The sequence below is a fragment of the Scardinius erythrophthalmus genome (assembly GCF_964197995.2).
Source record: "Scardinius erythrophthalmus genome assembly, chromosome: 14".
In the NCBI taxonomy this organism is placed as follows: domain Eukaryota; kingdom Metazoa; phylum Chordata; class Actinopteri; order Cypriniformes; family Leuciscidae; genus Scardinius; species Scardinius erythrophthalmus.
In genome coordinates this window covers 2,055,082-2,116,029 of record NC_138234.1, presented here as the reverse complement: position 1 = coordinate 2,116,029, position 60,948 = coordinate 2,055,082, and the positions used below count along the sequence as shown (strand labels likewise).

Here is a 60,948-nt window from a genome sequence, read left to right as displayed (position 1 = left end):
GGCAAAAGGCAAGATCAGGCCATTTTGAATAGCAGTCATGGGAATGGCAGTCTCAAATGGCCCCATAATATCGAGGCGTAATTTCTTCCAGGGACCATCAGGGCGTGGAACAGGTCGTAAAGGCGCTGGATGAGTGATGGTTGTTTTGTCGTCAGACTGATGACGGGCACAGGCAGATATGCGGGTCTGAACCTGAGAGTCTATTCGAGGCCACCAGTAAAAGTCACGCAGACGCTGTTTAGTGCGTGCAATCCCCCGGTGGCTCTCATGGCCAGGGTGATCAGTGTATGACGCAATGAGACAGGCACCACTAATCTGGAACCACTGGAGATAGCCCAGAACTGAGAGCTCATCCCTCACTTTGTAGTAGGGCATTAGATTCTCAGCGTGGAAGGAGGCCAGCCACGGCTAATCTGTTCACGAAGAGCTATCATTACAAGCACTGTCAAAGTCAGAGACTGGAAGGGAACTCAGTGTGGAAGAAATCAGATCTACAAGTTCAGGTTGCACTTTTGCAAAGTAAAGCATCAGCTTGATATTCCACTGGTTTTGTCCGTCCTTCTGTTAGACTGTCTCACACATGAATTATGTTGAATATCTGTTAGATAATACCAGTTTAGCTCAACCAATCACCAAGCAATGCTTCATTTTATTCAGTCTGTGTGTAAAAAGAGCATTAGCAATTAAAGAAAACACACTTCAGCAAAACATGATCAGCTCAAAGTGTCCCAATCATTATTGCTCCCAAATGTCACTGGTAGTCAATGTATGAAGAATATTTGGGTATAATATGTCACAGTTTACTTTATTTTGCTCTCCTCACTTACAGAAATGAACTATAGTGTCCTGATCACACTAGTGAAAGTTAGTTGTTTTGACTGTATGTCTTAATGTTAGGTCTGAATCCAGTAACAACCTTTCTCTAATACTGTTAGTTAACAAGCGTTTCAGTAGTTGATCACGTATCATGTAATCAGATTTGTTGTCAAAACATGTTGCGCAATAGTCTCATGTGGAAATTAGGCCCGCTTTCTGAATGCACTGCGTCCAACAACATTGACTTTTGAAGTAAAACGTTTCTCTGGTGCACAGACAGCAGAGGCATACGCTTCACCTGTTTCTGATAGTGTAAAATATCCACTGTCCCTCCGTTCCCAAACTATGGAGTAATGTGGCACTTCTGAGGACGTCTGGCCAAGCATCGCCCATCAAATTAATCACTAGCAAGTAGATGTTAAACATACGCAGCCACATGTCAAGAGGCATCGGTGGGATTAACAGACATTCTGAAAGTAACAGCAAAACAATGTCACGGATTGACCTAATTAATTGGGAGGCCAAGCAGGCGATTAAACCTACTAAACTTCTTTGAGTCAGTCAACCATACAAAGGATCACAGGCATAATTTCCTATGGGGACAGGGCCGGGGGACATGTCCCCCCTACTTTTCCAAATTCCGCTTTTGTCCCCCCGCTTTCAAATTCGTTTGTTATGATTTTTTTGATCGCACGCTGTCATCGCCACGGAGGAGCAGGACACAGAGAGCCTGTGCCGATGCGCGCGTCCGCGTCCAGTAACGTCGCATCCACACTAAAAATAGCTCACTGAAAGTTCTAATGAGCAGGTAGCGCTGTCTGTGAATGTCCTGACGCACCGGAATCCAGTTCTCTTTTGCGCTTGAACGAACAATAACACACACATTTATGCCAAAATGTCCGTTTTGTTGAGTATCCTCACAAGAACGGTCTTAAATGAGTTAAATAAAATCTTAAATGAAAGTAAAGAGTAGTTAGAGAATGAGACGAGTGAGATTTCTGTCAGCAGCGGCAGATCTTAAAGTGACAGCAGGCTCTAATTCTGTCTGTCAGTAAAGTTAACCAAAGAACAAAGGGAACAGAGAAAATCACTCACTGATCTTGACTAAAGAACGTTTGTAGCTTTAATAAGGATTAATCTATATTTAATTTATAATTTATGTGCAGACTATTTGATAACCAAATTCAATTTCTGTATATTTCGTACCTGTTAGACAGGAAGGGCACAGGTAAATATGACATTTATTATGGGTTTATGTGAGGATTGTTTAAAGTTCACTTAAAATAAAAGTTGTTATATTTTTGAAGCCTAATAAATGTTTAAAATTTTGGGGGAAAAAATAATTTTCATCGAGACATCAGTAGCTATATTAATATCAGTGATACTGGCCTTCATTCATAAAAAAGATGCTATTAAACAATTATTTAAAATATACTGTCTTTATGTTGTTTAGTTAACTTTAACTAAAATTTTGGCAGATTAATTTTGGCAGAATTTACCATTATAATCAACTTAATTATTTCTTGGATTTTGCATCATAGTCCCTAAATGTATGTAAATGCAGGAAATGGGATTCAAATCGAAAAAATGTTCCCCGATTTTGTGTCCCCCCCACTTCTCAAACCAAAGTTACACCCTTGCAAAGGATTCACACATTTAAAAAAAAGAAAAAGAAAAAGTAGGAACCCTTAATATGTGGATGAAGTATTAATACGCAAACAGCAAAGCTCAATCATAGAAACTGTTCACAAATGAAAAGTTCAACAAAAAACAACAAAACAAGAAAAAAAAACAAAGAAAATACTAATTTATAGGAAAAATATCCCAGAAATTCAAATATTCAATTCCCAATTCTGGGGCTCATTTAGCATGACAAAATCTATCAACAAAAAGAAATCAGTTAATTCAAAAATTTGACTCAGTTCATTCAAATTCAGTTCTTTTGGGGTGCAACTCATTTCAGTTTCAGAATTAATTGAACATGCAGTTTACATGACCAGTTCTTGACTGAGTTCATAGTAGCTGATACATCAGAGTCCATGTGCACTTAGGCCTTTAAGAATCCTTAAGTCCATTCAAACCAGCACTATAAGCAAACCAGTTCACTGAGCAGTGCAGGGTTTCCTCGTCTCCAGTTTGTGATGTTGTAAGATGTAAAAAAAACAAAAACAAAAGCTAAACCCAAATGTCTGTCTTTTATGTAGGAAGCATTCTTAATGTAGGAACTTCTTCATAATCTCACTAGCTCCTCTTATTACTAGGTTTTACTGCCCTCTAGCGATTGCACTCAGTATCACAATGATTCACAGAAAACAACAGGAGGCAATACGTGCTAATCTTACCACAACACTATAGCATACTACTAATGTGAACACTGATCATCATAATGGTGACTTCACATCGCTAACTAGAGCTCAACCTCTAACTCTAAATGAACAACTTTTACACCCAAACTTGCTTTTTATAAGTCATTATGGCAACACTGTTTTAAGCTGTTTTAAGCATCCTGTCATGAGATATTGAGAGTTTCAATGTTAGTTTGTACACCAGTGGGTGAGATCCAGATGAAGACCGGGGGTGTTTAAGTAACACTGCTGATTTTGCTGTGGCAACTGCCAAAGGAAAAACAAATCCCACATTTATCCCTTCTAGATTCATATGAATAATTATCAATATGATGGGAAGAAGTCTACTGGTTTACTGTATGATCATGCACAACAACAAAACACTCCTTCAGTCCTCTTTTAGTTAACGTTAAATTGCTTTTGGATTGAGCATCAGGAAATCTATTTTAAATGGGTTTTTATTAGAAAAATAATTAATCTCTAATGGGAACAACACACCCAACTGGTAAAATAATGTCACATTGAACAAAAGAGTCAAACTCTCAGTGAAGTATTTACTAATGTATTGGTACATTTACTTGTATTGGTAGCCTTGGTCATAAGAGTTTCAGTTAGAGCTTTAGGTTATGTTGAGGACAGGCTAAAACCATAGGTGGTTAATGGGTAACTAAAATAGGTTAAATTCAATTGAGTTCAATTGAGTTGGTCAATCACAGTTTGTCAAGTTTTGTCATATTTTACTCTTTTTTTTTTTTTTACTGCTGAAGTATTTAAAGGGTTAGATTAGAAAACAAAATTAAGAAAAAAAAAATAGAATTTTTACTGTTTTAGAAGCTGTTTACATGACATCGTTTTCCACTAAAAATAGAAAACGCATGCGTTTTGGCCGTTCATTTAAACACCTGTGGCGTTTTGGGGGCTTGAAAATGCAAACTTTTCTCACAAAAAGAAAGTGAATTTGTGAAAATGATGATATCATGTGTATTACGTGTTCAGTTTATATGGTTCATAGTGCTTCTTTACAAAGTGACATCGCCCGACCACCTACTGGCCTGGCAGCAGAATACAGTCGTTTTTAGTCGTTTTCATGGATCCGAGTGAACTGGGATTATTTTGACAACGTTGTCGTCTATACACAGAAAACTTCTCCGTTGTTAGTACATCTTTGTTGGGTAAACGTACCCTTAATAAAGTGTATCTGTGCACAATTTCTATTGTCACCAAACATTGAGTAAGTGCCCATGTAGATATCTGTCATCAAGATAGGAACATGTTAAAGTTCTGCATTTTATTTAGGTTAAAAATGACTTTCTACACGGTCAGTTTAATTACTCAATATGTAGCAAGCAATTGTATAGTTTTATACGTAGCATTTGTGATTATGCTCTGCATGAGCAGCTTGTTTTGTGAAGAAAACTTTTAATGATGAACAGTGATCAACATGCTGAGTATATTTCTTTACAAACAGAACGATCATTGATAAATGTTAAATGTTTTTTTTTATTTGGTAACGGTTCGGAATCTCACTGATGAAGGACTTACAGCATCACATGATCCGTGTGAATGAGGAATTTGTGTTAGTGTAACAGAGTTATATAGTGTGTGTGTCTCCACTTGCTAATAATGATCTGTTAAATAATCACACTGAAAGATGATTGGATAGAATAGGAGTTAACAGGGTTTCCTATTGGCTGGCTGGTTCTCTGTGCTGTGTGCGCCCTCTGTCGCAACTATCAGTTCATGTGTGTAAGGCCAGCGGTAAGTCGTGTGATTGATAGCTCTGTAATTCTGTCTGTAATTAACTGTCCATGAAATGTGTGATATATCATGAGCAACAGCATATATATTCGATACCAATAAAAGTGTTATATTGGTGAAGAGTGGGAAAAATTTGTGTTTTATTATAGAGCCAGCATGAGGAGTGTCGTATGCTGAATTATTTCAACTTAATGTTTTCTCAGGTACATGCTTTTGATTTTGTGAGAATTCATTATTTCGATCCATGGTTTATATTTTATTATTATTATTCATGGTTTAATATTTGTTCAACTTTGTCGCAACTATCAGTTCATGTGTGTAAGGCCAGCACGAGGAGTGTCGTATGCAGAAGTATATCAACTCACTCTGTTACACAATGTTTTCTCAGTGAATAAACTGATGGGAGAAGATTTCTTAAAGCACAAGCTTTATTGAGACATAACACAACGCAGAGACGACAAGAGACCAGTTATATTTGTCACCAGTAGGGATGTCCCGATACCACTTTTTCACTTCCGATACCGATACCGATACCGATGCCGCAGCTTTGGCTATTTGCCGATACCGATATCAATCCGATATTTTTATTTTATTCTTGAACTAATACTACTAATAATAAAATATATGGAAGCACTTTGCTCAATTAGCCACATAAAAACATCTCACTCAAATGGAGAACAAATACTTCTCCAGTATATAGTCCACAACAACAGTTGATAATGAAAGACTGCCAGCCTTTATTCAAAAGACCTCGAGATATGTTTGGTAACCTGAATGAATTTAAAATTAATTTGCTATATTTCAGATCAATATATTTGTTTCCTTAAAATTTTAATTAACTTTAACTTTATTCTCATCTGAATTATAAATAATTTATTTCTGTATAAAATAATACTACCATTAAAAACATGATTTGATTTTCTGTTTTATTCAATGTAGAATGTGTAACTTAAAAATAAACAGATTTGTGCTCTGTTTTAGGACAAGAAATGAAAACCAATGCAATATGATGAATGTCCAAAAGATGAGATCATTTTTGCTTTTAAACAGTGTGTGTGTGTGTGTGTGTGTGTGTGTGTGTGTGTGTGTGTGTGTGTGACAGTCAGTTTGACAAGAGTTTACAGTTTGACAAAAGCACAATGTTGTGTTTTACACAAATATAAGTAGGCTAAACACTTTTTGCAGTTTTAATGATGTCCTGTATGAAAATGACGGAGTATGTTTTTATGTTTCCACTGTTCGATCGTGCCCGTGCCTCTCTCTCTCTCTGACACACACACACACACACCAGCATTGCAATCTTGACATCGCAGCCTGTTCATTTTGCTGCGTTCACACCAAATGCGAATAGAACGTCAAATTCGTGTCTATCGTGTCTAGTTCGATGCTTGAACAGTTTGAATCCATTCGCGCGTCCAAAGCGAATAGGACGCGCCGCGCGCGTATAATGATAAAGTGAGCGTTTGAAGCGATATAGACGCGCGTTCAGAGCTAACAAATACTTCTCCATAGATTAGGTGCCCCTATCTTCTACAGATTAGGTGCCCCTATAAGAACCCGCATGCGCGTATCTAACAGTTAGTTCCGTATTACAATTAATGTGCACGCGAGTTTTATTTTATTTTTATACCGTGTATTCTCTGTGTAAATCCATGCACTGAACGTACGTTCAGTACGAATACGTACCGTTCCACCCCTAATGGGTATCGGATCATAGGTATCGGATAATTTTTTTTTCTCCCCTCCGATATCCGATCTAGCGTTTTGGGCCAGTATCGGCACGATACCGATGCCGTGGATCGGATCGGGACATCCCTAGTCACCAGTAAATATGTGAAAGGATTTGAGAATAATGTTCTGATTACAATGATCATGTTACAAGTAATTCAAGGAAAACAACACCCAAACCAAATAAAACTTAATTTAAAACAAACTCAAAGCTGTTACTGTATTTTTTACCTAATAAACGTATAGCCTGGGTGAGCATAAGAAACTTATTTCGCAAGCATTCTTTCACAAACATGGCCACCAGTGTATATTTATTGTATTTAAAGAGCTGAGGACATCTGTCATATCCTGATATCCACCAAATATGCTGAATAAAAAAAGGGGGAAAATAAGCACATGACATTAACATCTATCTTAAAACAGCATAATGCATTAAGAAAATGTCAGATTACACATACAATGAATAGCAGAATCAGGCATTTTTAGTTTCTTAGTTCAGTTATTTCTTCCTGCATTCTTTGATTTTTAGTTGATTTCTTCTCTCTCTTTTTTTTGTCTTTTAATGTCTGCTTTAATTCATGTTGTTTCATCAGGCCTCATTTCTCAATCTAACGTAGAAACGAGCGCAGAAATCATTTTACAACAGGGTTCAGGCATGATTCATGAAACATTTGTATTCGTTGATAAATGTGGCAGCTGAAAACAGTCATCATTTTAATATCACGCCCCTAAAAGTTCACAGGCTGAAACTGAAATCACCCCCTAAACCCTCATTCACTATTCCCTACATTAGTCCACTAATACTGTTCACTTGAAGGAGTGGATAAAAATGAGAGTGAATTCGGACAGCCGCTGAGCGTACATCGGTTGTACACTCGTTATTGCAATGCATTGTGGGATTGAATGAGTGCACTCAATAATGTCCACTATGGTTTTGGACACCTCTACAAATGGCTGTTCCCTCAAATAATGTGCTATTTCGGATTCAGACATGGTTCAATCGATCATTAATCGTTAAGATTAGAATGACAAATTAGAATTAGGCTAAATATTTTTTTTTCCAAGGCTTTAGATTTATATTCACAAATATAACAGCATAAACAGAACACAATGGATGCTCACACATCACACACCTGCAGCGCTTCTGTAGTTTAATGTATAATTTATAGTTACTTATTTTTCATTCTTGTTCTGTTCTGAATATCGTTAAATTTAAAGGAAAATATAAATGAACAACATTTAGATTTAGCCTACTATGCTGCACGCTAGGTCAAAAACTTGTGTACACAAGCTGAGATCAGGGGTCTCATTTATAAAACTGTGTGTAGGATCCTCACTAAAAGTCGACATGCGCCTGAAAGCCAAAAATGGCGTCCGCCAAAAAATATTCCCTTATAAAAGCGTGTGTACGCCAGAACCTGCGCATAATCCCCTTTATAATCCCAGTCAGTGGAAGATTGTGAACATGCGTCTCCACCCTGAAATAACCATATATGAGCTTACAACGCCTCTTTTACTATGCATATCCTCATCTGCATATCATTTGCATATGCATATTCATCCACGAGATGCCGTGTTTAACGGTACAAGATAATAGGAGAATCTCCATTAATGAGAATGGCACATTTCATCTAAATGTTTATATTAGATGTAAATCATAGTTTAAATAATTCTTTTACATATTTAAACTGTTATTGTGAACATCACTGTATTTATGATTAAGACTCATAATGAAGATTTAAAGTGGTTTTCCTTCATCAGTTCCACAGATCTCCGTCGGTGTCTCAAACTGCTCCATCTCCAGAGTGTTCGTACACATGGATCAAGAGTTTGCGTGAAGGTGCACAAATTTTGTTTGTTTTTATAAATCACAACTTATGCGCCGGAAGTGGCGTACGACTCTTTCAGGGCCTGTTTTGTATGACGCAATGGTTATAAATGAGGCCCTTGGGGCATGATGTATAAACGTTTTGCGTACACACAAAAAAGGCATTAAAATGTGCGTACGTAATTTTCCATGCACATATCAGAATTTATAAAAAATAAACTCGGCATAAATATGTGTGCACCGTAGGGACACTCCAGACCATGCGTACGCACTCTTTTATTGGAGTGAACAAAGTAATGAAGTAAACAGAATGATTTAAACTCTGTTTACAACATTTTTTATATTAATTTAAATAGAAATAGAAATAATGGATGCGCTGCTTTTGAACACTTTTGGCATGCTGTGTTTTAATGTTTTAACCAACGAGGATTGCTTAGTGCATGACAATTACAATTTTTAAATTGTTCTAAACATGTTCTGAGAAAATATTTTTGTGCAAATAATGATCAGTGATTTGATTTGACTTGACTTCATCCAAGCAGACGAGCTAGCAACATAGATGGTATAATGACAGACACTGAAGGACTCGCTCAGTGATCGAACGCTCCATTGGCTGGTTTGAATAGGTCCAATGACATTACAGTACTGTACAACCTCTAGTGTGCGCAGGTGTGCTATTTGTGTTGTGTACAGACAGACAGTAGCCTAATGAGCTTTCATGCTCTTCCCAATATAATGAAAAATGTCACTGTATTTGAAGACAGAATTTAAAGGGAACGTAAGATATGCACGTTTTATTTTAAAATATTTTGTCATTGATGCTGAGTCAGTCAGTTATTTGATGTTTACATTATAGGTAAAACTGCATAAATTAGATTTGCTTAAAGCAATTAAAAATACAATTTTGCCAGTGGAAAAGTTTGAGAATAACTCTTCCCTGAAAAAAAATTTCTGAAGTGTATTTGATACAATATAAATGTATTTATTCTAAAACAAGGCAAGAAAACATAATGATTTTTAGCAATGTAATGTGACGGCACATAGTCCGAGTCTCGTTTTTTTCCCTAATGTCTTGTGTTGAACATGGTGTCAGGTTATGCATAGTAATACTATGCGTTGTAAGCTCCATATATTTTTTTTTCGGAGAGGAGACGGGGTGGAGATTCAGGTACGCACAATCTTCAGCGGACTGGGTTTTATAAAGGAAATGTTGCGCAGGATCTGGTTTTATAAATCTGAAAACTGTTGTGCGTGTTGTGTATGCAAAATCTAGCTTTTGCACTTTTAGGATGAAATCTATGTAAGGTTTTATTCATGAGGACCCTGACGTAAGATTTGATCGTATAGCCGCCGCTCACGTCCATATTGATAAATGCCAAGTTTTGCGTGGAAACGGCTGTATGCCCAGTTTTTTGTCATACGTTCACTTCATAAATGAGTCCCATCATGTTTTAAAATGTACCAAGAGAAAACTAATTTTGTATGATTGCTTTAGTTCAGGTATCTGTAGCACCCCTTCACATACTTCAAAAGACAAGAGCCATCTATCATCTATCAGTCCATCTATCATCCATCAATCATCTATCATCTATCCATTAATCTATTATCTATCATCTATCTGGCTCATCAATAATGATTAAAGCTGTTTCACATGACAAGACACCATTTTCCTTTCAGCTCCTTTTGTAACCTTTTCACTTCATATAGTTGTTCAAGCTTTTCCTTGAACTGATCTTTTCTCTCTATTTTTCTGTCTTCCTCTTCATGTTTCTGTTTAATTTCATCACACTCTTTTTCTTGTCTTCTCTTGATTTCTTCTTCTAGCTCTTGTTTCAGACCTTCAATCATTTTCTCCCATCTCTTTCTCTTCTCCCTTCTTCTCTCTTCTTCCTCTTGTTTTCTTCTCTCCCACTCCTCTTTTCTCTCTCGCTCCAGCTGCTCATAATGGCTTTTCATTTCATTTCTCTCTTCTTCATATTCTCTCTCTATCTTTTTTTTCTCTTTTCTCAGTTTCTGTTTCTCCTCCTCTAAATCCTGTCTTTCTTGCTCTCTTTCAGTTTCAAATCTCTTTCTCCTTTTCTCCATTTCTTCTAGTTTTTCTCTCAGTTGTTCCTCATGTCTCTCTTTTCTCTTTCTCTCCTCTTCCTCTCGTTCTTTCATCTGTAGTTTCTTCTCTTCCTCCCATTCTCTCTGCTGTTTAATTTCCTCTTGAATCTTTGTTGAATTTTTGTCATCTTCAGCCCCTGTTATTTTTCTCTTCCATTCTTCTCTCTCTTTCTCTTCTTGTTCCTTCCTCGTTTGTTCCTCTAAATCTCTCTTATTTATTTCCTCCTCCTGTTTTCTTCTTAACTCTGCCATGATGTGTTCCTGCTCAGTTTTCATCTTTTCCTGATCTTGTTTATATTCTTCTTCTCTCTTCCTATCTTCCTTTTCTCTTTCTTTTAGCTGTTTTTCATACTGTAATATCTCTCTCTCCATCTCATCTGTTCTCTGATCATATTCAGCTCTTCGCTGTTTTTCCTCTTCTGATCGTTTCTGATCCTCCATCTCTTGTTTCTTCTGCTCTGATTTCTCAAACTTTCTTCTCAGTGTTTCCTCTTTTTCTCTGAACTTGTTCTCCAACCACACTCTCACCTCATCTGTCTTTAGTTTCTTCTCCTCCAGCCTCTTTGTCTCTTTGTCTTTGTCTTGTTTGACTTCCATCTCATATTTTGCTTCTAATTCTTCAACTTGATCCTGATTGTCTTTTTCATTCTCTTCTAGCATTTCTCCTCTCTTTTCAATGGCGATCGCTGCCTCAAACATCTCATTAGTGAAGTATCGGCCCTCATGAGAGTTCTTCACCTCTTCTATCATGTTTATCAGCTCAGTAACTTGCGTCCGGTCTTGTGTTTCTGTGTTGTTAAAAGCCAAGAATCTGTTTCCACATTCTCTGATCAGTTTCTTGAGTTCATCATTTTTACTTTTCTCCACATATTGTTCTATTGTTTGTTTCTTCAGAGTATCTCCTCTAGTGAAGAGAACAATACTGAAATCTGCTGCTTTTGGGCCAAAGATCATCTTTATCATGTCTAAAGTGTCTTTATCCTCTTCTGTAATTCTTCCCAAACTCAACACAATGATGAACACATGAGGTCCAGGTGCGGACAGTGAAACACACTTCATCATTTCTTCAACCACTTGTTCTTTTGTCAGTGAAGGGTCAAAGAGTCCTGGAGTATCAACAACAGCTACTGATTTACCATCAACTTCAACATCTCCTTTCTTACAAGTTGTGGTCACTAAACCTTTATTATCTTTACTGTGAAACTCTTTGTTTCCGAGGATTGTGTTTCCTGTGGCGCTCTTTCCATTTCCTGTTCTCCCAAACAGCAAGATTCTCAAACATCCTGGATCTTCTTCATCTGAAAATGACAATAATAGAGTTTAGAGATTAACAAAAATTGGGACCCTGAGCAACATGTGTAAAACTCTAACCTAAAATTTAAACTATTTACAACAGTTTATCTCAGTGGTCCTCAATGTTTTTTGGGTCATCACCCCGATCCATTATCCAGGTCCCTTACCATCACCATTAAATAAAAAAAATAAAAAATTCAGTCTTCCCTGAATATTAAAGTTGATTATTATTATTAGGGGCCAAGCACTGTGTAGGCACCTATAGTATAAGTTCTTCTTCTTTTTCTTCTTCTACTATCAATGACTCTATGGAAACCCATAGAACTGTATGGTAAAAAATTATGAAATTTGGTACACATACAGAAGACAATCCAAATATTAACCACAGCAAATTGTGAGTCTCTAACTCAATCTCTCTAGCGCCACCAACTGTCCAAAGTTTCACTCATCTATGCTAATAACTTTTGAACCATAATGGCTAGAAACAAAATTCCTTGGCGATTCAAGATAATGAAAAATTTCCACCACTCTGATCGGATTTCGCGTGGTTTTTGTGACTTTCTCATGCCACGTAAAACGTAAACATCAGACGTTGTTATAGGAAACATGCTGAAAGTTGCTTCCGAAACAAGGCTGTGAGCAGAAAATGACAATATAATGGTGAGACATGTTTGTAAGACAACAGAGACGATAGTGCAGGGGGAAAAAAGCTGTATATACCAGCCTCCTACGGTTCGGCTGCTGCCTCAGAAGACGCAGTAGACCAGTGAGGTGGCAACACATTGTCATGTTGTAAAATTTAAATAAGACAAAATCTCTATTGCAAACCCCTCCATGTTGCGGTTGTTGTTGTATTGGCTTATTCCTACCAACGCAATGTCATTGCCATAGAAACCAATGCAGATACTCCGGAAAACGAAAGAGCTTCATGGACACACAAATCAGATCAGAACAGTTGAGAGGCCAACATGTTTGTACTTTGGGGGTCGATGAATAGTCGATGAATTGTCACACCTTCAGTGCAGTGGGGGAGTGTAATTATCTGATTGGTCAGTTTGAATGTCTCACATTTAGGTTTTAGTCACATGGTCAAGGAAAGGATAAAACAAGGTTGAAACTGCTGCTCTGTCTCTTTTGATGCTCTGGCTCTCTCCTTCTCTGGGTCTCTTCTTATCAGAGGCGGACAGAGTACACAGCTTCATTACTTGAGTAAAAGTACAGATACCCCTTGCTAAATTTTACTCAAGTACAAGTAAAAGTACTACAGTCAGATGTCTACTTAAGTAAAAGTACTGAAGTACTTGTTTTTAAAAGTACTTGAGTATCAAGAGTACAAGAGTACATTTTCTAAATATTGCATTACTACTGCCACAGTGCTTACATTGGTAAACACAGCAAACACTTGAAGCGAAAACTATCATTGGGCCCTATTTTAACGATCTGAAACGCAAGTATCAAGCACGAAACGCAAGTAACTTTGTGGGCGGGTCTTGGGCGCTGTTGCTATTTTCCCGGCGGGATAAATGACTCTTGCGCCAGGCGCAAATCTAAAATGGGTTGGTCTGAAGTAGCTTCATTACTCATAGGTGTGGTTTGGGCGTAACGTGAAATAAACCAATCAGAGCGTCATCTCACATTCCCTTTAAGAGCAGGCGTGCTTGTTCCATGGCGGATTGCTATGATAACGGCGGATTTGCCAGACGCACACCAGGGGCGGTTCACAGCCGAGGAGACCGACGCTCTCGTCAGGGCCGTAAAAGACAGAGAAGTGACATTGGGGATGGAGAAACACACCCAAATAAGCTTCGGTTAAACAGGCGTATAATAATTTGGGCAAATGTGTGAGCTATATGCTTTTATAATAATCTATCTATCTATCTATCTATCTATTGTAATAATGTATGATTTGCAAAAATGAAAACTGCTGCTGTGTGTAGATGAGAGAATCAAAGTGTATGTGCGTTGTGCACACGCTACATTGATTATGGCCAAGCATGCACCCTTAAAATAGCATCTGAATAACATGCGCAACGCGGCACTGACTTTAGACTAGGTTTCTCCTGGTCAGTGGCGGAATTGTTTTCTAAACCTGCAAAATAGCACCAGGGAACGTTTGCGCCGGAACACGCCTCCTCTTTCCGTTGAACCGCCCCCGACAAGCGAAAGTGTATTTTCTAGTTTACCGACGAGTGTCTGTGGAGGGAAAAGTCCGCTGTGCGCGGGTGAGAAATAGGAATGATAAATGACGGAATGACGTTGGTGTACAAAGTCAATTGCACTGGGTGCAAGATAGGGCCCATTAACTTGTTCAGAAAATGTAAATAGTCTGGCGAGGTGGGGCCACGGGTTGGCACATTCCCGGGATAGACCTGCTACCTCTTCATCCCTTGTCTCGTCTTTTGTCTAAATCTGAACATGGAGTTGACTTTGGCGGAAAGCTGAAGCTGATTGCTGATAGGCTGTCCCAATCAGTGGCGTCTGCGCAATCCAATCACGTTTGAGAGGGAAACAACAAATTGAGGATTTCTGAGATTTTTCTTTTTTCCTTTTTTTTTTTTTTTTTTAGAAGAAATAATGGGTACTCACGGTTATGGATAGAAATGTAGTGGAGTAAAGAGTACAATATTTGCCTCTCAAATGTACTTGAGTAAAGTCATGAGTACTCCCCAAAAATGATACTCGAGTAAAGTACAGATCCCTCAAAATTGTACTTAAGTACTGTACTCAAGTAAATGTACTCCGTTACTGTCCGGCTCTGCTTCTTATTCTTGGGGCTCTCTCCTTTTGTCTCTCTCGCTCTCTCTCAGGTAACATTTACATGCTGGGGTACAATTAATAATATAAGTTATCATCATCTCATACATCTATTTTGTAACTATTTTAAGTGTAACCATAACCATATTTTGTCATTAAACCTCTTCAATTACAACTAATGTGCTAACTAGTTTTGATTTGGTATTGATTTTGAAGTGCTATTGCAATACAATATCGTCACTCTCTATAGCAACGCTCTCCCATATATTTAGCTATTTTAACTGCACTTATTTCCATCGTTGGTATAAGTAGCAGTGGGTGAAATAGACAAGAATTGTGCAGTTTACTACCATCTTGCTAATAACGTTTCTTCAGTCATTTGGCATTTCTTGCAGCTTGAACCACTGCAGGAATCCACCCTTACAATATAGAAAATATAATAATACTTCCATAAAGAGACACTTAAACTGCCCTTAAACTAACAGTTAAACTGCATTATTTCATTTACCTTCTGTGTCATTGCCCACAAAGCCTCGGTGACAGGACTTTGAAATAGCAAACTTGGAAAACAATAAAAGGCATGACTTTCATCGCTTCCAGCTAGCCAACTCCTTCATAGCTCCATGATCCTTAATTTTTTCTTCATTTGCCTTCAATGTCTAGTGAAAGGATTTTTTTTTGCACAGATAAAACGACACTCGGTTACTAACGTAACCTCGGTTCTCTCTAGAGAGGGAACGAGTGTTGCGTAAGTGAAGCTTACGCTACGGGAAAAACTCCTTTTCTTGAGAATACTGAAGCCAGAAAATTATCCTTAATTTTCCAAAATCTAAAACGCATTTTCTGCAGCAAGCAGACCTAGGCGAGGCAGCTTACGTGCCTATTGGCTGCTCTGCAGCAACTGCTGCAACCTATCAGCGCGTTTGGGCATGACGCCAGCGCCAATGGGAAGCTTCCCCGCGCTACGTCATGGCCCGCAAGAATGGGCGTGGCTACAAGCCTATAAATATCCGCCGCTGATATTGCATGATGATTTCAGTTGAGTGAAGCGAAACCATAATGCAGCACAAGTACGGCAGCGTACACAACACTCATTCCCTCTCTGATGGGTGAGGTCGTAAGAACGGGGAGATGCTGCATTACAGGCACAGCACTGTGAGCTCGCGGCGTGAGGCACAGAGTGTTTTCACAGAGTGAGTGCGCTGAAAGGCAGACCCGTGGTCTGCGCTCGAAACACTGCCAGCTGGTGCTGGGTTCATACGCCGAAGCGGTATGTGTGCGTGGGGGAGCCGTTCTTCGAGCAGGCGGCTGTTTCTTAGCGCGGCCTGCTGCAGAACTAGAGCATCGCGGCAGAAAATGTCTCAACGTCTTCTGAACCTCTGAATATCGCTCCGTGAAGCCTTTCACAGAAGGACCGAAGAGACCAGTCGGGGAAATGGGAGTGTCCAAAAATGTGGCACGGTCGGACTCGGACATGTCGGACAAAGTCAGCCACAGATGACGCTCATTGATGTTCAGAGAAGCCATGTTATGGCCGATGGCCTGGGCAGCGGCTTTCGTGGCTCTGAGCACCAAGTCTGTCATGCTTCTTAAGTCCGTCACACATTCCTTGGTCGGTCCAGCCTCGTCCAGAGAGCGGAGGAGGTTGACCTGGTGGATCTGCAAAACAGCCATGGCGTGTAATGCAGATGCAGCCTGACTGGCGGCGGCGTAGGCACGACCGATCAGGGCTGAGGTGGTGCAGCAGGCTTTCGTGGGCAGAGCAGACTTAGCACGCCATCCAGCAGAGGGCTGGCACAAGTGGGTTGCAACTGCCTCCTCCACCGGAGGAACGGAAACCTATCCTCTGTCTTTCGCGCCGTCTACCGCAGAGAGCGTGGAAGAGATAGACGATCTGAGGTACAGCAGGTACGGCGAGTAGAGGTGGCGAATCCGGTCGGCGTTCTCCGCTCTAGCTCGTCCCACTGAGATGCTTTTCGACGGTGCGGCTTCTTCCAGAGATCCAGCGAAGTGAAGTCACTCGCTGAAGGAGACGAAATCATCATGCAATATCAGTGGTGGATATTTATAGGCTTGTAGCCACGCCCATTCTTGCGGGCCATGACGTAGCGCGGGGAAGCTTCCCATTGGCGCTGGCGTCATGCCCAAACGCGCTGATAGGTTGCAGCAGTTGCTGCAGAGCAGCCAATAGGCACGTAAGCTGCCTCGCCTAGGTCTGCTTGCTGCAGAAAATGCGTTTTAGATTTTGGAAAATTAAGGATAATTTTCTGGCTTCAGTATTCTCAAGAAAAGGAGTTTTTCCCGTAGCGTAAGCTTCACTTACGCAACACGAGAGTACTCTCGTAAGAGAACTGAATTTACTTTAATCTCGAAAGAGATATTGCACCTACTTAAAAGTCGAGAATGGTCCAAACATGAGGCTAAAATATATAAAACAATATTGATTTTCTAAAATCAAAAGTAGGAGGATCAATTAAGATTTTTTTATTTTTAATAGGTGCTAACATGACCAGTCGAATAATAATAATAATAATAATAATAACTTTATTGCAGACTCACAGGTCCAAATAAAAAACAAGACAGTACACACAATACAATAAAAACTTCAGAGGAGACAACTATACCAATGCTTCCATAACTTAGACTTATACCGTGTAGTGCTAAACTTGATGCTGGTCAATGCCATAATTATGTAATTCTCGGAGTTATTTAGCCGACATATAAATTTGTACATAACATTTCTCAATGTGGCTTGCAGTGTATTAACACCTGCAGCCACAAACATCTCACTGGCACTACACCAGCGTGGTCTTCTCAGCAGAATTCTCAGTGCATCATTGTAAGCTACCTGGAGTTTATGCAAGCTAGCTTTGCTGAAACTAGACCACAAGTGTGCAGTGTAGAGAGGAGTGCAGTATGCTCTGAACAAAGCAACTTTCACTCTATCTGTGCACCCACCAAACTTGCGAGACAAACTATTCGCCTGAGCATATAAAAAACGGCATTGCCTGTAAACGTCAAGGTCATCCTTCAACTGGTCTGTAATGAGATGCCCAAGATACTTGTATTTGCTCAAAACTCTCAAGATATTACCTGCCAATTTAAAAGGAGGAAACATTAGACATTTATCTTCCTTTGTTCTGCAAATCATCACCGCACTCTTGTCTGTATTAAATTTCATATCATGAACAGTTCCATAGTCAGAGCAAACATTAAGAAGCTGTTGAAGACCAGCACTGCTAGGACTGAAGACCACAAGGTCATCTGCATACATAATATGATTCACTATAGTGTTGCCTATCATACACCCAGTGTTACACAAATTCAGGCAGACAGAGAGCTCATCAACATACATGTTAAAAAGAATAGGGGAGAGGATTCCACCTTGTCTGACCCCGTTCCTGACCCCAAAAGGGGCAGAAACACAGTGGCCCCATTTTATAAACATAGACTGGTTGGCATACCAGTAGGACAGAATTCTCACAATACATTTAGATACACCTCTCTTACTCATTTTGTCAAATAACTTGTAGTGATTGACACGGTCAAAAGCTTTTGAGGCATCAATAAAACTCATTAAAACTGAGGAGTTCTTATCTCTATACGTATTAACAATTTCCTTTAAGGAATATATGGCCATATCTGTGCCATGTTTAGGTTTAAAACCAAATTGGTTGTCAGTAGAGGGGATAATGTCCACAATTCTGCTCAACAGGATGCTTTCAAAAACTTTAGACAATACACTGGCAAGGGCTATTGGTCTGTAGTTATCAGAGCAACCAACCTTACCAGACTTATCCTTGATCACCGGCACAAGCAAGACAGATATCATTGTATCCGGCAGAAAACCATGAATTAAAAAGGAATTAAAACAGATACCAAGAAGGGGGGCTAACCTCATGCTGGCATATTTAATGTGCTCAGCAGTGATGTGATCCAACCCGCTTGCTTTATTATTTGCTAACTTATTTATAGTGCCTGATACCTCATTTGAAAAAATTGCCTTAAAATCAACACACTTAACATTGTCAGACATATAAATATCACTTTTAACACAATTAAACAAGGTCCTGTAGTGCTGTCTCCACATCTCAGCAATATTCTCAACACCTGAGATACCATCTACAGTGCACGGGGGTGGTATACTACATTTGTTAAGACCCTTTACCTCCTTCCAAAATTCAGTAGTGTTGTTATCCATTACCTTCTCGGCCATAGATTCTGCCCTCATAGCTTGCTCATTTTTACAGATAAATCTGACAGCATATTTATACGCTGCATTAGCATTTTTCTTTTGTTCAAACAGCGGCCCTTGCCTTGGTCTACCAGCCAACACCCAGGATTTAAACGCTAACTTAGCTTCCTCATGATATCCGGCCACATACTTATTCCAGCCAGGCCTCATTTTACCCCTTTTGTTTTTCCGTTTAAAATAGGGTCTACTGCTTTCATAAAGGGTTCTCACAACATGATCATATAGAGAGGAGATTTCCTCCCTGTGCTTCCAGTCATTACAGGTAGGATCACTACACCTGATTGCATCACTAGGAAGACTGATTTTACTCAATAGTCTATCTGTATTAGCATAGTAACCAGCAATATCCTCCCTTGAAAGGGTAGACCAGTCCAAAAATTCAGTATTACAATCATAACTATCACAAGAGAGCATTGGAATATCCTCAACATTTATCAATATAAGTACAGGCATGTGATCAGAGGTGGCTGCCCCATACAAAATGTCCATACCCACTATAGATGAGTGTGCATCAGCTGTGCTGATACAGTGATCCAACCACGAGGCAGTATGCCAAGCCTCACTTATATAAGTATAAGTATTTGAGGGTAGAAACTCTTGACTTGATAGCATTAAACTGTTATCCTGACAAAACTGGATCATGTGATTAGCAAACAGTGAATTTCTGTCTGCAATGTCAGCATTCATATCCCCAATTACATAAATACAAGAAGTATTGCTGCACTGAATAAAAGAATAAATAAAAGCAAGCCTATTAAGATATTCAGCTTCATTCTGAATACATTCATATGGTGTATAAACATTAAGTATGATGAACTCCCTGCCACTGTAACTGAGCTGAACACCAATACACCAGTCTACATCAAGCCTAAGCACATTAACAAGTAAGTCAAGTCTCTTGTTCCACAGGATGGCCACACCCCCAGGTATTCTACCCTTAATTATTCTCGAACTAAGATCAGTTGTTGATTCCCCTGCACCATGAAAATTGACATCAAGAATGTTTAATTTTGCCAAGTCTTGCTTTGCCAGAAAAGTCTCTTGTAAGCACAAAATGTCACAATTTTCCAAGAGATTGTCAACAACCAAACGGCGAGCCCTGTCACCTGCGCCCTGGCCCAGACGCAGGCCTCGACAGTTGTAGGACAAAACACGAAGAGGACCAGTCATATGAGTGAACTAGTAAGTGCTCGCAGCACCAGTAGACCCACTTCTCAGCTCAGCAGACAAAACAGCATTAGTCAAGACAGCCTTAACCCCGGTAGCACCCACCCGGCGCGGCTCATAGTATCGGCGGACAAATGCCCCGTCCGGCCAGAGCTCCGGATTGTACATTTCTCTGACCTCATGACACTCAGCAGAAACTTTAAAAGAGCTATATCTGCCGTTGCCATTAACGATCCGGTTGCATGACACCACACGTCCAAGCTTTTCACCAAGATAACCGGAGAGAGCTTCCGCATCCAGATCAGGTGCGAACTTAGAAGCAAACACACTCACCAGCTTGGTCTTGACAGTTCTGATGTTACCTGCAGCTCCAGTCCCAACAACAGACGTGCCTGATTTCTTCTTCGGCCCCGAGATGGCTGTGCGCACCCCGGGTTTGGCACCAGCGTGCGATGGGCCGTGTTGTCCTCCCTTTTTAACAATCTGGCTCCACTTAGGCGAGCCAGGTAAAGTAGTTAAGCTTGCCGGCAATGCCGGGATTCCCGTGGGTGTAGACCCCTCCAGGCCATGAGCAGGATCCCCAGACACAGCCCCCATTCCTTCACGCAACGCCGGTCCATCTGTTGAGACACGTCTGAGCGCCAAGTCGTCCGGGCCGGCGGCACCTCCACCCAAAGCCATGGACACCTCCAGGCCACCCCCAGGAGCCAGGTCAGATGCTTCCAAAGCACCCACTCGCTGGTTAATATCCTTAGTAACTTCCTGCAGATCCTCAGACACGTTCACCTGCAGCTGCATTACGCGCTTCAGGGCGCATACCTCAGATGCCAGTTGCTCCACTTTCCCGAGTAGACACGAGACATCCATGTTGGAAAAAGTTACCGGAGGTAGCTCTTCCAAATAGTGGGAAACAAATCTGGGTATATTCTCACCACACTCATTCAACACTTTGAGGCAGCTTTTTATGTTGTTAATATCCTTCTGCGATCCTTTATGGGCAACATTGCGCTGCGTGGTAGTGCAGAGATCAAACAAAACTTTCTTGGAAGACTCTATCCACTCTGAGTCAAATGTGTTTGTAGCCAGCAAAACAATCTCATCTTGATTCATTGTCTTCATTTTAACAGCAAGAAAGTTAAGCAACTCATCCTCAACAATGATCTTGCCATCCATAGTTCTATATATATCTGGTTTTAAACGCGGGCGGCTAAAAATTCGAGCCGCCGGACCCACACCCACAGAATCCGCCATCTTAGAACCTTATTCAGTGATTATTTAGTGAATAGTATAACTAAACTGACTATTTCGTAATTATATTGCAATATATATTTTATAACTTATTTATAACATGTTAAAGTAGCCTTCTTCTTTGGCTAACTTGAAGAAGTTGCTCCCCAGCGTCCCCTATTGACCTGCCGGCACTGCTCCCAAACCTACTTTTAGAAATTATTTTTTTAAACGATGGTGACTACAGTGTAAATAACCTGACCTAGACTTTTTATTGCTCTTTGTTGTGACTGATGATTCTTAATGTGCCAACTGTGAAACATTTACTCAACAATATAGCAAACACATAAACTGTTGAAAAGCAAATCATAGTGATTAGCAGAGTATTGTTTAAACCCAAATGTTTATATTTTGGCATAATAATTTCAAAATTGCTGGTTATAATTTTGACTTACTATTTGTGTCCTGACCCTCTGGAGTTCCCATATAAAGTTGATTAAATCTATTTGTTTTGTTCTCCCCTTCATTTCTTCTTTGTCTTTCCTGTTGTTTCTGTCTTTCCCATTCCTCTCGTTCACTCTTCATCTCCTCTCGAATCTCTCTCTCTCTATCCTCTATGTATTGCCTTTCTTCCTCCATCATCATCTTCATTTTCTTTTTCTCTTCTTCATGTTTGGACTTAAGAATTTCACTCTCAGCGCGTCTTCTCTTTATCTCTTGTTTAAGTTTATCATAATATTCATCCCATGTTTCCTGATCTATCTTTCTCCTTCTCTCATCCTCCTCTTCTCTCATTCGTTTTTCCTGTTTTTTCTGTTTCTCCCATTCCTCTCGTTCTGTCTTCATCTCCTCTTGCATTTTTCTCTCTCGTTCCTCTCTTTCTTTAATGTCATTTTTATATTGTTCTTCTCTCTTTCTAAATTCCTCTTCTCTTTTCTCTCTTTCCAACTCTCTGAACATCTTACATGAGTAGTAACTATCTCCGTTTGCTTTCACCATGTGGTCTATCTTCTGCAGTAGATGAGACACCTGTGTTCGGTCTCCAGGCTGATTATTATTGAACACATGGAATCTCTTTCTCTTTTGTTCTTCAGATCGTCTCCTCTGGTGAAGAGCACCATGGTGTACATTAAAGAGTTTTCACCAAACATCTCTTGTATGATCTTCACTGCTGTTGCTTCTTCTTGAGTGAATCGTTGTGCTAGACTGAGCACAATGATGAACACATGTGGTCCAGGCAGGATCATGGGGATGCAGTTCTTGATTTCTCTCTTGATTTCCTCAAGAGTAAGTTTAGTATCAAACAGTCCTGGAGTGTCGATCACAGTAACGTGTCTGTCATTGATTTTAGCTGATACTTTCTGACACTCTTTAGTAACTGATTGTTGAGATGTTTCTGCTGTAAACGGATTTATTCCTAAGATGGTGTTTCCAGTTGAACTCTTCCCAACTCCAGTTTTTCCCACCAGCACAATCCTCACTTCATCCTCACTTTCTCTAGAATCTAAAGATAGATCAAATAAAAACAATATATTGAATTTTAAGTGAAGATTGACAAGAAAAAACATGTGCTAATCATATTATTTCTTCTGAACTCTGCATGTTATTTTTTATCTCACAAATTTGTTTAGACTTTTGCAATCATGAAAAGTAAAAATCTTGCAGATTTTCTGATCATTACCTTTTGACTGAAACCACGTCTGTAATGAATGGATTCTCTTCTTCATTTCTTCAAATTTCTGCAGTTTTTCCATCTGTACATCCAACAGTGTCTCTGTGGAGAAACAAACTCCACTATTTGCCTCCACCATCTGCTGTAGTTTCTCCATTAACATGGACACTTGTGTGTCAGGGCCGATGAAATGATGTCGTCCTCCAAAACTCTCAATGACAGACTGTGTTTCTTCATTTAGTTCTGCTGTCCTGTCTTCTGGATTCTGGTATATGAGGATCATGGTGTGTTTGTTGATTCTTGAGCTGAATATCTTCTGGATCTTCTCCATTTCTGCTCGGTCTTCATTATTAAGTGGAACATCAGGAATGATGAGGATGAACACATGAACTCCAGGATCACAGAGAGACACACAGCGGAGCGTCTGACGCATCACTTCCTCCTCTGAGATCTGAGTGTTGAACAGAGCTGGAAGCTCCACCAGAGACACCAGACGTCCATGAAGCTCCACGTCTCTCCTCACACACCCTGAGCTGAGCGCTGATCTTCTGGCTCCCTGGTTCAGGATCAGGTTTGATATGAAGGATTTTAATCTTCTGTTACTCCCACACAGAACCAGATTCAGCTTCACACCCTCTGGAACTGTCAAAGGAACAAACTAGGTTAACAATGTGGTTTCAGCTTAAAAGTTAGATTAATACCGTAATCATGACTGTAATGTAATTGACAGAAACAGAAATTTTGACATGGGGTGTGCCATCCATAAACTTGCACTCTGCAAGCGAACGATGTCTTGTGGTGCCATCTCAAAGAGGCACAAAATCTCTTTCTCAGACCTTCACCATGACTGTTCCCTGCTGGAGGAGATGTCTAGGTGTGATGCTTTTTTTCAACATTTCTTTATTTTTAATAAGCACATCTTTTAAAAATGCTTCTCAAGACAATTATGTGTGCTGCATCTAGCCATTTTTAATTTGAATGCAGGAAATTTCATGTACAGTATGGTTAGTGAAACATTTTGTTTTTATTGATGACACTTTGCAGTAGGACAATGAGACCAAACATGCAGCTTGACTCTTTCCCTGCCATTGACGGACAGTTTTGTCATTTATGACACAACGCTCCCCCCCCCAAAAATGGAATGATCCAGCTATCCGTGTTCTCTCTGTAGAGGGCGCTTTTACACTGTTATGTATCTTCTGAATCAGTATGTAACCTCTGGTTAAAAACACAGGCAAGGAGAAGCAGAAACAAGTGACAGAAGCATATATCTGGGGCCTGATGTATAAACGCTGCGTACGTACAAAATGGGCATAGAAATGAGTGCACACAGTTTTCTATGAACGTTTCACGATTTATAAAAAAATAAACTAGCCGTAAATATGTGCGCACCATACAGACACTCCAGACCATGCGTACTCCAGTACTTTTACTGGAGTAAGCAAAGTAATTAAATAAACAGAACAATTCTTGTGATAAACGTGATGTACACATTTACATTTAACCTGTCACTCTCATTAATGGAGTTAAACATTGAAATTTCATGAAAATCATTGTCCAGACGGTACACTTTTTTATAGGAATTATTTCAGAAACAGAAATATTTGTGGTAGACGCGCTGCTTTTGAACACACTTCCTGTGGCATGCTATGTTTTAATGTTTTGACTACACTGAAGATTGCTTGGCTCATGATAATTCCGCTCTAAATTGTGTTCAAAATAGCAGAACTCATCAGAACTCAAAACTGTTTAATAAAATAGCAAAACATATATTTACAAAGTAGATGTAAGCAACATTTTAATAGGTCAATATAAACCTTCTCATTAAAATATTTATTATTGTTGTTTGTTAGTGACACATTTGGGGAGAGGATGGTGAGCCAAAGACAATTTTCCACCTCGGTGGACAATAAAGATATATTACTATTACTATTACTATATTCCAAAACTTTCTGAAAATACAGTATGAGAATTAACTGCATACTAGCAATATTTACCTTGGATATTATACAATTTGCATGCATTCAAAATAAGTCCTCACATTCTTTACTTGTGGTACTCTCAGTGACATACCTGAATGAAAGGCTCATTATGTGGGTCATTGTCTTCTCAGGTGTGAATCACATCATTATTCATGATCATTCATGATCACACGCCCCCATGCATATTGCCTTTGCAAACAAAATGTGTCTTACAAAGTTTAAATCAATGTATTGTTTTATGTGAATGATTAGGCAGGATGATTTTCAGATTTTCAAGCGACAACACCCATTATTCAAAACTCTTATTGACACATATTTAGTATGTGTTTTGAGGCCGTATTTCAGAAACTTAAATTTTTTGTTTTTTTCAATAACCATGCATAAACATTATTCTCTCAAAAATACAAACATGTACATACATGTTGCTCACATATTATGGAAGTCCTGTTTGTGTTAAATAGAGTGTAATTACACCTTTGCCATTAATATGTTTATAAGCAACTGAAAAAAGCACAAATGTCAGGGCATGTCAGAACATCTCAAGGACCCCAAAAACACCTCAGACCCCAGAGGGTTAAACTTACCCACATTCAAGATTTGATAAAAAAAAAATGCATGAAGCTAGAATAAAACTTTTTTGTTTGTTGGTTTTGTTTTGTTTGAAAGCAGAGGCTCATTTTGATATGTTGTTTGTGCAGATATTCATACAACAAAATATTGTGGCTGGCAATTTATATTTATTTTTTTAAAGAAGAAGAAAAAAAATGCTGGTGGGGAAAGATTAAAGAGATAGTTCACCCAAATTAGCCCATGATTTACTCTCCCTCAAGTCATCCTATGTGTATATGACATTCTTCTTTCAGACTAATACAATCTGAGTTAAATTAAAAAAAAATGTCTGGCTTCGTCCAAGCTTTATAATGAAGGTGAATGGTTGGAGAAAATTTGAAGCCCAAGAAAGTGCATCCATCCATTATAAAAGTAATCCATATGGCTTCAGTGGGTTAATAAAGGCCTTCTGAAGTGAAGTCATGCGATTGTGTAAGAAAAATATCCATGTTTAAAACTTTATAAACTATACTCACTAGATTCCGACAGACGGCCGTACGCATCGATTTACGGTGGAAGACTAACCCCTGACCGCGGAATGCGGAAGCTCAGAGGAAAGAGCAAAACAAAACACTGGTCGCAAATTAGCAATTTTGAAGAAAAAGGTCAGAGGATTTCTATATAATTGAAGAGGAGCTTAAGTTTGTTGGACAGCCCTATTTGTTTAAAGGGGTCATTTGTTTAATTGAGAAATCAACTTTTCCTTTAGCTTTTGACATACAAAAGGTCATTGTAATAAAATAATATCCTGTAAATATTAGGTAAATACTAGGAGCTGAAAACTTCTTAGTCAAATAAAAGCTTTTATTGACAGCAGCTCATCAAACAAGGGTCTGTGACGTCAGAGAGCAGCGAATACGCCTCCTCAACACCTCCTCAACAGAAGAAGACCAATGCCTAATTCTGTAGCCCCGCCCACCGATTCACGTATGACGTGATTGTTTGTTTTTTTCCCGCATGACATGTAATAGGTAAATAACATAGGCCTAACTGGCGCTAAACTGGATCGAGTTACCAAACAATAAAAATTTTGCTGAAGATTACAAAATATTGTGCAGTGCCTGCTTGTGGGAGAACACAGTCGCTGCGTAAGCCTCCTTTGGATTCCACTTTTAGGAATGATTGGTTGAATTCCAGTAAGACGTGTGTGTGTTCGCTCTATTTCACCGCAGATTCTTTTGTTAACAAGACACAGGTCGAGGCTGGATTTGCAGACAGAATGATATTAAAAAAACTATGCTGTGCCTTCTATATTGGATCTGACAGGAGTGGTGCAAAACACTTATGAGTAAAATGTATTTTATTTGTGCTAGTATTGCCTTGTTACAGATCGTTTGATAGCTACTGTGATATCTACATAATTAACGATAAATTACCATGAGTATCCTTTGTATTTGAGGTGTTGTTGGTTCATTGTCCTGCAATTTGTGATCAGACTCTGGGTCGAATTGTACTGGCGAATCATTGCGGTTGCCATTTTCCACACTGGAAGTTTTCAAAACAATTCCCCACATGAACTGAAACTCATTATAATATGCAAAACTGTTATCCAATCATAGCAGCAGTAAAAGTAATGTTTACTTCCAAGTCTTCAATGCGGCACGCCCCATAAAAACAGAGTGTTTCAGGAGCTAGATGTCAAACCAGGGTAGAAAATAGCCTATTACTTATTCATTATGTTGTTTTTGAATGTAAAAACCACGCGGACATCATAAATTGACCTCAGACAACAGTATAAAAGAATAAAAAAAGCCAGTTCATGACCCTTTTAAACTGCAAGAGGCATCTAAGCTTACGATGCACCTACATCTACGTCATACATTGTCAAGTGTTACTCTTGAGGCACAAGTCGACGTGTAGTATGAGCTCGGTCGTCTGGTGGAAGCTAGTGATTTTAGATTATAAAGTAATAATTTGTCTGAAAGAAGAATGTCATGTACATCTAGTACAGGGTTCACCAATCTCGGTCCTGGAGGGCCGCTGTCCTGCAGAGTTTAGCTCCAACCAGCTCCAACACACCTGTTTGAAAGTGTCTAGTATGCCTAGTGAGACCTTGATTAGCTGGTTCAGGTGTGTTTAATTGGGGTTGGAGTTAAACTCTGCAGGACAGCGGCCCTCCAGGACCGAGATTGGTGAACCCTGATCTAGTATGACTTGGGTGAGTTAATCATGGGCAAATTTTCATTTTTGGGTGAACTATCCCTTTAAATAATATAGAGTTGTTCATGTGCTCTAAGTGTGATGTTTGGGACTGCCCAAGTCAGTTACCTGACATGAATCCCACTTACCTTACATTTTACTTTCTGAAGAAATGACTGAAGTTAGTAGAGTGAATAAATGCAAACGATTCAACATTTTATTTTACAGAAAAGGTTTAAAATTATATTCACCCAGTATAGATGTACTGTACTGTAAATAACTTATAAGCTTATTACTGTTTTCTCACAAATATGCTTTATTCAGAAAAGTAAATGAATTCACTCACCCAGTGTCTTGATCTTCTCCTGTAACTCTTTGATTTCATTATCTCTCGCACTCAGTTTCTCCTCTAGTTCATGTCTGACTCTCTTCTCTGGAGCTCTCATATACATCTGAAGTGAATAGGGTTCAGTATTCATGTTCTCTATACAATCCAGAATCTTAGAGATCTCTCCGGAGTTTCTATCATCCTTTAACCCCATCACACTGAACCAACTCCCATAGAGACTCCAGACGCTCTGAGATTCTGTGGATGCTACAAAATCTGACACACTTTTGTTAACAGTGAGTTCAGCAGTGAAAAGCACCATGAAGTGCTCTTTTGAGTAAAATAATCTTGTAATCTTCTCCATTTCATCTTTGTCTTCATTAGTCAGTGGACCGACAGGAGTGACGAGGATGAACACATGAACTCCAGGATCACAGAGAGACACACAGTTGAGAGTCTCCCGCATCACTTCCTCCTCTGAGAGCCGAGTGAGAGCTGGAAGCTCTATTACAGCGATCTGCCGTCCATTAATCTTCTCCTCTTTCTTCACACACACTTCGCTCTTTTCTTTCTGATGGAAAATATTCTTTTGTTTATTTATTGTCCCTCGAAATATTTTAGACACTGAGTTCTTGAGTGTTGCATTAGATCCACACAGCACAATGTTCAGCTTTGCTTTTCCAGAAGTAGTCACTGAAACAATATTTAGACACAGATTACTCAGTTCAGCTTTGGTAACAAATGTACACTTCTTAAACAACAACAAAAATATTATATTGTAAAATATAATTAGATTGAAATACATTCTTTTATCAACTGAAGGCTTCCTTGCAATAGTTTATCACTTACTTTTTGGGAGAATACAGTCTGGAATTTGCTCTCTTGTACCGACTGTAAAAAGAAAGTATGGATCTATGACAGTGTACAAACAGACTGTTTGTGTGCACTCACAATACAGCCTTTACAGGAATAGTTCATCCAAAACTGACAGTTCTATCATCATATACCCACTAGTTGATACGAACGCATATTAGTGTCTTTTTTCTACTGAATACAAAAGGGGCTTTTTAGCAGAAGTCCAGACTGCTTTTATCTCAATACAAAAGTGGAATGTTGTTTTTTTAAAATCACATTTATGTTCAGTTAGTTTCGTTTTCATGGACTCTTAGTTTGTTTATCTTGTCACCTGTCTCCTTTTTTTCTCAGTTTCCCATCACTTCATTGTCTCCTAAGTTACTCATTACGTTCTAGTTTGTTTGTCATCAGTTCCTTCATTTGTTTTTGTTTTTGTTTAATGTTTTTTTAACTCTCTGCCTGTCCCATGTCTGTCAAGGAGGCTGTTTTTTTAACTCTCTGCCTGTCTTGTCACAGCCTAGGAGGCCATCTCTTGATCCATTACCTGTGATACCCATTTTTTGGCCCTGTTTCTGCTGGCTCCATTCACCCCTTCAAGTTCTCCTATACTGGCTCCACCTAGCAGCTTGGATCCACTTTGGACTTCCTGTTCAACTTCTCCGCCCTGGTGTGTCAACCTTCTGATTCCACCTTGGCTAATCGCTCCCTTAGCTCCACCTGGGACTATTGCCCTTCCAACTCCACTGGACTTCCTTGTTCCTCCATATCTGCATTGGCCAATTGTCGCACTGCTTTCACCAATTATCTGTGAATCGTCCCTACGCCCCTTGGCTCCATTGAACTTCACCTGAGTCCTCAGTCGCACTGGCTTCGCCTAATTCTTCCAGCCTACTGGCTTCACCTTGGCTCGTCCCCATCTCCAGGACCTTCGGTGCCACCCGGTCTCTATAGCTCTACCTGGGTCTCCACCTTCAACAACTCTGCCTCGATCGGTCATCTTACCTTACATCCCTCAGCACAAGCTGACACTGTGGTGGCCTTCTGGCTATATACAAACCTGGGATATGCTACCTATTCCAAATTATTCCAGGCCTGTGTTTGCCCTGTCATGGACTATATGGCAGGAATATGGGGCTCAAAAATAAATGTGAGAGGAGAGATGGTACAAAATAGAGCAATACGTTATTTCCTAGGAGTCCACAAATTTACCCCAATCTTAGCAATAACGGGTGACATGGGTTGGGAACCAAGTGAAGTAAGGTGGAAAGGTAGTATGATGGCTTTATGGAATAGATTGGTGAAAATGCCTGAGAACCGAGTTGCTAAGAAAATATTCAATTGGGATGTGTCTGTAAAGGGTGCATGGGCATGTGAAGTACAAGACATATTTACACAAATTGGAGCTCCTGACCTTTTTCAAAATGTAAACACAGTACATATACTTGCTGCAAAGGAAGTTTTATTAGATACACATAAAAGAAAATGGTCACAAGATATATTTCTTAAACCAAAATTAAGAACATATAGAATAATAAAGAGTTGTTTTGGAAATGAAAAATATGTATGTGCTCCCCTATCAAAAAAACAGAGATCATTGTGCGCTCAGCTCCGCTCTGGAGTTTTGCCCCTGCACCTGGAAACAGGACGTTACCGGGGAGTGCCAGAGGAAGAAAGAATCTGTGATTATTGTAATATTGATATAGAGAATGAGTTTCATTTTGTGTTTTACTGTCCTTTATACCATGAGATGCGGCTGAAGTTGTTTAAAAAGTGTAAAACTACAGATTTGATGTGGTTGAATGATGCGGATAGACTAAAGTGGTTTTTTGATTATAAGGTATTCGCTCTTGCTGATTATCTAGAAAAAGCCTGGGCAAAGAGAACGAAAAGTACATTTAGGTGATACACTAAATTTGTAATTCTTTATTTTTTTTTATTTTTTTTTATTTTTTTCACTTTTATGTACTTCTTTATTTATTTATGCATGTGTTAACCTACTGTGAAGTATGTTACCATCTACAGGAAGTGAAGGTTATAATTTGAAGTGTTTTGTGGTGTCTTATAATCCCGAAAGGGATGGGTCCTATTTGGACATGACACAATAATAAATTTATTCATTCATTCATTCATTCATTCATTTATTCATACAAACAAAGGAGTTATACACTATATAGAGCTACGCACTCTAAAGACACACTCTTCAACTCTGCTCACTATCCGGTCTCGTTCATATGAAGAGGACTACTTACCCTGCTATTGCTAACTTTGATTCTCCAATGACCATTCTCCAGTCTCCACTCCAGCGTCTCCATCTCCAGCATCTCTTCTCTTCTCTTGTGTCTCCAACATCTTCAGTGTTCTTCGTTCCAGCCATCCGTCTCACCCATGATCAGTCTCCATACCTGTACGAAGAACCATTCCACTCATCGCCTGCAAACTGCTCTCCAAAGTATCATTGTTCATATCCCTCACCTGCATTCTGTCTCCGCTCAGTGTTGTCAATAAACTCCATTTAGTGCAGTGCAGTCACCGCTGCACCCGTCACCACTTCCATCATCACCCCCACCACTTCTTTGACGATCGCGATCGCCAGTCCCATGGCTAAATCAGCAACCTACTCTGGCTTGGTGGAGGACTGCAGTGGATTCCTATTGCAGTGTTCCCTGATCCTGGAGATGCAGCCACATCTCTAAACCACGATCGGGCGAAGATTGCATTTATCATCTCCCTGCTGACGGGGTGCGCGCTCTAATGTGCTGAAACCATCTGGACCCAGGCTGGTACGGTAATCTAGTCCCTTTCCGCGGCGTCTTCAGCAAGCCTGTGGGAGATTCGTCAGTGGGTGAGCAGCTTTGTCATCTCTGTCAAGATAAAATGTCAATTCATGATTATTCACTCAAGTTTAGGACCCTCACAGCCACTAGCAGCTGGAATTTGCGCTCGCTCCTAACCACCTACCGGCAGGGATTAAATCCCTGAGTGCAGGTGCATCTCGCTGCATACGATGACTCCATCGGACTTGAACGCTTCATCCAACTATCTACCCACGTATGTACCCACCATTTGTATGCAGTCATGTCTCGAAGAACACTAGGGTCAAGCACCGTCCTACTCCCTCCGCCATGCCAGAACCCCTCAGCACTCCAGAACTAGGTAATGAACCCATGCAGATCGACTCTACACAGCTACTGTTTACAGAGCGGCAGAGGTGGCTGACCCAGGGGCTTTGCCTGTACTGCGGTGCTGGGGGGCATATCATCTCCGCATGCCCCATTCGTCCTCCACGTCTTATGGTGAGTGTATTGAAGAACCCCATTACAAATTTAAAACCACTCACCACTACTGTGACTCCTACTGCTGCTAATGTATCTCTCCCAGTTCACGCCCTCCTTGACTCTGGGTCAGCCGGGAATTTCATCTCCGGAAGCCTCTGCCGCCAACTCAACCTCCCGACGACCGCTACCCAGACAGTCTACCAGGTCCAGTCGGTGACTGGACAACCACTGTTCCGCAAGCATGTTCGCTAACATCCTAACATGCGAACATCCTAGGCTGGGCCGAGTACGCCCAAAACTCCCTCCGCCAACCGACTACTGGACTCACTCCCTTCCATTGCGTACTCTGTTACAAGGTCCTGTGGTCTGGGGAACCATCTGACATTCCAGCGGTCGACTACTGGTTCCGAAAAAGCAAGAGGGTCTGGGACGCAGCTCACCATCAGCTCCAACAGGCAGTGTGCAGGGGCAGGATGACAGCTGAACATAGACACTCCGAAACTCCTTCCTTCTAACCAGGTCAGCTGTCAACCTGGGACATCAGGATGCGCCTGCCCAGCAAAAATCTCAGTCTTAGATTTATTGGCCCCTTCACCATCATCAGGCAGATCAACCCGGTCACGTACCTCCTCCAACTCCCAGCACATTACAGAATTCACCCAGCTTTCCATGTTTCACTCCTCAAACCTCACCACCCTTCTGTTTCTGTTTCCACAGAACCTGGCCAAGCAGAGGAACCCCCCCCTTCCATCAATCCTCGAGGATGTCACAATTTATCAGGTGCAGGAGATCTTGGACTCCCGGCACCGTGGTGGCATCCTCGAGTATTTGGTGGACTGGGAAGGTTATGGACCTTAAAAACGGTCATGGTTTCCCAGAGCTGACATTCTCAACCCCAATCTACTGGAGGATTTCCACACTACTCATCAAGATCGTCGAGAACCTCGAGAAAGAGGTCGGCCACCACAACATTGTTCGGTGGCCGTTCCCTCAGGAGGGGGGTGGGGTACTCGTTCATACGACTACTTACCCTGCTATCGCTAACCTTGATTCTCCAACGACCATTCTCTAGTCTCCACTCCAGCATCTCCATCTCCAACGTCTTCTCTTCTCAGTGTCTCCAGTGTTCTTCGTTCCAGCCATCCGTCTCAACCATGATCAGTCTCCATACCTGTAATAAGAACCATTCCACTCATCGCCTGCACACCGCTCTCCAAAGTATCATTGTTCATATCACTTACCTGCATTCTGTCTCCGCTCAATGTTGTCAATAAACTCCTGTTAACTTCATTATCCATCTCTTGAGCCTGCTTCCATAATATTCAGCCACATACTGACTTTTACATTGTCTCATATTCTAAAAAATATCTCGTTTTTAGAAGCCTTTCAACCGAAACAAAACAGATTAGTAAAATCACTAAATAGAAGTCATGCAGTAGTGCTCCTCTTTTTTTCTCCCTGTCATTCCCCGTCTTTACTACACTGTTAATATTAAAGAAAAAAAAGTAGTTAATGAGCATATTCTTATACATATTATCCAGGGGAAAAAAAGACTTTGACAAACCTCCTCCATCACTTCCTGTTTTTGTGCTCTCATTGAGTTTTCCATACTTGATGAGATCATAATCCTCCTCCTCTTTGTCGTCTATTCGAACTGAAACTACAGATATACTCAGATCTTTATCCACTGATGTTCCTTCACCTCTATCCTCATACATGTTACAGATGAGAAATTCTTCATGTTCTTCCTTGAGTATCTTCTCTGTCCTTTTGATCATATCAGATCGCCATCCTGGGTTTCTTATTTTAAACTGAAGATGTCTTTCTCCACACTCCTTTAATAACATTTTTAAAGTATTATTCATTACCACAGAAGTAGATTTGGGTGTGGGTGTCTCTTCATCAGTAGTCAGCACTATAGTGTGTTTAATGGCTTTCTCACTGAAGAAGTTCAGCACATATTTCACTCTTCTCAGGTCCTCATCACTGAAGTCATTATACTGTAGTACGAGTAAGATCACATGAGGTCCTGGAGCTGACAGAGACACACACTCACTCACTCTCTGTATGATCTGATACTGTGTGAGCTGTGGCTGCAGCAGGTGAAAAGTGTTGATGACTGAGATGTGTCTCTCCTCCACCGTTCCACTGATTCTCACACTGTGCTGCTGTAGATAGGATGATGAAGCTTCACTGTGAAATGCTGTTGTTCCCAGTATGATGTTTCCCACTCTGCTGTTCTCTGATACATTCTTCCCAAGCAGAACAATCCTCAGATCACTCACTGAAAAAGAGCACAGACACACACAAACACACTCAGATTTTAGGTTTCCATGTTTTAGGAGAACTTACTTAGAAGTAAAACAGTTGAAAGTGTGTGTGTGGGGGGTGGTGGGGGGGGTCTCTATCTCTGAAGTATAAGAAACTGTCTATGAAGTATAATCCCATTCATATTTAATTTTTTTTGCAAAACAGGGTGACTAGGAACATAATTAATTATCCAGCCATGATTCTTGTTTCACAGGAGTATAAATATGTATAAATATGAGGAACACAAAGGCCAAATTCACTTAATCATCCATTACAATTACTAAAACCAAAGAATATAGTTCTGAGCTTCACAAAAAAGAAAGTGTCTGTAAGAAAATAGCTAAAGCATAGAAAATTCCTATTTCCACCATCAGGACAATAATAAAGTTCCAATCAACAAGAAATGTTACGAATCTGCTTGGAAGAGGACGTGTGTCTATATTGTGTTAATGCATAGTGAAGAGGATATAGTTTCGGTGCAAAATAAGATATACAAAAATTTCAATAAAGGATTTTTTTTTTTTTATGATCTGTGAAAGGGTCTAAATCGTATATTATAGCCTATATATATTGCTGAATACCTTTAGCGAGTGACGGAAACGCCCCTTACCATATTTGGAACATCAGCTCCCAGAGCAATAATGACAGGTGATAATGTCGGTACTATCTTATCAATTCGACCCCGAAACTGAACCTAATCGAACAACTTTGCCAGCGCGACTGGACCAGATCGTATCAGATTGGTAAGGTTTTATTTCATTGGGGACATAATTACTGATTATACTATCTTTTTACGCGTCGCGGTGTGAGAACACTATGTACCATGTCTGCATTTGTGATCATAGAAACGACAAGCAAGCGCTACTCTATACTGCTCAAAACACGCGTTTGAATAGTCAGTAGCAAATTCTTAAAATATAAAAACATACAGGCTGAGAGTTAGAAGCGCCAGACTCTTTTTAGCATCAGCATTTGTGCACAGCCAGCCTTGTACTCTCGCAGGTTCGGGAAACTCCTCTGAAAAATGCGCAGCACACAGTCATTAATTTTAGTTGTACTATTCTGGAGCAGTGTTGTAAATAAAGCTTAGGGGAGAGTGGGGTAAAGTGAGACATTTTTTACATTCGTTCCCCTCTAAGCGAGCTAAAATGACATATCAGTCAAATTTACACATTTCCCATTAATTCAGGATGTTTCCTAGCAATGGAAATTATTAGAATGTATTCAGGACGAAGGGCAGTGAAAATATGATTGTTTTTAAAAAAGTGGTCTTGTGTCTCACTTTACCCCAGCTTAGGGGTAAACTGAGACAGACCAGAGAAATCAAGGGGGTAAAGTGAACCAGCTGGGGGTAAACTGATCCACTTACTTTTTCCACTCTGAAACTTCCATAACAACACATGTTGTAACAGTAAGAATCTTGACAGCTAGCTTGACAACCACACATTCCAGAACTAATGTCGGACTAGTAACAGAATCATGGAGATTGGTCAATTAAGCACATTTTTTGATGACCCACCGGTGCGCATCCAAGTGAAGGTGCAACGCCCTTGGCGTGCTAAGGGTGAATGGCACACTGGAGGAAATTCCTCCTAAAAAAAATGAACTATGTCCAAATTACTGTGATACATTTGGAAAACTCAATGCAGTCAGACCTCCCCTGGCCAGCCCAAGGAGAGTGGCCCGTCCTGAGCCAGATTCGGATTTGTCCGCCACCGCTGGAGCTCCGTCTGGAGCAAAGTCAGTCCTAAAACGGACCTTTGGGTCTTGGAGGGACAATGCTCCGCTTGGACAAGGAACATGGACCAGAGAACCATGGTGGTCAGACTGGGTGGGGAAACCGCCTGACCCAGCCCAGAGAAAGTGCACTTTGTGCGGGCGAGACTTCCAGTAAATAGGGTCTGGTTTGGACACCCAGTCCCTCTGTGCCAGGGCGTGCACAACGGTGAATGTGCACCATCCTGGGTGAGCTAGGGGTGAAAGACACACTGGAGGATATTCCTCCTTGTAAAAATGTCCAAAAATATCTTGTATTTGAAGAAGAGCTCCATGCTTGCAGACCTCCCGGGCCGGCCCCAGGGAGGGTGGGTCATCTCCGGTCAAAGTCAGATCCGTATACCTGCTGGAGCTCCTGCTGGAGCAATGACGGTCCAAACACGGGTGCTCGGGGTGTTGTAGAGGAGGAAGACGACACTCTTATCGGACTAGGTAATGGAAAACAGGCGCCTCAGGGTTGCCTGGGGCCCAGAGGAGCGCACCCTCTCATTCGGGCCGTCAGGTTTTCTCTGGTGTATTGCCTTGGCATGATGGCTTTTCTACTATGTTTATGACATTAAAAATAAAACATATGTCATGTAATATTACATTAAAATATGTTTAAGACTAAACTTAACTTGTGCCTCATGTCTCACTTTACCCCACAGCATTTGTCTCACTTTACCCCACCGACACATTTTAGAAAAAAACGATCTCTCTTAGCAATTCAGGCTTATCTTCAGCTAGCATCATCACATGGTTTTATATGTTGGTAGTTCATCAACATGTATGACATAAGTTTTTCTACCTGAATCAATTTGCTTTGGCACAACAGTTGATTAAGTTGACAGCAAGAAAATTTACTTTTACATGCAAAAAAAATATTTTTGTGAAAAAAACATGCTTACTACAGCACCATGAGGTCCTCTCCTTCATGGCCAAGGTGAAATGGAAGGGGCTTGAAAACATAATGGTCAAATGACCACAATTGTGTTCCATTGCCTAGATACAGGGGGTGTCTCACATTACCCCGTTCTCCCCTAAGCACTGTTTTCTAATTGTGTCCTCTTTTGGAAGGCCAAACTAATGAAAAACACAGCGTCTCCACATCATGGCGGCAACAATAATACAGCGAGAATAAAAGTTCCGCCTTTTTTCTTTGCGTGTACATCTGGGTGGTGTTATGAAACTCTGCCCACACACACTGATGTAGATTTGTGGAGGCATGTCTGAACGAGTGTTTTAGGAAGGCGTGGCTGAGTCTTAAGCAATGTTGGGTGACGTCACTTCTTGTTGAAGTCTTGTCAAACAAAACGGAGGCTAGCTCGACCCTCCCTCCTCCTCCTCATAAAAGTCCACATTGTTATTGCAGATGAAAATAACATTCTGAGCATTCCCTGTGAACATTTCTCTTCATTATAAAGTTTTGCTTGAATTCATTCTAAACAACATATCCTTAATGGACTTTGGAGTAGTTCTACATTTATTTCTGTAAAAATGTCTCTTTTTTTATAGGTATTTAAAAAGGTCTTATGATAATCTGTGGTTATAGAGCCACCTAGCGGTCAAGAGCTGCAAATGCATGTTCTGTTTGAGATGTTTATGTTATTTTTCTCTGACACAAACTCTTCTTGCTCTGTTTCTTACACAAATCTAACAGACATAGTTTCAAATAGTATTGTACATATATATGTATACAAGTTTTATGTTTTGGGGGTTTTTTGGAAGAAATTTTTTTTTATTTATAAACATCATCCATTTTTGCGATATGAAAAACAGCAGTTTGGATGTCTTGTGTTCCGCAAACGAAAAAGTAATTTTAGAGCAACACAATGACAGCATTTTCATTTCGGGAACTATTACTTTTCTAAAATCTAAGAAATTTGCCCATAATGTTTTATAGAACACAGATAAATAGACACACAAATGTTTTGAGTGCAAAAAAAGCTTAAAGTCACAGAGTTTCTGCAGCTCAACATCACAATATTCCGGAAATATTCCGCTTTAAACCGCGAATGCGAGCACACAAGCAATGTGCAAACTTTGCGCAAGGTATTCCGGTGAAGAAATCTCAAACCACAGTCAGCTCTCGCTGCAGAAAGTGAAAGTAAAAACTTAAACGTGTTCTGGAAAAGGTATATGACGGTCTTGATGTATTTTATTAATATTTCTCGCGGCCCATACATAGTGAAAAAAAAATGAAAAGAGGAGAGAATTATTTTGTGTTTAACAGATTGTTTTTAAATTAGGACTAGCTGATCTAACATCTTTTATTATCCTCGCGCGTCGGATAAGCGGTGATGTTGTTGTGGGGCAAATTAAATGTAATAGGCTATTCATTTAATATATTATTATTATATTAATTCTTTATTTCAGACCCATGGGTCCATATAAATAACTTACAACATCCATAGACAAAAACAACATACATAATTTAAAATACATACAAGCTTTCTCTTCAATGCTTCCAGAAACAGGAAAAATACCTTGTTTCACTCAACACAATATTATTTAAGTCTCTTATGATACTATTTTTAGAATCATTCATCCGACATATGAAACTGTACATATACTTCCTTAAGACAGCATTCAACATGAGTATATTATTAGCCACAAACATTTGACTTGCACTTGACCACCTTGGGACCTTAAGTAAAATTCTAAGAGCATCATTATATGCTACCTGTAACTTTCTCATCTTTGCTTTAGAATATTTACACCACAGGTGGGCTGTATAGAAAGAAGTACAGTATGCTCTGAATAGTTATTTTCACATCGTCTGAACACATAGAAAACTTACTATGTAAAACTTACTATGTAATGATAGTAATATAGAAACACATAGAAAACTTACTATGTAATAATAAAATTAGCCTATTATAATCAATCAGATCATCGCATAGGGGTTTGAGATCGTCATAGGAGGGTTAGCATAAAGAAAAACTTGACGAAGTGGAATATTTCCTGTAGCTAATATTTTAAATCAGTTATTTTGGTAAAGTTAAAGATTAAATAAGGCTAGATAACATATTTGATGTTTAGAACTATTGAAAAGTTTAATTTGCATAATAAGTATTTATGTACCCTAGCTCTACGTCGGTTTCTTCCTGGTATTCAATGCCACTTTTAAACATTAATGTATGCGCAATGAAATATAATTTAATGCATTTAACGAAGCAGACCATTGCAGTTGGCAAATATTTAATAATTCATAAACACTGTGATGAAACTTTGCTGCAAAAAAACAACAACCTTATATTTAATTTGATTCTTACCCGAACTCGACGCCATTTCAACTGCAAAACCTTGAAAAACAAAAACAAAAGCGAAAGAAAAACGCTTAAATACGAGAGTTGAGCTGCGCCACGCAGAATAAGGAAATAGCGATTTTATACCTTGAGTGATATTTATTATTTGTCACTAAGGTGTTTCTAACATGAGCAGATGTCTAAAGCATATTCACAAGGATTAAAGAAGTTATGAAAAAGAATAAAGAATGAATTGAAAAACAAAGAAACCAGAACCATAAATCAATTTAAAACCAGGATTTCCGTATACGTTTTAGTCAAATACTGCCACGTCCTGGAGAAGTTGTGTAACGTAGAAAACTGCACATGCATAATCTAATAAAAAAACAAGTAATAAAAACTCAGTGAGTGTTTTAGCGCAATTTTCTGACGTCATGGGATCACAACACTAAGAGATAGTAACATTAGACCTTCCTTAACATAATGCCGAAAACCCGAAGTCTCTAGGTGGTCTGGTTGAGGAGGAGATAGAAGTGCAAGATTGGTGCGCACAGACAGAACAGAAATCATGAGTTAACAAGCGCAATTTTGTCCGGTGGAAAATTGCGCTAAAAACATTTTAACATTAGCCTATATAAAATACATTCTCTGTGACTGATGCAGTCTTTGTCTATAATTAATGTAAATACTCACTTTATGTAATATCTGATGTGCCGAGGGTTAAACCTCTTCAGTCGAGCTCATCATCTTCATCATCTTCATCATTCCTGGCTGTCCATCATCAAAGACCATGATCATGACTCTGAAGACTGGAGTAATGATGCTGAAAATTCAGCTTTGATCACAGGAATAAATTACACTTTACTATATATTCACATAGAAAACTGATTTACCTTGTTTTACCTTGGAATAATATTTCACAGTTTTTACTGTATTTTTGATCAAATAAATTCAGCCTTGGTGAGCAGAAGAGACTCTTTCAAAAACATTAAAAAATCTCACCGACCCAAAACTTTTGTATAGCTTTAATTTGCTGTTGGTTTACTTTTTTCTCTGTAAGTCCTTGAGAAGCTTGTTTTAAGAGAGCAATATAAAATAAAGTTTATTGTGCTTACACTACATTTATTATTAGCAGTCTAGTTAACTAAAACTTACTTGTTTTTGGTCATTAAAATAAAACTGAAATAAAATATTAAAATAAAAACGTTGAAAAATTAGAAATGTTGACTTGGCAAATAACTGAAATAAATAATTGAAATCAATAAAATTACTAAAATAAAAAAAGAAAGGTACATATAACTATTTAAATAATAATAGTATTATGACAAAAACATAAAATTACTAAATAAAAGCTAATTCATAATATTGTTAAATACTTTAATAGTATATAATAATACTAAAATAACGCTGACTATTAGCGTTATTTTACATGTATTTTATTTGAAGTTATAATTTTATTACAAATATTTGGGACATAAATACAAAATTACACTGATTGTCAATACAATATATCATGTCACATATTTTGAGGCTGTTTATGGTTATTATTCTGCATACAATGAACACATTTCAGGTTTTATTTTGAAAAGTGTAATAACATTATAAATGTGTCCTACAAAATATAATACAGCAAGTTTTTTTTCACATAAAAACAATTGTTATTCCCCTGAGGAACATCACGGGACTGAAGAAATGTTGTATTTCACAGGAACGATTCGAACAGAGGAAACATATGTAAGTGCACTTAAAGGGTTTGCTCTAGTTTCAGTAACGTAATTCTGTGAGATTACAGGAGAATGATCAGCTGTTGGCTCTTAAAGTTCAGTCCGACACAGTTAATCCTGTTAATATCTGATGTGTCGAGGGATTAAACCTCTTCACTCAACAGTGGAGTCCAGACGCCGCTCACAGAACCCGAGCCAGCGCTACCGTCATCATCATCATCTTCATCATGATCTCGGGCTGGTCTGGGTCAGGTGACCTTCTGCTCAGAGTTGATCTCGCTGTAGATCTTGTTGACGATATGAGACAGATCTAGAGACTGGGTCAACATCTTCAAGAGCTCCTCGTCCGCCTGGATTCCCTCCATGAACTCGTCCAGAGACAGAACACCTAAACACACACAGTTACAGATTTACACTGTAGCATTAGCATATTAATTAGCATATTAATTCAGAAAGACAGATGCATTGCAAAAACTCTTCTGGGAGTTTATCTGAGACCACACTCAAGAGTGTTAAAAGTGTTTCAAATAAGAGTGTTAAAGGAACACTGAAGCAGTGTTAAAGTTAATGAGATAATTAAGTGATTAATTGATTGATGATTGAGCGTTGTTGAAGACACCTGATGTTAACAAGCTGAATCACCAAAGGAGAAAAATCAACATTTTAAAGTCACCATTATGATGATCGGTGTTTGCTTTAGTTGGGCTCTTGATCCTTAAATTATTAACACTAGATTTTGTTTGGCTGCTGGAACTGAGTTGTAATAGCAAGATGAACACAGAGAAAAGATGATAAGGTGGTGTTGGTTTTGTTTTCACATAATAATCATTTGATCTGAATCACTGAACTCATTTAGAGCCTAATCTCTGAGTTAGGGTTACCCTATTGATTACAGCAACACTGATGGATGGATGGATGGATGGATGGATGGATGGATGGATGGATGGATGGATGGATGGATGGATGGATGGATGGATGGATGGATGGATGGATGGATGGATGGATGGATGGATGGATGGATGGATGGATGGATGGATGGATGGATGGATGGATGGATGGATGGATGGATGGATGGATGGATGGATGGATGGATGGATGGATGGATGGATGGATGGATGGATGGATGGATGGATGGATGGATGGATGGATGGATGGATGGATGGATGGATGGATAGATGGATAGATAGATAGATAGATAGATAGATAGATAGATAAATGGATGGATGAATGGATGGATGTATGGATGGATGGATAGATAGATAGATAGATAGATAGATAGATAGATAGATAGATAGATAGATAGATAGATTACCATCTCCATTCAGATCAATCTTGTCGAACACCATGTCAGTGAACTCTTCTGCTGAAAGCTCCTGCTCTATTCCACTAATGGCTCGAATGGCCTGAAGAGGAAAAACAACAGCAGATGAAAGTGAGTTCAGTGAGTCCTGAGGATCCTCTTACACAGACTCAGAGTCATCATTAGACAGTCCCTCCAGGATTTCGCGATTTTTTTGTGTGATTTTTGCGATCAAAATGACTGATTTTGTGGTGGTAATTTCCAGAAATTTGCGAAAAAATTTGCGATTTTTATATTTTATAATTAGGACATCACATTTACAATAATAGTATTATGTCAGATGCACAATAGTCATACATGACACAAATCACAAACAAAATGCATAAAACTTGTTTATTTTGGTCTAATCAAATTCTCATCAAATGAAAAACTTTTGAAACAACCTATGGGCAATTTTTTTTACCTGACCTATGTAAACATTAACAGCAGGTGTAGTAATCAGGCATGTGATTGGCGAAGGACAAAAAAGCAGGAAAATATACTGAAATTCAATCAGGCAATCATACATTTCACAATTTTATATTTATATATGAATGTCAAGAATTCAGAAGTGTGTATATTTATATAGCCTACACTACACTACACAGAAATAACATACAATTAAATTATGCTTATTTTAAATGTATTGTGCAGACTAGGTATACAAAAATATAGGCTTTTAATAATCTTTCAGTGCGCAAAACCATGAAAATATTAAACGCTTCAAAACAGAGCGCACAAAGCGCGTATGCGCATCGGGGGCGCAGAATGATGTGCTCAAAGCAACATGGAGTCACAGTGTGCAGCGCTGCACAAGTGCGCATTTATAAGTTCACGGCACAAAGCGAAGAAATGTCGAGCGCACAAATCCTAGTGTCTATCTGTCCAACAGTTTATTGATAATTTGTTTCTTCACAGTTTTAAATTCCAGTTATTGTGCGTGTGATACCGAGTCCTTGTGATGTGTGTGATCTAACAGGCACACGGTAGCGCGAGTCGTTTAAAAACAGCAACAAACTCCAACAAAATAAAGTCATTTTATGCAAATACACAGCCTTTTCTCTACAGATCAAGCATTATAATGTGAATATCATATTGGAGAGAGTTTTACCGTGCATGTATGCTGCTGTAACCGGACGAGGCGCGCGCGCTGTTTGAATACTGAATGGAGAATGTTTGACAGCCGCAAAGGAGGGAAAACGAGTTTTCGTAAACTTTAATGATGTAAATAGACTTCTGTCCCTCACATTAAGCTATGAAATAGGCTTCAGATGAATTTGTCACCCAAAAAAAAAAGCGGGAGGCGCCGAAAAGCGCGCTGTTTGCATCCCTGTACTTGGAAAGGAAGGAAAAATGCATCTCTTTGCCATCTGTAACCATGGTGACGTGCCGCCCGGTGTGGCCCTGTTGCACGGGGACGGCGATTGTGGTTTAAATGCGTTTTACATTACAGGCTTCAGTAAATCGAGGAAAAGGAGTTTCCGCTTTCCCCGCAACATCTGTATCCACGTAAAAATGCATTGAAACTTTAATTAAACTAGAGATATTTCAATTGGGTGATTATAATTTAATGTTTTGTGAGGTATTTTTCATTTTTGTGATTATTTTGCGGTTAAATTAGGAATTATGCAGGATCGCAAAAAAATGCGACAATTTGTTGATTTTGCGTTGTATTCAGCGATCGCGGAATCGCGAAAAACTGGAGGGACTGATTAGACGATGTTCAGCACAGATGGAGGGTGTCACTGGTTTAATCTGGTTCCTCCAGCAGGAGGCGCTGAAGAGAATCACGTCCTCAAACCTTGAAGATCAGCAGCAGCTCGTCGCGCTCGATGCATCCGCTGCCGTCCATGTCGTAGAGCTTGAAGTACCAGCGTAACTTCTGCTGAACGCCTCCCTTCAGGACCAGACTCAGAGCAGCCACGTACTCCATGAAGTCTATACAGCCGTCCTGACACACACACACACACACACATCAAACTATTATACTGGACCACATATGTATCTGTTTATACACTATATTGGCAAAAGTTTTGGGACGTCTGCCTTTACATCACATGAACTTTAATGACATCCCATTCTTAATCCGTAGGGTTTGATATAGAGTTGACAGCTATAACAGCTTCAACTCTTCTGGGAAGGCTTTCCACAGGGTTAGGGAGTGTGTTTGTGGGAATTTTTGACCATTCTTCTAGAAGCTCATTAGTGAGGTCAGGCACTGATGTTGGACGAGAAGCTCTCAGTCTCGCTCTAGTTCATCCCAAAGCTGTTCTATGGGGTTGAGTCCAGTTCCTCCACACCAGACTCCTCATCCATGTCTTTATGGACCTGCTTTGTCAAGTCAAGTCATTTATACAGTGAGAAAAATAAGTATTTGAACACCCTGCTATTTTGCAAGTTCTCCCACTTGGAAATCATGGAGGGGTCTGAAATTGTCATCGTAGGTGCATGTCCACTGTGAGAGACATAATCTAAAAAAAAAATCCAGAAATCACAATATATGATTTTTTAACTCTTTATTTGTATGATACAGCTGCAAATAAGTATTTGAACACCTGTCTATCAGCTAGAATTCTGACCCTCAAAGACCTGTTAGTCTGCCTTTAAAATGTCCACCTCCACTCCATTTATTATCCTAAATTAGATGCACCTGTTTGAGGTCGTTAGCTGCATAAAGACACCTGTCCACCCCATACAATCAGTAAGAATCCAACTACTAACATGGCCAAGACCAAAGAGCAGTCCAAAGACACTAGAGACAAAATTGTACACCTCCACAAGGCTGGAAAGGGCTACGGGGAAATTGCCAAGCAGCTTGGTGAAAAAAGGTCCACTGTTGGAGCAATCATTAGAAAATGGAAGAAGCTAAACATGACTGTCAATCTCCCTCGGACTGGGGCTCCATGCAAGATCTCACCTCGTGGGGTCTCAATGATCATAAGAAAGGTGAGAAATTAGCCCAGAACTACACGGGAGGAGCTGGTCAATGACCTGAAAAGAGCTGGGACCACCGTTTCCAAGGTTACTGTTGGTAATACACTAAGACGTCATGGTTTTGTAATCATGCATGGCACGGAAGGTTCCCCCGCTTAAACCAGCACGTCAAGGCCCGTCTTAAGTTTGCCAATGACCATTTGGATGATCCAGAGGAGTCATGGGAGAAAGTCATGTGGTCAGATGAGACCAAAATAGAACTTTTTGGTCATAATTCCACTAAACGTGTTTGGAGGAAGAAAAATTATGAGTACCATCCCAAGAACACCATCCCTACTGTGAAGCATGGGGGTGGTAGCATCATGCTTTGGGGGTGTTTTTCTGCACATGGGACAGGGCGACTGCACTGTATTAAGGAGAGGATGACCGGGGCCATGTATTGCGAGATTTTGGGGAACAACCTCCTTCCCTCAGTTAGAGCATTGAAGATGGGTCGAGGCTGGGTCTTCCAACATGACAATGACCCGAAGCACACAGCCAGGATAACCAAGGAGTGGCTCTGTAAGAAGCATATCAAGGTTCTGGCGTGGCCTAGCCAGTCTCCAGACCTAAACCCAATAGAGAATCTTTGGAGGGAGCTCAAACTCCGTGTTTCTCAGCGACAGCCCAGAAACCTGACTGATCTAGAGAAGATCTGTGTGGAGGAGTGGGCCAAAATCCCTCCTCAGTGTGTGCAAACCTGGTGAAAAACTACAGGAAACGTTTGACCTCTGTAATTGCAAACAAAGGCTACTGTACCAAATATTAACATTGATTTTCTCAGGTGTTCAAATACTTATTTGCAGCTGTATCATACAAATAAATAGTTAAAAAATCATACATTGTGATTTCTGGATTTTTTTTTTTTAGATTATGTCTCTCACAGTGGACATGCACCTACGATGACAATTTCAGACCCCTCCATGATTTCTAAGTGGGAGAACTTGCAAAATAGCAGGGTGTTCAAATACTTATTTTCCTCACTGTATATCGCTTTTAACAATGTAGATTGTTCCAAAGCAGCTTTACATTGATAATAGGAAATTAAAGTAAAGTGTTTAGGCTTTATAGCAGCTCTAGAATAAAGTTATTGTCCAGCTAAAGTTAGTTTGATTGATTCACTTCCGTCGCAACGATCATTAGTTATTAACTTAGGGGCCGCTAACACGACACCATTTAACAGAAAACTATTAAGTTCTTTCAGCGCAAACTACAACGCTTTCTCTGTAGAGAGTTAAAGAGAGGGAAGGAGGCCTTCACAGGGAAGAGCCTAGTGGACATTTCAGGACTGCTCTGTGGTCGTGTCCAGGCGCAGATCCTTCGTCAGATCTGGATACGGCCTGGATCCGGCAGACTGCGGTAAACCTCGGGATAAACACAGACACTAATACTAGTGTAGATGCCATTCTTCTTATGATGTAACGAGTACATCAGGATTTATGGGAAGTGTTCCCGGTTCCAGCTGACCTAATCTATGCAGCCTAACATTGAATTATAGAAGTCTATAATGTATTATGTGAATGCTAGGTCAAAGAGATGTGTCTTTAGTCTAGCTTTGAACTGACAGAGTGTGTCTGATTCCCGGACAATGGTAGGAAGACTGTTCCAGAGTTTTGGTGCTAAATAGGAGAAGGATCTACCGCCAGCAGTCGATTTTGATATTCTAGGTATTATCATCGGAATTTTGAGATTGCAATAGATGTGAAGGACTGTAATGCGTTAAGAGCTCGCTCAAGTACTGCGGAGCTAAACCATTTAGTGCTTTGTAAGTGATCAGCAATATTTTAAAATTGATGCGATGTTTAATAGGGAGCCAATGCAGTGTTGACAGAACCGGGCTAATATGGTCATACTTCCTGGTTCTGGTAAGAACTCGAGCTGCTGCGTTTTGAACTAGCTGTAGTTTGTTTATTAAGCGTGCAGGGCAACCACCCAGTAGAGCATTACTATAATCTAGCCTTGATGCCATGAACGCATGAACTAACTGTCCAGAGTTTTGGTGCTAAATAGGAAAAGGATCTACCGCCAGCAGTCGATTTTGATATTCTAGGTATTATACGGTAATGGTATACCATAACGGTTCGAGAGATATGCGAATAACAGACACACACAAACACAGACAGACAGACAGACATTTCTGTAATTTATAGATAGATTGAATATCAAATATTTTTTTCTGGTGACAAATGAAAGCCGTGTTCAGAAATAAAGCCTCGTTCTGAGCACACAAACCCCTCAGTTAACCAGATTAGCGGCTCTGATGGGATTCAGTGAGGATCTCTGACCTGTGCAGTGCTGCTGTTTATCTGACTTTACCGTATTAACATATATATCTCATTACCCACAATCCTCAGCTGAAGGGACGTGAGGAAACGCACCTCATTTAACCCTCGTTATATCAGCACTTATACTGACTTTACACTTACAATTACCTGAAACTCCTGCTATAAATATTAAACAATTCATTACTTTCCTGAAAACAAAACTACGTAACTTACAATGAAACATCAATAACGTTTTAAATATATGAATAACCAAATAATATTATTATTATTAATAATAATTGGGTCCTTCCTGGTATTCGGTGTTTTTTTGTCATCATAAAATCATGTAGAAAATCAATTTTGTTTGGTCAAGCTCAGGTAAATAAATTTCACCATTTATTAAGCAAAATAAGTGAAATGGAGGATCACAAATGTCCACCCTGTTTTAGAGACAACTTAAATATTATGATTGTAATTTATGGGCTCTTTGGTATATCAGTAAATAAAATATCAGAAAATATTAATATTGTGCAAGAATTCTACCTACTTTCTCACAAACGCATAATTTTACTTTTTTCGTTTTCAGATACAAATGCCTAAAAGGTGTTTTTGTTTACTTTTTAAAGTACTGCGATATTAATACTCCAGTAAATTTTAATTTTCACTTAATTATTTTGCTGATTTTATGAAATTATTGTAAAAAAAACAACAAAAAAAACAATTGCTTAACAGGATGGAAAAGTGATAACAGAGTGGACAAAATAATAACATCCTATATCGCTCACATAACCAGTTACATCATTACTTTAGTTTGAACTGAATTTAGTTTGGAAACAATAATTGCAAAATAACTTTAAATACAAACATGAATTACTTTCACAAACAGATATAACAGGGTGGATATTCTGAGCTAAAATTATAATTGCTAAAAAATAAAAAAAAGTAATAATTTAATATATTAGAAAGAATCATTTCTAATATATATATATTATGCAACAATAAAAAAATAAATAAAAAAAAACACCAAAAAAAAAAAAACCCAGTAAATAATAAATGCGTTTCTTACATCGTTCATGTCGAAGGTCTTGAACATGGTCGTGACGTACTGGTTTGAGGACTCTGACAGATTCTTCAGCCCGAAGAACTTCTTGAACTCGTAGAACGTGAGCTGACCGGACGGACACTCGGTCATGAACTTCCGGTACCACTGGTGCGACTCGCACGCGTTCAGATCCTCCAGAGACGAACCGGGCGAGTTACCCATGATGCCGCTGTACCGGAGGAGGACCGGGAGAAATCGCCCGTTCGGTCCTGGGTTCCCCTCACATATACACACACACACACACACACTGACTGAGAGACGAGCTCAGCGCGCGGGACAGGATGAGTGAGTCTCGACCAATCCCCGCGCGAGGGGCCCGGGATCACCGCTGACGTCACTCTCCTGGCTGGCTGTTGTTTTCAGAGAATTAGCGCGAATTAACGGTCAACTGCACACAGCTGAACCTATCTATCTATCCATTTATCAATCATATATATATATCCATCCGTCCAACCGTTCCTACATATCTATCTGTCCACCCATCCATTCTATCTAACTATCAATCAATTAATTAATCTGATCTATTCATCCAGCTGAAGTGAAGCAAGACAGTAGATAGCATACATCGCGGAGACGTCTGTGAACATCACATTCGAACGACCGTTTTTAGTAGTTAACGAGCCGTCTTCCTTACATCTATACGACGTCTATATGATGAATCTTCAACAGTAGAAATTACACACTGACACACAGAGCCGGATCGGAGCGGATCAGTAGACGCGGGGTCTGCATTGTGCCACTCGCATCCAGTGTAAACACGGAAATATATAGCCTATATATATTAAATAATTAAATCAAATACATACATTGATGGCTCATTGTTCAGTTGATCAGCATACAATTTGACAAGCGTTAAAAACCATTGTTGCATTTTTTCCCTTATACCAGTACATAACAAAAACCTTTATTTAGAGATTTTGCATCGGTTAATGTAGTTTCACTGATCCATTTAGTCTTACTACATTAATATTTACGAGGGGCACCTACACTTAAATAGCTTTTCTTGCTTTCAGCACAGAATAATAAAATATAAGCATATAAGCATGACACACTTAAATAATGCTTTAAATGATTTGCTAAGGGCAACTCTTACTGGTAACAAATCAGAATATATAAATAAATAAAACACAGGAACACTTTCTGGAACCCGTCGTGCACAACAGCCTTTACATGTGTTCGCTTGATCCCTCAGTAGAAAAAAATACATGCAAAAAAATGCACATTTGAGGTAAAGCTCCTTTCGAGTGAACTGGAAGTCTACCTGTGGATTACAGCTGTGGTTCACATCATTACTTGTATCTTGCAGATAAAGTCATGCTTGACTTCTGCTAAGAATGTAAAGTGTAGCATAACAAGCTTGATCATTTGAGTAACAATTGAATTGATTCCATGATCCACGGCTTTGTGTCAGGTGGTTCTTCGACTATGCCACGCAGGGAAATAGTTAAATACACACCAAGCCATTTTCATACTTTGTTTGAAATAATGATGATTATAAACTCTCCACGAGCAAGGCAAAGGTGGCAGTGGTAAAGAAACCCCTTGTAGATGTACGAGGAAGAAGCCTCAGGAGGAAACAACACACAAATGTTAATTTGATTCATATTGCCTTTTTTATTTAATGCCATTAACTTTCTGGAGTTGATTAAACCTTAAAACAATCTTTAAATATATTTATAAAAAAAATGAAGGACACAATTTAATGTAGTAACTGCTGAGAGCAGAAAGGTGAATACGGTCACACACATAGCCGCGGGAACATATTTTACCAGCGGGGTGCTGGGGGCGGGGCTTGATATTGCGGGGCGGTGCTTGAGATTGCGGGGCGGTGCTATGGTAGAGTTTAAACCCTAATATTAAAGGGGACATATCATGCTAAATCCACTTTTTTAGCCCTTAAATGCATTTTGTTGTATATTTGGAGTGTTTAGAAGTACAGAAAAGTTGAAATTATTCTCTTCAGGTGCTTCGTTGATATCTTTATATTCTGTTTTGGTCATATTTTTCAACCTGTTCAGATTTTTCTGTTATCTATGACGTTTTGTGAACTATTACGTCACAGTATTTGCAGCGGAACTGCCAAATAAGGACATTGACTTCCAGCCCAACACTTCGAGCAATCCGCCATTTTTATTTCTCGCTGCAATTTTGTAGTCCAAGCTAAAGGATGCAGAAGTTACGAGAGGGTAAGTTAAAATGTTTGGTTGTTGGATGTAGTAACCCACACGCTTCATTACACCCTCTAATGTAGATGAACTGCTGCGCTTGTGACAGGGCGCATGTTTAACTGAAAGAACAAGCAGAGAGAGAGAGAGAGACCCGGTCGCACGCACTCTCTCTCTCTTCGGAGCCAGGCGAAAGTGTAAACAAGCCTTCACCGTCTCCAAACTAGACGCTGTCTTGCTCTCTCTCCCTCGCACATATTAATAAAAATAAATCGACACGGTGGTAAAAGGTCGGAAGACCAAAGTTTCATGTGTAAATACAGTAACACACCATTGCGATACATCCATATGAAGACGTTCTTCTGCGGGTTCGTCGTCTTCATTTTCATCTCGCTCCGGCTCCGACTCTGGCTCGAACATGTAAGGCTGGCTGGACAAGTCTTCCGTTGTTGACATTTTGTTAATAACGTGTGAATAAAAAGTTTCTGTGCCGCTAGATAATCGTATCTCTGCTATCAAACTACAAAAATGGCCGAACGGGGTGGAGTTGAACCGAGTGTCACCTCTGCAACCTGGAGGGGGGGGGGGTATGACGTGTCTCAATTGTATTTAAAGAGACCGCACCAAAACGAGTTGCTCTCAGACGCACATCAGAAAAGGGGTAGAAAAGGGGCCTGTGGAGCTATAATAATGAGGAATTCAGACCCAAGCATTGCAGTTCCGCTTTATATAGACTACAAATGTATGATTTATATGTAAAAAGGAACGATTTAAAAGCATGATATGTCTCCTTTAAACAGCCCAAACAAAAAGATGAACATACAAATGAATGAGTACAGAGTTGTGAGAACGCTCAGAACTCATGATACATAAAAAAAAAAAAATAATAAAAAAAAAATTCCTTTTCCTTTAAAAACCTTACTTATCGGGCTTATGCTACTCTGACCAATGCCTGAACTTCGTATTTTGAGCACTTCTTGGGTTTTTTTTTTTTTTTTTTTTTTTGCCTCTTCACGATGACTCGCTTAATTTAGTCCTAATTTCTAAGTCGCTTTGGACAAAAGCGTCTGCTAAATGACTAAATGTAAATGTAAAAAGCACAGCACACAAATCTGCATATTACCTTATGATACTCACTCAGGAGTGCTGGTTCACACAGAAAGCATAATATTTCAAAGCAAAAACGCAACGGGGGAAAACGCAAGGTCTCGAGGCGCGTTTTAGTTGAACTTATTTTAACTTGAGTGCTGCGTTTCGAGAATGCTGTGTCATGCGCGAGACGCGAGTAGGGTTGCAAAGGGGCGGAAAATTTCCGGTAAATTGCCAGAAAGTTTCCGGTAAATTTCCATGGGAAGTTAAGCTGGGGAATTTTGGAAATATTCATTACCACGGCAACCGCTTGCGCGTCCACTCTGAAAGAAACTGTACACATAAGAGACGGATAGATACATTATTTAAGGTTATTTCTATTTGTTAGAATATTGATATATGAACTTGTTGTCAAGAAAGCCCCATTGCGAGCATGTGCGTCTCTCTAAACTTTCAGTGTGCTGCACTGCTCTAGTTGACTTCTGCACCTTCCCCCCTGAAAATATCACGTTAATTTTGAAAACGTAATTCCTTTTGTGGATCCTCTTGGTCTTTCTTCATGTTTCTTTGACAAATATCAGTGTCTCAGTCTCACGCACGCTGCACATGAGTTAACCACGCCTACTTATATACATGTCGCGGTATACACGGAATAAAAAAATCTGTTACACTGGACATTTTCTTCCGCGGTAACGATATATACCATCATACCGCCCAGCCCTACTTATGTAGTAAATAAAGTTATGCTAGCTTATTTAGCATCTAACCTATCAGCTTGCTATCTACTAGATGAATACATTTGTATGTGATATTTGCATTTTAAAAATTTAATCAATATATTTCCCCATAATATCATCAAAACTTACTTCACTTTGTTTAGTCCACAGGCTCAAATGTGTGCCTTCAATAGTCTTGTGCTAGTAGGGGGTGTGGTCTCAATAGCCATGCAGTAAGCAGTGTGCTATGTGTATGTGATTGAGGAATGGCATGGATATTCAAGTTTATTTGAATGGCATCTGTTTGTTTTAGTCAGGATTATGCTAAAAATATACTTTCCTCAACTATATTTAAGTTCCCTATGAAGAGCCAACCTTCAACTTTGAAAATTCCCAGTTTATTCCCGTTTATTCCCATAAATTCCTGTTAATTCCCTTAAATTCCCATTAATTCCCATGGAAAGTTTCCATCTTTGAAAATTCCCAGAATTTTGCAACCCTAGACGCGAGCACAACAGTTAAACACGAGTAGTGCGTTCACACTGAAAAACAATGGAAAAGTAGCAGAGTGGCATGGTTGATGTTCTGTGTGAACAGCCCCTAATGACGATGAATGCTTTAATCAATACATCTATTTTTAGTTTTTTCACATGCATTAAATGAGTGTCAAATCAGTTCTGAGATGCTGGTCCTCAACCAGTGTCACGTCACTCACTCCATGTGAGATCGGCTTATTGCCTTATGATATACACTCACCTAAAGGATTATTAGGAACACCATACTAATACTGTGTTTGACCCCCTTTCGCCTTCAGAACTGCCTTAATTCTACGTGGCATTGATTCAACAAGGTGCTGAAAGCATTCTTTAGAAATGTGGCCCATATTGATAGGATAGCATCTTGCAGTTGATGGAGATTTGTGGGATGCACATCCAGGGCACGAAGCTCCCGTTCCACCACATCCCAAAGATGCTCTATCTATTGGGTTGAGATCTGGTGACTGTGGGGGCCATTTTAGTACAGTGAACTCATTGTCATGTTCAAAAAAACAATTTGAAATGATTCGAGCTTTGTGACATGGTGCATTATCCTGCTGGAAGTAGCCATCAGAGGATGGGTACATGGTGGTCATAAAGGGATGGACATGGTCAGAAACAATGCTCAGGTAGGCCGTGGCATTTAAACGATGCCCAATTGGCACTAAGGGGCCTAAAGTGTGCCAAGAAAACATCCTCCACACCATTACACCACCACCACCAGCCTGCACAGTGGTAACAAGGCATGATGGATCCATGTTCTCATTCTGTTTACGCCAAATTCTGACTCTACCATCTGAATGTCTCAACAGAAATCGAGACTCATCAGACCAGGCAACATTTTTCCAGTCTTCAACTGTCCAATTTTGGTGAGCTTGTGCAAATTGTAGCCTCTTTTTCCTATTTGTAGTGGAGATGAGTGGTACCCGGTGGGGTCTTCTGCTGTTGTAGCCCATCCGCCTCAAGGTTGTGCGTGTTGTTGCTTCACAAATGCTTTGCTGCATACCTCGGTTGTAACGAGTGGTTATTTCAGTCAAAGTTGCTCTTCTATCAGCTTGAATCCGTCGGCCCATTCTCCTCTGACCTCTAGCATCAACAAGGCATTTTCGCCCACAGGACTGCCGCATACGGGATGTTTTTCCCTTTTCACACCATTCTTTGTAAACCCTAGAAATGGTTGTGCGTGAAAATCCCAGTAACTGAGCAGATTGTGAAATACTCAGACCGGCCCGTCTGGCACCAACAACCATGCCACGCTCAAAATTGCTTAAATCCCCTTTCTTTCCCATTCTGACATTCAGTTTGGAGTTCAGGAGATTGTCTTGACCAGGACCACACCCCTAAATGCATTGAAGCAACTGCCATGTGATTGGTTGATTAGATAATTGCATTAATGAGAAATTGAACAGGTGTTCCTAATAATCCTTTAGGTGAGTGTATATATTTCTTTTAGAGTCGTAAAATCCTATTCGACAACATATAAAAACGAAATAATCTTTAGAGTAACTTTATAAAGGTTGAAGGTGTTCTTAAAAAACAGGTTGAAAAACAAAAAGCTATTTAAAAGTCATATCATCTTAAATTCCAATGTAGTGAAACAGCTGTCGTCAGGGCCCTCAGCCCCCCTAGTTCCCGCGGCCATGGTCACACATAAGGTCCAGTCAGGACTCTGGCTTTCGCTGATGAGCTGGTGCTGATTGGAGGATCTTGGAGGATACGGCCCACAACTGGCTCCTGCTGGACGAGTTCTGCCAGAACACCACATCAGAAACTTCCCTTCCCTAGGAAGTGTTGAAGCTACCATAATACCGGCCTCAAGCATGGCTGACACTGGTCATGGACTGCTCTTGGTGAAACCCTGATGGTGACGGTGGACTACAGCTGGATCTGCGCTTCTGAGCATCACCGTCTCCTGAGCCGCTGGAGAAAACAACATGAGGAAGAGGTTAGAGCTTTCTATAAGGAAACTTACTGTGGGTTTAAATACCTACTTCTCACAAACAACATTGGGCAGTGAACACCATGTGAAATACAGAAACATGAACACAATACGGTCATCTTACTAGACACTACACAGCTGAGGCTCTGAGAACAGAGTGAACACGATTCTCACAGAATTTCATTTAAAAGTTAAAGTATATATTTTGTTTTGCTCATTTGTATTGCTGTGAAAGCTGACAGTAATGACTAATAATTACCATACATTCATCACCACCGAGCAACCAACCCAAAGCGGCCCTGTGTGTGTGTTGCACAGTTTTCATTTAGGACACTTTTTTTCATATATGCACACATACAAATGCACGCATTCATAGGCACATACACATGCACACACTACATGCTTAGATACGTAAAAGAGTAACGGCCATCCGCCTCCCAAGTTTCATTAAAAATCATCCCAATCCCCTCTTCTGCTGTCTAACACTTCTTTCGCCATGTATTTGTTCGTTTCTTTTATTATTTTATGCAATCCAAAACACTCTAACCTGCCGCGCTTCGTATCTCTCTGTTCAAATCCTTCCTTCCCGCGCTGCTGTCATTTGCAGACGGAAAGCATGACATTACCGTTATCGACATAATTATCGTTATCGTTTCATCGCCCTATGCTTGGGTTATTTGAAGCACTGTCTCCGCTCCTGTCAGGTTTGTGGTCTGTGGACTCAAATAATCCTCTCTTCTCCACTCATAAACGCTGATGCTAGTTCAGATTTGACGCCTTCAAGTCCCGCCTTGATTGGACTCGTCGCGTCAATTATGATACGACATTTATTTAGTTGTATGGACGTCGCCATCTTTGATACCTTACTCACCGTCGCTATAATTATAGGTAACGGTCACAAACAGAATACATGCTTGACTTTGCTTACTTGTTCATCCAGACAGCATTCAAGACGCTTAAAGCTTGGTCATATTGAGTTCATCCTCCTCTAGTGGTCTACTGGTCCCCAGTGGGAGTCTGCCGAGACTCCTAGTGGTGTCCGGACCCTGATCCAGACTGACACATGAATCTATTTTAGGGTTGGGCCGTGTGACACTTTATAAAACAGTTCCAGTCCTTGATTCTGATTGGTCAATAGCTGTGTTTTATTCACCATAAAGCGTTTCACGATTCATGATTATGACACTTTATGTTATATTCTCAACTTTTTATGTCAGTTTTCTCGTAATTATGACAGAAAAGTTATGTTGTATGTAATAATTATGAAATTTATTTTTAATAATGTATTTTTCTCTACACTGTAAAATGTGATCTCACATACAGCTCTAATGAACACAATTTAAACCTCACCTGTGTTTCATTTCTCAGCATCTTTTCAAAGTGTCGCCAAACACTGGAAGACGGCCACTGCACATCTGACATTATCCAGAACACATGGTTTAACACATGAACACTGTCCTCCTCAGCTTTCAAGGTCAATTATTAGTTGTGTCTGGCTGTTGCTGAAATGAAAATGCTTTTTTGAGGTTTGTAAGTTATGGGGTAACGCCCTGTCAATGGAGGAACTTACCCACTTATCCTCCTTCCTCAGCTCCAGTGGGCGTCCCTCAGGCAGAGAGCATCATGGGTGATCCACCGGACACACGGGGTAAAGGAGCATAATCAGGCATGAGGGAATCAAACACATTCACAACATTTAAAGACAATCTAATACTTAATATATATATATATATATATATATATATTGTGACGGATGTCTTGTCTCCCTTGTAATCAGCGCCACCCCGTCCCTTAATTTTCCGCCCTTCGCCAGGTTCCCGACTGGAGTGTGTGTGGGTGAAGAGGTGGGGCGCTGCAGAGGAGAACTGGCGTGTGATGAGGCACACCTGACGAGAATGAAGCCTCATCACCGCCGCTGTTAAATGTAGAGCGCGCCTCTCCTCGAGAGACCGGTCTCTCCCCTGTGCATGCACACTGGTGTCCTCGAGGGTCCAGTACGGGAGTGGGAGGGATTCCCGCGCCGCCAGAGCTGTGAGTCGCCGACCCGCGGTCCGAACGGAGAACATGCGTGACGCCGCTGACGGGCTAGGAGGCCGGGCCGCTATTCCCCTCCGTTGTCGGGGCCTATAGAAGAGGACTAGCCGCAATGCCGAAGCCGCCGCCCCCTCGCCTGTTTGGACTCTCCTGTTTGCTATTCGATTGCTTCGTATATCTTTCTGTTTTGAATCATTATTTACTATCATTCCTTGTTGTTTATACTGCTAAATATAACTTACTCAACATCACACATTAACCTGACATAGCTAGCTTCAAACTAAATCGTTATTGCTAGCACAACACGCTAGTAATTCGCTAGCCTGTTAGCGTGTCATCCGCGCGCTCTTTACTTATTTATTTTTCTCGCGCCTTTTACGAGTCCATCAAACAACTTAGGTGAGTAGGATCAGTCAACAAACACAGTAAGTCATGTCATCTCCTCTTATTGTTACTTGCACCTCATGCAACAGGTTTAGCATATCCTTCTCTGTCAGCACAGGATTTACATGTGATGATGTGATGGAGATAGTCAAGCTGACGGGGAAGATTTCAGAACTAGAGACACGCATCCAAGCTTTAATCGAGGATAGTAAGAGTGCAAGGGCTTTAGATACTGCTTTGGATGTGACTAGCTTAGTGAACTCTGTACACTGTTCGGTTCCGGCTGAAGTAGAGCCCGTGCAGCAGGGCAACTGGGTGACGGTGAGACGCTGTAGTCGCAGGACAGAACACCGCTCTTCCGTTCCGATAACAACATTAAACAGGTTCTCCCCACTCAGTTAGTGTCTCGTTACATCATAAGAAGAATGGCATCTACGCTAATTTTAGTGTTTTTGTTTATCCCGAGGTTTTCCCACAGCCTGCTGGATCCAGGCCGTATCCAGATCTGACGAAGGACCTTCGCCTGGACCCGATGACATAGCAGGGTGCTAAAGTGCCAGCTAGTTTCTCCTTGTGGAGGATCCCTTTACCACTCTACAGATAAAGCGTTGTTGGGAAAATTTGGTTCGCGTATCTACCTCGACGTGATACAATTCTGTATCAAAAATGTTAAGGCCAGACAGGTAGTTTTTTAAGGCTTGGTTTGTAGGGAATTACAAACCTGTGCACATATATTCAAACGCGCATACCAATAGACTGAACTCGTAATACGCATGTGCATGCCATCGGCGTTCTCACTGGTTTCGCGTTTAAAGTCTGTGTAGAGTTTCCTGTTAAAACGGTGTCGTGTTAGCGGCCCCTAAGTTAATAACTAATGATCGTTGCGACGGAAGTGAATCAATCAAACTAACTTTATCTGGAAAATAACTTTATTCAAGAACTGCTATAAAGCCAAAACAATCTCTGTTACTTTAAACTATCCTTGTATCTCTGTAAAGCTGCTTTGGAACAATCTACATTGTTAAAAGCGCTATATAAATGAAGATGACTTGACTTGACTCGCGCCTCAGACCAAGGAGAGTCAGAGAGAGAAGCGCGTGCGACCGCCGGACACCGCCCTCTTACCTGGACCCGTCCCATCTCTTCACTACCCTTCCTTCACGATTCCCTGGCACAACGAGGACACCACATCCCCTTTTATTTCTACACTTTATTTCCCCATTTTTGGAAATTTTTTGTTTGTTTAATTTAATAAATACCTCTCCGAGGCTTGACGCCACTCCCACTGTGTCTGTCGTTTGCTCCTCCCGCCACAATATATATATAATGACATTATCTGTTCAATCAATAGTGCAAATCTGCTCTGTCCTGAGACCTTCAGCGAACCACCAAGGACGAGAGTAGAGGGCGTTTTCTACAAATGATATTATTACATATATTGTTTAATGCTGTTATGAAAATGCAGCAGCATTTCAGTTTTTACTCACACGTGTCCGAGTCTCTAGAGGTAAACCGGCGCTTTCTCCCGCAGACGCAGAACGATGAAGAGGACAACGTCTCTCCACTCGCACTGAAGACGAGAGCGGCTGGAACAGGGTTATCACACAGAGTTATGCAGAGAATGAGAATCAGCTGAACTTTCAACCTACAGCTATAGGAGAAGCCACTGTATATATTCATTTTTTATATAATTAGTGACCGACTTGCGTCTCAAAGCGCGCAGACGAAACACACAGTTCTCCTGTTTTCGGAGGCAGACGCAGTCGTGTGAGTCAGTGCTGGGAGATCATTACACTGAACCACTTTGATGACAGACTTTGCTCAGTCGTTTCAGAGCGACAACCATAGACAGTAAAAGAAATGGACACAGCGACTCCATTGGATTCAACGGAGAAAATTGAAGTCAATTAAGCACTCACTTCCTGATGGCTGAGCGACTGCGCAGACTCAAACTGAGCTTGATGACGTAGATGTGACGTGAGCAAACCCGTCTGTCTTCTAGTAGCTGTGCCGAGAGAAATCTCAATCATTCCCTGTCCATGAGCTGGAGCAGGAGCAACTTTTGCTAAGTATTCTGATTAATTATTTTGTAATTTTGCCTCCACGTCCCCCCGATTGCCCGCGAGCTTCTCCTCCTGTCCATACGGTAATCTCTCTACTGTGTGACAGAGAGTCGCGTGGTTATGACGCAATCATTAGCCTATTTTTACAAAGACTGCTTCTACGAGGCCATAACGTAAGACACAAGGTAATGGAGCCTTTTATACATTGTCATGTTTCTTTAGAAATAAATAATGGACAAATGGAGTCTTTAAACGCCTCAGATGTAAAGTTATTCGCTGTCAAAGTGACGCCAAAATGAATGGGAGTCAATGGAATGCTAACAGCAGGTGATGGTCCGCTAATCAATGGTGGCGCCGCGGGGAAGCTTCAGTGTTTTCTGAAACATTGGCCCCCGGTGACAGCCAGCATTTCAGAGGCGGTGCAACGAGATCGGTCCGCTGGTCAGTCCAGTTATGCGTCCCATCATTGAGTTATGAGACTTTTTTGATGCGCATAGTGGAATTTATTCAGTAAATGTGTTTCTATCGTAGTTTTATGCGAATGTTTTCTTAATGGAGAAAAAGTTTATGCGACTCGATTGAGAACATGCGTTTTTTTATGCATGTTTTTTGAATTTATGGACATTTTGGCGTTTTCATCCAGCGTTTTTTTTTTTTTTTCATGCAAATAATATTTTTATTCAGTTATGCTAATGGATCATATCTAATGTTTGCTTTTTTTCTCCCTCAAAATTGCATGTTTATATCTTGCAGTTCAGACTTTATTTGCAATTGCAAGAAAAAAAATGTAAGAAATTGTAAGAACATAAACTCGTAATTGTGAGCAAAAAGTCAGAATTGAGAGATAGATAAAATTACCTCCTTTATTCTGTGTTGGAAACAGCCCTACATGAGTGTGTGTGTGAGAGAGAGAGAGAGAGAGAGAGAGTGTGTGTGTGTGTGTGTGTGTGAGAGAGAGAGAGAGCCGTCTGACAGCACTACATGAGAGAGAGAGTGTGTGTGTGAGAGAGAGAGAGCCGTCTGACAGCACTACATGAGAGAGAGAGTGTGTGTGTGAGAGAGAGAGAGCCGTCTGACAGCACTACATGAGAGAGAGAGAGTGTGTGTGTGTGTGTGTGTGTGTGTGTGTGTGTGTGTGAGAGAGAGAGAGCCGTCTGACAGCACTACATG

At 40.1% G+C, this 60,948-nt stretch overlaps 3 protein-coding genes across 4 annotated transcripts; all 3 read right to left on the bottom strand.

Annotated features, from left to right (window-relative positions):
* Positions 1-7,214: 7,214 nt before the first annotated feature.
* On the bottom strand, positions 7,215-22,728 carry LOC308702487 (uncharacterized protein). The gene is made up of 2 exons (XM_081385365.1): positions 21,733-22,728; positions 7,215-11,879 (listed from the first exon to the last, which is right to left on the bottom strand). Exons 1-2 carry the CDS (start codon positions 22,274-22,276, stop codon positions 10,123-10,125), a joined length of 2,301 nt encoding a protein of 766 aa, XP_081241491.1. The 5' UTR covers positions 22,277-22,728; the 3' UTR covers positions 7,215-10,122.
* On the bottom strand, positions 21,820-39,511 carry LOC308702486 (GTPase IMAP family member 8-like). Of its 2 annotated transcripts, XM_081385363.1 has the most exons (6): positions 39,478-39,511; positions 33,702-34,421; positions 28,857-28,898; positions 28,026-28,700; positions 22,959-23,591; positions 21,820-22,781 (listed from the first exon to the last, which is right to left on the bottom strand). In XM_081385363.1, exons 1-6 carry the CDS (start codon positions 39,491-39,493, stop codon positions 22,282-22,284), a joined length of 2,586 nt encoding a protein of 861 aa, XP_081241489.1. In that variant the 5' UTR covers positions 39,494-39,511; the 3' UTR covers positions 21,820-22,281. The 2 variants fall into 2 exon arrangements, with proteins under 2 accessions (XP_081241489.1, XP_081241490.1); XM_081385364.1 differs by lacking the exon at positions 28,857-28,898.
* A 1,185-nt stretch (positions 39,512-40,696) lies between these two features.
* Positions 40,697-49,262, bottom strand: LOC308702488 (guanylyl cyclase-activating protein 1-like). Its single transcript, XM_081385366.1, has 4 exons — positions 48,817-49,262; positions 44,315-44,464; positions 42,487-42,577; positions 40,697-41,562 (listed from the first exon to the last, which is right to left on the bottom strand). The coding sequence occupies exons 1-4, from the start codon at positions 49,012-49,014 to the stop codon at positions 41,423-41,425; spliced, it is 579 nt and encodes a 192-aa protein (XP_081241492.1). The 5' UTR covers positions 49,015-49,262; the 3' UTR covers positions 40,697-41,422.
* Between the last annotated feature and the right edge of the window lie 11,686 nt (positions 49,263-60,948).

Bases quoted from the DNA above. Each gene is read 5' to 3' on its own strand.
- LOC308702486 (XM_081385363.1), bottom strand. The intron at 28,899-33,701 runs GTTTGTCAAAGT...TTCTTTTTACAG, and splicing joins AACAGGAAGTGATGGAGGAG to TCGGTACAAGAGAGCAAATT. The intron at 28,701-28,856 runs GTAAGTGATAAA...ATATTGTTTCAG, and splicing joins AGACTGTATTCTCCCAAAAA to TGACTACTTCTGGAAAAGCA.
- LOC308702488 (XM_081385366.1), bottom strand. From the start codon at position 49,014: ATGGGTAACTCGCCCGGTTCGTCTCTGGAGGATCTGAACGCGTGCGAG. The intron at 44,465-48,816 runs GTAAGAAACGCA...TGTGTGTGTCAG, and splicing joins AGACCTTCGACATGAACGAT to GACGGCTGTATAGACTTCAT. The intron at 41,563-42,486 runs GTAATCTATCTA...GTGTGTGTTTAG, and splicing joins GATTGATCTGAATGGAGATG to GTGTTCTGTCTCTGGACGAG.
- LOC308702487 (XM_081385365.1), bottom strand. From the start codon at position 22,276: ATGGTGAAAGCAAACGGAGATAGTTACTACTCATGTAAGATGTTCAGA. The intron at 11,880-21,732 runs GTAAGTCAAAAT...TGTCATTTTCAG, and splicing joins AGAGGGTCAGGACACAAATA to ATGAAGAAGATCCAGGATGT.